General features: G+C 40.2%; 3 protein-coding genes across 8 annotated transcripts; 1 reads left to right on the top strand and 2 right to left on the bottom strand.

Annotated features, from left to right (window-relative positions):
• Positions 1-8643: 8643 nt before the first annotated feature.
• Positions 8644-19078, bottom strand: cep78 (centrosomal protein 78). 3 transcript variants are annotated; one of them, XM_030144575.1, is made up of 16 exons: positions 18967-19078; positions 16998-17266; positions 16691-16866; positions 16279-16351; positions 16052-16155; positions 15736-15910; positions 15539-15652; positions 15352-15416; positions 15143-15245; positions 14596-14707; positions 14097-14139; positions 13805-13951; positions 13608-13685; positions 12481-12662; positions 10944-11079; positions 8644-10391 (listed from the first exon to the last, which is right to left on the bottom strand). In XM_030144575.1, exons 2-16 carry the CDS (start codon positions 17257-17259, stop codon positions 9771-9773), a joined length of 2391 nt encoding a protein of 796 aa, XP_030000435.1. In that variant the 5' UTR covers positions 17260-17266; positions 18967-19078; the 3' UTR covers positions 8644-9770. The 3 variants fall into 3 exon arrangements, with proteins under 3 accessions (XP_030000435.1, XP_030000436.1, XP_030000437.1); XM_030144576.1 differs by having other exon boundaries at positions 19008-19069; XM_030144577.1 differs by having other exon boundaries at positions 16998-17261; positions 19004-19061.
• A 3879-nt stretch (positions 19079-22957) lies between these two features.
• LOC115425321 (methyltransferase-like protein 27) lies at positions 22958-44065 on the bottom strand. Of its 4 annotated transcripts, XM_030142783.1 has the most exons (7): positions 36882-37626; positions 29222-29357; positions 27837-27963; positions 27594-27722; positions 23992-24127; positions 23531-23623; positions 22958-23377 (listed from the first exon to the last, which is right to left on the bottom strand). In XM_030142783.1, exons 3-7 carry the CDS (start codon positions 27951-27953, stop codon positions 23127-23129), a joined length of 726 nt encoding a protein of 241 aa, XP_029998643.1. In that variant the 5' UTR covers positions 27954-27963; positions 29222-29357; positions 36882-37626; the 3' UTR covers positions 22958-23126. The 4 variants fall into 4 exon arrangements, with proteins under 4 accessions (XP_029998643.1, XP_029998641.1, XP_029998642.1 ...); XM_030142781.1 differs by lacking the exons at positions 29222-29357; positions 36882-37626 and adding an exon at positions 44007-44065; XM_030142782.1 differs by lacking the exon at positions 36882-37626 and having other exon boundaries at positions 29222-29459.
• On the top strand, positions 42743-67858 carry lifra (LIF receptor subunit alpha a). The gene is made up of 18 exons (XM_030142779.1): positions 42743-42885; positions 57421-57623; positions 57726-57862; positions 57957-58110; positions 59156-59431; positions 59708-59834; positions 61151-61287; positions 61440-61582; positions 61829-61982; positions 62276-62340; positions 62526-62763; positions 62860-63045; positions 64707-64808; positions 64969-65115; positions 65287-65424; positions 65634-65727; positions 65880-65946; positions 66350-67858. The coding sequence occupies exons 2-18, from the start codon at positions 57530-57532 to the stop codon at positions 67049-67051; spliced, it is 2961 nt and encodes a 986-aa protein (XP_029998639.1). The 5' UTR covers positions 42743-42885; positions 57421-57529; the 3' UTR covers positions 67052-67858.
• The last annotated feature ends 1601 nt before the right edge of the window (positions 67859-69459 follow it).

Genomic DNA, 69459 nt, shown 5'->3' with positions numbered 1-69459 from the left:
AATCCTTCAATAAAACAGGAGCAAACTCTCATATTCTGCAGTCAGAACTTGGGTGGGTGGCCAATCATGGAATGACATAGGAGTGTTTTTTTTTCTGGTTCAGCACATTATGACTTCATAACAGTATTTATATCAGTCTTAAACTATGCCAATATCATTTATATGTACAATATGATGCATTGGGAAAGGCAATGGGACTCATCTAAATATTTATATAAACTTAAATAAAATTGGACTTGTACAGAACTAATTTCCACAGTATTCATATATAATTCTGTTTTCAGGACTCTCGTCTAATGTGCTGTAAATATGTACTGCAATGATTTACCAAGTAGTGACTGCAAACAAATGAAACTATCAAGAGACTATCAGTGATTTTGTACATTTAGTTGCTGGTATATTGATGGATTGTTTTTAATTCTTCCTTTTGTTTGTTGGTACTGGTGGTAAATGGAGATTAAAGGGAGTCAGACTGGTTCCAAATTCAGCCGCTTTGTTCATTTGGGAGGAGACTTACCCTGTTCAGATTACAAAATGTAAAACTTCAAGTCTGTTGAGTTTGAGTTTTCATGGTGCGTTATAACAAATACCATGTGCACCAGTCATAGCACATATACAAATACTAGTGTGTGGTAACTTTTGAAGACTTATCTCAAATTTACAAACGATTATTTCTGTATTCAAGCATTAAACATATCAAAAATATTAAAAAAAACAACAACCTTCAAATGCACACATTCCTGTGCATGGTGAGAGGCTACAAATAGGAATATGTTAGATAAGAAAAGTCTCCACTGCAAAAAAAAAAAAAAAAAAAGTTTTAGATACCAATATTCACTCATTTTCATAAAGAAAACAGCACAAATATAGACAAATTAATTAGGCTGTATAATATTAATGTGCAAGTCTGTTTTTGTGTGTTTTTGACATCATCCTCTACTGGTAAACATATGACTATAAACTATATCTGTGGTGACACCCTACTGTTTTCACTTTTACATTTCTCGTGGCATTTTTAGCCTGAGGCATATGTAGCATCTCTCATACAACTCATCTGGTTGCCACATGCTAAATATTACATTTTTCTGTTTCTATTCACATCACACTTCCTTCATTTGACTTCTTTGACGGGCAGCTCATGCCACTGTGGTGCTATAATGAGCTCAGTGTGAGTCACTCTGAACAGAAGCATCAGCAAATGAATGAAATCTGATGTGATGATGTTGACCCTGAATGATATTTTGGTCAACATAGAAGAGAGAGCAACAATAGCCATTTGATTTGACTGAACTGAAATATTTGGACTTGTGTCAGTTTTCTTGTGGTATTTCTATTGTTTCATCAGCTTCATCACCCTCCGCAACTTGGATTTTTTTCTGCTGTCTGTGGAGCAGTTACAGTTACAGTAATGCTCATAAAACATGACTTGTAATTTGTTTTCTTTTCCTTTGTTCAAGCCGTGCTAAGATTGAAAGTGCAAAGTAGAGTGTGCGGCTGTGTCCTGTATTGATAACAGCGAGGGTGTGTAGTAGAATCTTCTATGACTGTCAAAGAAGCGGAGGAGCTTTGATATTTTACTTATCGAAGCAGCTTCAGTACATTGATAGTGCCATTCATTTAGCATGCTATGCATAAGCTGTACTATCACCATTGCATGGCCTGACCATTGTTTTATCATAGGGGAGTGATAAACACCCTTACTCTGCACCTCATGGACTTTTAGCTTCTCAACTCTGATTACATTAATGCACTGTTTACGTAAAAACAATGGACGACAACCAAAAAAAAACAAAAAACCTTATCATCTGCTACTGGAGGAAAAACTTCTGATCTTCACTGATTCCAGCCTGCTGATTCCAAATCTGAAATCATAATTTCTCAAATACATTAGGATTTTAAGTTATGTGAACATGTAAAATAACAAAAAAACCCAGTTTATTTTCAAATTTTGCACCCACATGTATTATTCAAAATCTGAAGATAATATGTTCTAAATCCATTAAATTTACTCATAGATATGAACATGAAACCCAGTGAATGATAAAACTATGAGCCATCAGCTTGGTTTAAAACTGTTCTCTTGTTCTTGTGGGTTGTGACAGTTTCCTGCTGTAGGAACCAACAGTAATCTCCATCATGTTTGGGTAGAAGTCCCATGGTTCCTGGTTTTCTTTTCTGAAATATCTGGATGAAATCATTCATCATGCTCATCACTTACACCACTCAAACTAGGTGGAAAGAAGTGAAGGTGCAAGTGGAGGAAATGGCCCGTCTCAGCTGGTTTATATGCTTTTATTCTCATCTAGTTGATCATAATTTGGGTCTCTATGACTGCTTAGAGTATTTTGCACAAGCTGCACAAATGAATCCCAAGCCGTTAATTCTAAAGTTGAACTTTGAGGTAAATAGCAAAAAGGTAACACAATCACTGCTTATAAGTGAAATGCATCTAAAATATATTTACATTATATAATAAAACCAGTTCATAATATTTAAATTTACACACTTCCTCAGTGTGGGTACAACTTCCAGAAGATTACATAAATGTGTAAGAGTACACATGCTCATGTGTGAGGACCTTGATTTTTTTGTACTTCCCTTACTGACTTCAGAAATTACAGACCCACAAAACTTTAAGAGAATCACACCCAGTAATCAGTATTTACATTATCTTGTTTGTTCCATTTCTGTTCCCCCACCCAGGTCCTATTTTAAATGCTTAAAATGTTTATAATTTCAGTTTCAGTCTGACACCTTCCTGGTCTCTTCCAGTAAAATGTTCATATATAATAATGAGCAGACGTCTTAGGCCGTAGTCCTTCAGACTGTTACAATGGCCATTTCACCAAAAAATGTCCATTATAACTTTATTAAACAAGTATGTTAGTAGCTTGTGCACTACATTGTAGTACAGGTTAAAACCATTTATAACTATTACAAATGAACAAATGTATAATTTGTAAGTCACCTATTTGGAAAGTAGTTAAATGAAAAATAAATGTATATTATTTACTGAATATAAAATATCACCTTTGTAGACAGCTTGAACTTGAGCTTTCACTGGCATTTGGAACATTCTTGTAAAGGACAAACACACAGACTCCAACACAAGGACACTTTGTTCAGCTCTAACCCACAAAAAATAGTCTCACATCACCATCACTTTTTCACTCTGGAAACAGCTTGAAAAGAGGCTGTAAAAAAAAAAAAAAAAAAAAAAAGTAAGCAAGTAAACAGATTGTGTGAGATTACATGATAGATTAAAAAGTTGCTAAAAGGAGTTTGACACAGCTCCAGAGTATCTAGCACAACTTCATCTGCAAAGAGAGACATGTACAGAATCCACTCCTTTAATAAAAATTAACAATAAAATTAACCACAAAATGTTCATTTTACAACTATTAATACATATACTTCCAGCAATGCAAGTGTGAGTGGTAAGATGAAAGCCCTGGCCTCTGTGGGTTGGGCTGGGTGGGTTGCAGCCTGTAGAATAGCATAGAATAGAATAGAATAGAATAGAATAGAATAGAATAGAATAGAAATGACTTTATTGTCATTACACCAGTTGTCTCTGCCAGCGACAGTGCAGTTACATCTAAATACCACAATAAGATACAGACATACAGTATCTGTAAAAAAGTATAAAATATAAAAGTGTGCAATTGAAAAGTATGTGCAAATTAGAGATATACTGTGTGAAAGGCTAAGATTTTAGAAATATAAAAGTATTATAAAATGTGCAAATGTAGTAGTAGTAGTGTAAATGATGCAAAACAATGTAAACACACATGTAACTGTCACAGTGTAAACAGTGCAAATACAACAATGTAGACAATGTAGCATATGTAAGCAGACATGTACCAGTGTAAGTAGTGTAAACAGTACAGCTGCAACAGTGTAAACAATATAAACATACATGTATCAGTGTAGGCAGCGCAAATGTAACAGGGCAAACGTGAAACGTACATGTACCAGAGTACTGATGTAAACAGTGCAAGTGTAAAACATACATGTGCCAGTGTAAACAGTGCAAAAGTAACAGGTAAACAAGGTAAACATACATGTGTCACACATGAGGCACATGTTCATAGGTTGATATTGCACGTTACAGTGAGCTATGGTGTGTGTTAACAGTCCGCATGGCCCAGGGGAAGAAACTGTTCATAAGTCTGGTGGTGTGGGACTTGATTGACCTGAAGCTCTTGCACCTGAAGGGCAGGGTGGAACGGATCTCCTGTGATGGCCTTGACTTTGCTGAGCCAGCAGGACTGAGACAAGTCCACCACAGATGGCAGGGCAGCCGATGATTTTTTGGTTGTGTTTATGACCCTCTGTACACCCTTCCTGTCCTCAGCTGTGGAGCCGGCATACCACACTCCCAGGCAGTAGGTCAGGATGTGCTCCACAGAGGAGTGATGGAAGGCCAGCAGCAGCTTCTGGTCCAGTCTGTTCTTCCTAAGGATGCACAGGCCTTCTCCACCATGGCCTTGGTGTTGGGTGACCAAGAGAGATCTATGGAAATGTAATTCCCCAGAAACCTGAAGGCGGTGACCCTTTCCACCTCTTTGCCATTGATGAGAAGGGGGGCGTGGTCCTGTCTGTGTTTCCTGAAGTCCATGATGAGCTCTTTGGTTTTGAGGACGTTCAGTGCCTTTTTGTTTTCTGTGCACCACACAGACAGTTTGCTGATGTCTGCCCTGTATGCTGTCTCATCTCCTTTGGATATGTGTCCAACCATGGTGGTATCATCAGCAAATTTGATGATGGTGTTGGTTGGGTGGGATGGAGCGCACTCATGAGTGCACAGGGCATAAAGAAGAGGACTCAGCACACAGCCCTGTGGGGAGCCAGTGCTGAGTTTGAGGGTAGAGGAAAGGTGGGGGCCAAGTTTGACAGTTTGCAGGTAGTCTGTCAGGAAGCTCTTTATCCAGGTGCAAGTAGAGGGGGGGGTCTTCATAGTGTTCATTTTGGAGCAAGTATGTCCAGAATGATGGTATTGAATACTGAGCCGTAGTCCACGAAGAGCATCCTCACATACAGTAGATCTCCTGTTTCTCCAGATGACTCAGCACGCTGTGAAGTGTTATGGCGATGGCGTCCTCTGTGGATCGGTTCACCTTGTGGGCGAACTGGTGGGGATCGAAGGAGGAGGGGATGTAGTCTCTGATGTGTCAGGAGACTAGCTGCTCAAAGCATTTCATAATTGTAGAAGTCAGAGCTATTGGTCTGTAGTCCTTAAGGTTGGCTACGGCAGTTTTCTTGGGGATGGGGATGATGGTGGCTGCTTTCAGGGACGAGGGGACAGAGGCATGTGTCAGGGAGAGGTTGAACAGCTTGGTGAGGATCCCTGCCAGTTGGCCTGCACATGCCTTCACCACAGAACTTGGGATGCCATCAGGTTCTGCAGCTTTCCTGGGGTTCACTGTTTTAAAAGGCCAAGTGGGGAAAACTAAAGCCAGTTGGCCTGAATCCACTTAGAGGGTGGATCTCAGGTGTGTGGCAGGTAAGAGCTTTGTGAAACTGAATGGCTTAAAATATATTTGATTTGACAGCTGCATATGCCAATAGCCCCTTTTACACAGCACTTCTGTCACGGGAATATTTTGCCTTTATTCCGGAATGACGTCTGTGCAAACAAAATGGTGGATCATTTGGTCCCACCTTTATCGTGGCTTTGTAATGCCTCTGGAGGTAGTAACAGAGCCATGATTAAGATGGAATGCTACGTATAAGGAACACCTCTAGTTCTGCAACCAAAGTGTGACGTTTTGATGATGGCGACCCCCATGCCTGAGAGACAGCAGGTGCATATGAAGGCACTGGCATGGATCCAGCTACGTGCCATTTTCACCTGTGGCATGAAGCCACGGCACCCAGGGCGGCTGCTGCAGAATCCATGCCAGTGCCTTCATATATGCACCTGCTGTCTCTACTGCGCTGGGGAGGCATGCAGTAAACAAGCATATCAATGCAACCAAAAAAATGTTGAACTGGGGGGATGCCAAGGTTCGCTAGCTGTTGTTACTTCGGGCGAAGTACTCTATCCATGTTAGCATTTGTGGAATGGTGAAAGACTCTGGAGAGGTTAGCAACACTGCTATGCTCAGGGTATTTCCGACGTGGAAGTGGTACGTCACACTATACACCAGTGGTGGCTGCTTGTCTTTCAAACAGGGGAAGCTCATTGTCAGCTTACATTAAAAAAAAAGTCAAGTTATTTAAACATAAATTCGGCCCTCCCTTCCTTTTTAAGAAAATGGTCTGTGACCTTATCGTACCAAGTAAACAAGCAAACGCTGAAATTATGTTAAATTGAAACAAGGAAGTACAATGAGTGTATTTTATTTACAGTGCAAGAAATGAACAAATAATTTCGTAGTGGTTTTTCTCTTGATTTCACAGCAGAATGCGCGACAGTATTAAACTGAACTGTGTCAGTGAAGGAGTACATCTCAAAATACCTGTCAATCAAACGGGATTCAGCCTTTCGACCGATCCTCCAATCAGCACGTGGAAGCCCAGCGTCCAGCCCGGCCAAGCTCCGCCCACAGCTCCATTCACCCCCAGAGACGCCCGGCATCCGGGGGCGGGACAACATCGTGGCATTTATCCAATTACCATCCAGTTTTGAGGCAATGAAAAAAACTGTTCCACTCAGTCCCACTGAAGTGCATTGACGCCGGGCGTCTACGGGCAAATGGACTGACCATAGATCGTATGAGAAAACAGCGCAACGGGAATGTATGAGAACTGAACATCGAGTCTGCTGATTTGTGATAAAGCTGATTCTGAACGAACTTGAGATGAATGTGTTCTAATACATTCGGAGTCAATGAAATGTCAACACAACCGAACATATTTAACCATTTAATTTTCGTAATTTTAGGGGAAGCCAGGCTTCCCTTGCAGTCTATGAGAAATCGCCACAGCTATACACTGCATTACGTCACCGCCCCTTTGATTCTGGAACACAGGTCCGCTGTGTAAAAGTCCACCCTATCTCACCTCTGTTACTCCTTTGGCTTGACTGTGGAAATCAGTCGATGGTGGAAAAAAGGTGGGATCACCATCTCACCTTTTTTTCAGGATCTCTGTGTAAAAGTGACTACTGTGAAGCAGTTTAGACATGGTGGAGCTGATGGTGTGACCCCTGCTGTCTGCTTTGTAGGCCTGTGTTAAAAAGGTAGGCTTCACCTACAGTTAGTGTTTTTAGTGTCGGCTTGCCCCTAATCATGTTTTCTCCAGTTCCTGACTAAAGTGCCAGGCTGCTGTTTTGTCTCCTGGAAAATAATGCATCCACATGTTTGGCTTATGTTGGGAGCCTGTATCATACCTGGATGATCAGATGGATTATTTTGCTTTTCCATAGGACAGCTGATGCACTGTCCCTCTAAGTGTTCAAAATGTGTGAACTGCATCAAGGACTTTGTTTAACCCACTGTTATACTGAACACCGTCAGACTTAACTGGACAAAAATTGTTATCCAGACCAACTGACATTTGCATTGTTTGTTTTATCCTATCCTAGGCAGGAGGACACGCTGTGGGGAGTGTGTGTGGGATTCACCTGCATGTCGGGTAGGCCCATGGTGGCAGTCACATGACTGTTTTATTCCTTTTGTTTGTTGTGATAATTTTGTAGTGTATATTGTGTTTTTTTTGCCCATGATGTGTTCACATGTTGTGTGTGTATAGCAATGGACTGTGATAGAATCTCCCCACAGTAAGTACCCTGCCTAGCTCTTATTTTAGCTTATTTTATCTTGTGTCTATTTTAAAAAGAATCATTTTAACTTTGAATTAATAACTGTTCCAAAAAAGGTAACTTGTCTTTTAACTGCGGTTTCTTGGGTCTTACCATTTAAATTTTTTTTATTATATATCTATAAATGATAAATTGGTGAAACTGAATATACGTCTCCTGCTTTTCCCTGAACCAATAAGTTTGCTTTGTGCTGGCAGTCAAGTGCTATCATCATGGGTCACACAAGTATATTAGGTTATATAAAGATTCTTTTCAAGTCTGACATACAGTAATATACATAATACAGAATATACTATGATGATGAAGTGTTACTTTGGAAGAACATTAGATAACTAGACTTTTTCATTCAACACTTGACATGGTGGAACTTATATAACATTAAATTAGAAACTATTAATTCTGGAACAATCTAGGATGATCTAAGGAAAGCATTGAGTCTGTCAGAAGTTTGGAAACACATTTTATTTTGTTTTTGAGAAACACATGAATGTTTCTTTCCTTATATGCAACAAACAAGGAGACTGGCCAGTATGAAGATTTATTTCAACTGAACATAATCTAACTTTGTGTTTTAGATGACATACATATAGCTATGTTATGTTTCACTTTCAATCTGTTTCGAACATGTTTGGAGAATATGCTGTTACGCTATCATTATGTTCATGTAGGTTAAACAGCCAATAGACCAGGGGTGTCAAACAAACTCATTTTAGTTCAGGGGCCAAATACAGCCCAATATGATCTCAACTTGAAAAAAATAAAATAACATTATGGAAATTTTTATGTTTACAAACTATCCTTTAAAAATTGTGAACATGAAAAACCATGAACAAGCTGAAATTGTCTAAGAAAAATTTATGAAATTTTAACAATACTATGCCTTGTCTTATCTTTTACACAAGTGCATTACAACTGACAGATCACAGTAGATCTACAGAGACACAAAACATTTAGTAACAGGGAGGATATTGTTAAATTCAGTTACTTCTCTAGAGACATTTCATGTTGTTCATATTTGTTCAAGTTATTCACATTTTTTGTGGAGGATAACAAGTAGATGTAAACATTTTCATGTAATTTTACTTTTTTACACTCGAATAAAGAATACCATTACCTAGTAGAATATAAACAAAAAAACTTGCATATATCTCAAAAACAATTAAAAAAAAATATCGAAGTGGCTATTGCCACAGTACTGTTTCAATATGCATCGCACATGCTGTGTGCTATCCGGTTACAGGAAAAGATAGGGTACCAGTTACTGGAAACTGGTTTGAGCACCTATTCACACTTTCACTTACAGCATACAAACAAACAACATGAAATGTGACAACTGTTTAGCCTCATATAAGGAATTTGCTCGGGTTTTTGATGTAATATAGATCAGCCACTGGAACAACATTCCAAGTGCAAAATTCAGATCATTTGATTGGCTCTGTGGATATAGACAAACCAATATTTTGTACCACAGTACTGTGGCAGTAGCCATTGCCATAAAATATTTGGTGTTTCCACACTTTTTACAGGCACTGTATGTCATAAAAGATTATTTCTTAAAAAAGGACGCTTTCAACTATCTGTTAAGGTAACTTTGTGGTTTTTAGTACAAATATTATACAAAACAATCATGAAAAGACCCACCACATAAAAAGCAGTTTTTCAAAAATGTAATAAAATGGTTTAATATATTGATGGCCTGGCCACAAACATCTACCATCACATTTTACAAAAACTAAACAGTGACTCATGACCCTAAGTGCAAAATGTACCAGAAAAAAAGACATTTTACATTATATAAGTAAAGGGTAACATGTTACTGTATGGTAAGAAAATGGTATTGCAATTTTCAGCATACTTGACTTACTATGACTTTCTACGCTGCCTTAGATTTTAAGTAGTTGAAAAAAACAACAACAAATATGATTGTATATCTGGTGTTTGACTTAGTGTAAAAAGGCTCTGAAAAGAAACATGAAGACATGCAGCTTTCAGTATTCGTCCCTCAGAAGGATTCATGATCTGAATGCCCTCCCAGACTGCTCAGAGACCTGACCTGCTCCAAGATCTCCATCCCAGGATAGATGCCCCCCTCAGACCCCTCTGACCCTGATCGACCTTCTGTCATGAGCCTTCCTCCTTCTCTTCTCTTTGAGCCCGTTGACCTCAGTGACTCTGCCTTGTCACTTAGAACCTCACTAACACTTGATCTAACAGACAGTCCACCATGAGACCCTTTGCTATTGGAGGCGTCGCTGTTAGTGTAGCTGTTGTTGAAGCTGTATCTATGGGAACCATTACTTTGAAGAGAGTTACTCCGCTGAGAGTTGCTGTTGCTCTTAGTGTGCCTTGGTTGTGTCTCAAAGGTTTTACCAAAGGGAAGCCCTTCAAAAGATTTTTGGCCACCAAAACTGCGCTCAGAGCCTGACTCATGTGTAACAGGCTTGGAATATTGATCTGGATCCCCTTCTCCATGTACTCCAGGGACTACTGCAGATCCAGCAACCTGAGTGAAAGTCACATCCAGCTTACTGGGTCTATGCAGGGGCTCCCTGATAGCAGGCAGCGACGTGGGAGTGAAGATTTCAAAATGACCACTAGGGTGAGCGGGGGGTGTGCTGCTCACCTAGAAAATAAAATACAAAGATGAAGAAAAAAAGACACTTTACTAGCAAATAAATACATGGTTGATGGAAACACTTAATTCTTGTCTGGTAAATATGTGGGGTTAGATTAAGACAACAATGATCTATTTCTAGGCCAAACTTGAGCTTTAAACATGGCCACATCACAAGGCCAATGCCCAACATTTCCTAGACAGAAAAGAGATTTCCTAAAATTTTTATACCTCATAAAACATCTGGCCCTCGAGGTACCCCCACCATGACCAACAGTCACATAGACCACCCTCTTCAGTTACAAACAGTTCACACAACAGGCCAATTTATTCCTAATAGAATATAATTTGTTGATGACAGAGGGATAGGACTAGAACCAGCACTTTGTATTACCAGCAAGATGCCACATAAAATGTAATGTTTGATGGATTTATTACAAGAACAATAGTTTGAGGCAAGAAAAAGCTGACAGCCAATAAATTCATTGATATCAACCCAATTACACTATTCACAAAAAACCTGATGTTGCCAGAAACATAAACAGTCTTAGTTCTACTCACCATGACTGAAACATCTGCCTTTGCGTTTTGAGTCGTACCATCCATTGGTGGTCCTATTGTAGACGAGAGCTGAGGTTTTCCAAGAGGTTGAAAATCAGATTTGTCAATTCCTGCCATTGAGGCCAGCTGCCCCAGGCTAGAAAAGAAAAGAAATGTAATGAAACCAAGACAGGTCCTTAGTTATTGATGTAAGGTAAGAATGTGATATGTTTACTAATGACTGGACGATACAATAATGTTTAACTAATTTGACAAATAGTATAGTATAGTATGAGACTGTGTCCAACTAGGAAATAACAATGGGTCACAACAATGCTGAACTACAAAAAATGAACTTTGGAAAATGTGATTTTCCACTTGCAAAGAATCCCAGGAGTACATATTGTAGAGGATGCAAGGTACATAAAGGGTATAAAGATCTGGATCATGTACAAGAACAATGTTGGATGCCTTCTGACTACCTCATATTGACTTGTCTTGTCAATAGGAGCAATCTTTAATTAGCATCCTCTAAATTGTGTCCTTGAGTATGTAAGACGTCAACAATAAGAGGAAGTCAAAAGACATTAAGATAAAGAACTTTTGATTATAGAAAAACAAGCAGGCCTCCACCCAGAGAAATTGGTGGTTCTGTCACAGTGAAACTCAAGAGTCAGAATGAAAGTCTTTTAACCTGGGCTTGGTACCAGGCTACACAAATACAGAACCGGCTGACACAACCAAAACAAACAGACCATGATCACACTGAAACAGAAAGCACATTTACCGTCAGTCTCTTGCAACCTGACCCTTAGCAACACCTAAAAAAAAAACAGTACAACTCTTGTATCTTCTCAAAATGAAAAGGAAACCACATTTAATGTCAGCCTTTCGCACATCGTTTACCTAACACCCATTAGAATCTCCTGGCACCACTTGTCTTCTCAGAATGAAACAGAAATGAGATGTTGCGGTCAGGCGTCTGCGTATTTGCAGGAATACAAAGCAAGCACCATGCAACATGACACACATGCATTTAATGCAATTTTTAACACAATTTAAACACAAACATTTAAAGCATGAAACAGATTGATTAGTCGTGCTAAATATGCAAAAAATATCATTGTCTTCCTATGGTTCTGTGCTGCAACTTCTGAAAAAATGATCAGGTATTTGCCTCTTGTAAACCTGTCAGTCAAATTGTTAATATAATTATGAGTATCAGCCCAGAGCTTCAAAATCCATGCATTGATGACTACTGAATATTATTGTGACCATAAAAGAGCATATGACATTTAAAAAGTGAAAATGGACTCAAAAAACAACTGTCAGAATGAAACTTGGGGTGTGGTAGGTGTAACCCTCCCTAATTGATGATGCCCAACAGACTGATGTCATGATCAAGATAGATGAAAGACAACAAATATAGAAAATGAAAGCTCCTGATATTAAAAACCGAGTCAGGGGTCTTTGAAGCTGGTTCAGTTTCTAGGAGCACAAATAGCCCAGAGCAGTTTTAAAGACATATGCTGCAGTGCATTGGTTTAAGAGTACCTACCCAGCATCTTTAAGGAGATCCAGGAAAGCATGGAACTTAGTAAATGAGTTTTCGATGCTCTCCAGCACAGCCTCGTCCTCAAGAACGCTGACGGCCGCTGGTGCAGATGTAAAGCCAGTGGATGCAAGTGCCTCTGACAGGGACTGGTTGGTGCTATGAAGACGAGCATTCTCCAACTCAAACTGGGTATAAATAAGAAAAGAAAAGATCATGAAAAGCACGAAGACAGTTTCTTGTTTTTCCATTCACTAAAATTATGTATCAACAAAAAATATCACTCTTATAAATGACTTAAAATGTATTAATGTGTACAAAACAGAAAAACACTGAGCTGATCAAAATGGTCACAAGACATTGTAATAATCACAAAAATGCAATTACTGATAGTGAAAAAATGTGTAAAAACTCAACTTAAAATCATCCCTTGTATGTGAATGTGGATGTAACATGTTTGGTACAATTATAGAAATTAGATATGCAAAACTTTCAGGGTTCATACACATTTTTCAAGGTCAATTTCAAGCACTTTTAAGAGTAATTTTCCTATTTTTCTAGCGTATCACCTTACCACTGGGGTCAAATCCATATCTACAGGAATACATATATTCATGATTATTTTTTTCACTTTTTATCACAATGATGTACATTGTATTATGCTATAAACATCTAAAATTAAATTTCATAATGGGAAAAAGTTTAGAAATTAAAGAACACAAAGTTTTATCCAAATGTACCAGGAGTTGACCTAAGAGCACCCGGTAATTTTCTTTTTTGACATAAAGTTTTATTTTTCAAAATGTATCACCTCTCTATAACTAGCTGTGGCCTGAATTAATATTAAAAATAAAAGAATTACTCATATCACAGAGTTATAATTGCAAGCACTTCCAAGCACTTAAACTCAAATTCAAGCCCTTTTCAGACCTTGAAAACAAAACATTGAAATTCAAGCATTTCAAGCACCCTTACAAACCCTGAACTTTACAATCAAAGTGCATTCCTCAGCGCACAGGGAGCTGTTTACACAAAAGAGCTGCAGCAACCCAAAACAGCAAAGAAAAAAAAAGCAAAATAAACTTAAAAAAAAAGAACAAAATTAATTCTATTTTTTTTTATTCTATTTTTACCTCCATGAGCCGCGTCTCAGCTTTCAGTCTGGCCCTGCGCTCCTCTGCCAGCCTCAAACGACATTCTTTTAGCTCCATCTATAGGACAACACGCATAAATACACAGCAAGTCTGAATCAGTCCTTGTAGTAATCAACTCACCAAATGTTTATGTATTTTTAAAAAATCCAGTTCAACACCCAAGCTGATGAATTGACCTGTATACGCTCAAACTGTCGTCCAGTGATCCTGTCATGGACATTCAGAGGAGACAACCGCTGCTCCACTTCCACCACTACTTCTTCCCCCTCCTCATCTTCCTCCTCTGAATCTGTTTCCACAGTAACTTTCACGGTGGCTGCACCCTGATGAAAACAATACATGCACAATTCTAATGTACTTTATATCCATTTTGCTATTACTGACAACAAAAAATTGAGATAACACTATTGATCTTGAGCAGTCATTTTTCCTCAATAGTCCTTCAAATGTAAGGAAAAAGAGACTCACCTCAAAACTCTGGTCTAAGACAGCAGCTCCAGGAGGTAAACCTCTGCAAAGAAAACACCCATCCAAAAGAACTGTTAGCCTGAAGCTCATATACTGCATACTTAATACCATAACAGAAGGACCTCTGAATGCTCCTGGAAATAACAGAGGAGTTTTAAACCTTTTGTCCATCCTTACTGAGTTAATTCACTGATCTGGTGTCATTTAGTTTCCAGTCAGAGTATTTGTGACATTGTATAGTGTAGTCAGACAAAAATAGTTAAATACATTGTAAACTAGGGCATAGTCGCCCCCCAAAGTCAAATATTAGTTGTAAATATTCTGGTCTAAAAATTTTTTTTAAATCCAATACGAAAATTTGAACATTTTTAGCACTGGAGCTTAATGTTTTGATTACTGCATAACAATACAATAATGATTAACAACTCGATAAAACTGTTGCCACTTCATTTCTGTCCGCTGATCACTTGATTCGTCAATGAATTACAGGTCTCCTCACCTCTGGCGTCCAGCCCGTGCAGCAGCACGCCATGGCACATAATTAGAATGGGAGCTGAGCCGTGGCTGTGCTCCACCTGAACTCCGCCCTCCAGGAGACACTTTATGTGAAGCTGCACCAAAAGCAAAAAACAAGTTACAAATGACAAATATTTTTAATTACTTACTTACATATTAAGAGACTTGACATTTTCCAAGAAGGGATGTGTTTAATAAGGTAAAGTTAGCGCAAAAGAATGTAAAAATATTAAATATATAAAAATTTTAGATAAAATTCAAGGCCAGTAAAACGAAAAGCAAAAATATAAAATGTCAAAGATCGTATACAGTATATTATATGACTTTGTGATTCATTCTTCATGCAAGATCCTGCATATTTGGGCATATCACCTGAAATCTGAACTTTAAATATGTAAAGAAGTCTTTAAAACAATACAAAATTAAAATATATTGTAAGGTGTAAAAAAAATCACAGTTACTTGTCCTCGGGAGATTAAATATCTACTTTTACAGTGTAGGGCTGAAATCAGATGAATTTATACACATACCAATCCTCAGTGCAGCTTTTCCTCTCACTGAAGCAGGCAGTGGTCGCCTCTTATGACGTGCAGCTCTCTGTGGTTCTGTGGCTGCAGGCTTGATCCAGCAATACTGCATTTCAAAGTAAAGAGGATGCAAACTATCAGAAACATGGATAAGACTTTGTGATAAATGGAAAACCTGCATCAGAATACTTCCCCATGAACACTACACTCACCTCTTGCGACTGTCCATCTGCATTCATAAGTACTTTCTCTATTATAGTTTTAATTAGGACTTTGTCTGTAAAGATAAACAAGAATGTTAAAAGATTTGTGCTGGGGTTTTATACATTTGTCTTTTAAGGTTTTATGGCACAAAACAGGCAGATTCGAAAATGCCACGTCTGCAATACAGCAACTTACCAACTAAAGGGTTATTACGGATATCCAGTACACATAAAGTAGAGTTTGTTTTCAAGGCTTCCAGTAAACGACGTGCTCCCTCACTAGACAGACCGCACCTCTGTAGATCTACAGCTGTTCAACACATCAAAAAGTAGATAAAACTTAACTCAAATTACTACACACAAAGACACATACAAACAGACTCATCCACTAACCTTTAACCCAGAGGTCCTCCGTCAGTTCATTGGCAAGGGCAGCAGCACCTCGGTCTCCAATCAAAGTATTACAGTTCAGGGTGATACGCCTGAGGCCACCCATTCCCTCAAACTGTGGCTGACGATACCTCAGAGACTCTGCCCATGCAGTGCCATGCCTCTGCATTCCCTGGTGCTGAAAAAGTTAGAAGCAGGGTTCTTATAAAAAGCTCTACAGATATTAATACAGGACCATTTTTTAAAAAGGCCTTGATTCACAAAGAAAAATTCAGAAAAAAGGGAGAAACCCTATCATGTTAAAAACTCCATTTTATACCTTGATGATGTTAGCCATATGCTCTGCCCCTCTCCATGTGAGATTGCAGCCTGTAAAATCGACGGTCCTGATGCATGCAGAATACTTAACACTTTGGCAAATGACTGAAAAATATCAAAGTGGTATTAAAAAAACAAAACACGACAACTAGCCCAATTACAGACCACAGCAACTCCAATATGCACCACTGTACTAAAACAGGAAAAAAAAAAAAAATATAAACGTACCCTCCAGCCCCTCATCACTAATTGGACAGTTCGCCAGTGATAGGTTTTCCAAGGAAACACTTTTTGCAAAACCCTGGAACAGAAAATCAACCAATAACAACAGATTATTACCTGTCCTTTAAATTTGTACTTATGGCATGTGCTGCTGACTTTTTGGCCAGGTCATCCTTATAAAAGAGATCTCAACCTCAACTTTATTTGGTTACATAAAGGTTAAATAAAAAAAATCACTTTCAATTTAATTTTGAAAAACCTTTTATCTCCCAGATTTTTTTCATGTTCATGTAGCACAAATGTGATGTTCTAAAAAGAACCATTTTTAGATGAAACCACAAATGATGAATTGTAATACAAAAAAACAAACTGCAGTAACTGTGAGCAGTAATCAACTTTATATAGCAGAGGTTTTTACCTTTGTCAAGATGATGAGATCTCTTTCTCTCAGTGGTAGTCCATTTAGCTGCAGAGTCTTGAGGTTGGAAGATGCTGACATACAGTCTCTCAGGGCTTTGCACAACTTAAAAGTCATGTCCTTAGAGCGAATAGCTGGGATCTTCTTCTTTAATGTAGACTTATAGAATCTCCTGTCTGTTGATAATGTTTTAAAAATAAAAAGTTTAAATCAATTCTGCTTTCTATCTATACTTTTTAATTTCCATCACTGTATAGATATAAATTCTTCTCGCAAGCTGCTGAAACAGTTGTATTTTCTGTCTTACCCGCATCTCCAGAGCCCAGGCTAGCTTGATATGTGCTACTTATTGCAATGTGGTGCAAGTGTTTGTTAATGGAAACAGAGTTAAGAATGGGCGGCCAGTCTGTCAGTTTGACTCTGTCCCCATTGAAGTCCAACATCCCTTTCTCGAGGTTCATCTTAACAGCAGGAAGAGGGACTGACTCCTGTCTGGCACAGGCAAACTCATAGTATGACATGAAATCCTGGGCTCCTCGCCGCCGAATCTGTGCACTGTCTTGAACCATCTCTGACCTAAGAGCAAAAATAGGAAGCAAACATAAGAGTAGCGCCAATTTAATCTGAAGGGTGTATATAAAAATACTACGTGCATTTCTCCAACATACTTATTAAGTTCTGAACTTGCATTAGCCTATAAATACAATGATGCTGGAAAATTATGCTGATAGTGATTTGAGTTGTGCTAGAAAATGTTCAGCTCTGTGGCTGCTGCAAGCTTGTTTACAGGTAGTAAAACAAAATATCTGCAATCCATTAAAACCAAAAGAGGAGTACACCTTTATTCTTCATGAGAGAAACAGTAGGCATCAATCTTTTAATAACCAAAGCCTTTAAAACAGATATTATCAATCGGTGACCTCACATACAATATGTCTTTTGACACATTTAGCTTTTATTGTGACACAACACATATGTAATGTCACAATAAATGTTGGACAATTTATTTCTATCCAGAGTTGCATTCTTTTTAACAAAGATCTTGTTTTGATAATGGGAAAACTGAACCGCTGTGTGAAGTCTTTTCCATCATCCTAAAAAATTCTCAATGGGGTTCTGGTCTAGACTCTGTGGTGGCCAATCCACATGTGAAAACAATGTCTTATGCTCCCTGAACCACTTTTTCACAGTCTGAGCCTGATGAATATTTCATTTTCTTCAAAGACTCTGGGTATTTGGGGTTTGTAGAAATATCATGTTGATTTTTTAAACAGATTATGGGTATGTCCACACCTCCAATCACCCCCAAAGTCATCTTTGAAGAAATGTCTATAGGACAAGCTCATAAAATTTTACTTAACCCCTCTCATGTACTGATCTCTGAATATGAACGACTGCAATCTGGTAAGAGACACTATGTACTTCATCATAAGTATAACAGGCACAAACAATCATTAGCTCCACAGCAAACTACACTGATTAATGAAATTGATTAATGATAAAAATCAGGCACTGCATTGCACTATATTGTATGTTTTAATGATTGCCCCCACAGGCTTGTATTGTAGGCACTAAGCATGATGGGTAATCACTTCATTCCTCTTTCTTCACACCCTGATGCACCCATCACTCTGGAACAGGGTCAATCTGGACTCATCAGACCACATGACCTTCATCCACTGAAACACAGCTGAATCTTTATACTCTCTATCAGACTGACGGATGTTGACATGATACTCCCTGCATCAGTTAAAGAATTTGTTGCATCTGAAACACATGAATCAGTGCAGTGATTATCCAATGGAAGGATCTGAACTGTTTCTTGAAAGTTTCTTTAGTTTAGTTCCAGGTGGTGACTTTTTTGCAAGTCTATTTTGATCATTTTTATGATCATAGCACCCTTCTTCAGTGTGCTGAGGTTATATGTCACAATTTGATCAATCAGTTGGTCTGTCTTCTCGACCTGGGATGAAAAACTTCATCAGTATTACAATTTCTGCAAGTTTTATCAGCACAGGACACAGTTTGTTTGATTTGAAATTAGTTTGGGACCAAACACTTTGCAGCCTAGCTTCTTCATGATAATACAGATAATACAGCGATCAATTTTAATCATTCTTAGATCCAATATTGTTAGCTGGCAGTTCTTCAAGTAGCGTTAGCAAGCTAGCGCTCCTAGCAACCAAACCGCACCCGAGGTTTAAGAAAGACAAGCTGCAAGTCATGTTCACGACATGACATTTGGCATGACCACAGAGAATATGCACAAAGAGTACCTTCCACATCAACCCGAAGGTTCTTTTGTCGTGATACTGACCTATCGGTATCCTTTCAAAACTTGACAGCTCGTCCTTACAGTTATTGTTGATGGCAAGCGCTCAAAACTACCGCTGCTACGTCCGTACAGTGCTGCACTTCCTCATTGTGTGTGTTTACTGCCCCCTACCGTAACGGAGGAGTACATGCAGCTATTGAATGATAACACTGGGTTACAAAAAAATGTTTTTTGCAAGTTGTCTAGGTTTTTTCAGCTGAATTAGGACCATTTTGGGCCGCTAAATCCAAAAATGACATCTGTTTTTCTCAATCAGGTCAGGTTTTTTTTTGCTAATTTGATTTTGAAAAATTTGATCTTCTCACAAAATTGATTACATTTTTGTGACTTTATCAGTTGATTTTTATATAGGTCTTTCCCAAAATAGGTTTTAAGAGAAAAAAAATCATTTTCTAACAGGATTGCTGTTAGGTACAATGGTGTATTCACCGCAGATGTAGCAGAATACGTCAGGCTTATTTTTGCAAGATCTTTTAGTCAAAGCCATTTCATTCACCTGTAATATTAAAAAAAACATTAATCATAAATTGGCAAAAGTAAAATCTTCAGAACTCATTTATTGCAAGAAATATGAAAGAATTTTGTATCATATGATGTGAAAATACCCATAAATGTAAGCAAAAATGTTAAAAAGCCAATATGTAGCATAGTTCAGAAAGTTGACCTGATTGAGCAAAATTAATGTGATTTTTGGATTCAGCACACCAAAATTATCCTAAATCAGCTCAGAAAACTTAAACAATAAATTTGTTGTTGACCAGTGTAATTGCTCTGCCATCAAGTCTATGAGCGGTAACCATCATGCTGTTAAAGAATTACAGAAATATACTGGTTGAATAAAGGAAAACAAGATAAGAATAACTGGATATAATTTATAGAATTATAATTTAAGCAACTAGATGGATGAGTGCAGGTTAGTATGGCTGAATTTAGCCAAAATTGCTTAACTCATAAAGACCCAAACAACGACTGATGACCAAAATCATCTACCAATCTAAAATGTTTAATACCTGTTGAGCCACTCAACCAGGGGTGTCAAACTCATTTTAGTTCAGGGGCCACATTCAGCTAAATTTGATCTGAAGTGGGCCAAACCAGTAAAATAATAACATAATTATATAAAAATAATGTCAACTCCAAACTTTTCTCTATGTTTAAGAGCGAAAAAAGTAAATTTACATTATGAAAAGGTTTTCATCTACAAACTACCCTTTCAAACGCTGTGAATAATATGAACAAACGGAAAAAATAAGTATAATTTTAACAATATTCTGCCTCAGTTTATCATTTACACATGTTCATTATAACTTATAGATCACAGTGGATCTACAAATACACAAAACATTTAGTAACAGGCAGAATATTGTTAAAATTGTACTTACTTCCCTTAAGACATTTCAGGTTGTTCATATTTGTTCAGGTTATTCATATTTTTTGTGAAATTATACTTTTGTTTTAGTGTAAATATATGAAAATATTTACATTTACAAAGAGAAAAATTTGGAGTTGTCATTATTTCTATGTTATGATAATATTTTACCAATTTGACCCACTTGAGATTGAATTGGTCTGAATGTAGAACCTGAACTAAAAGGATTGTTAATATCTTCAGTGTAATTTTTGCATTTCACAAATTCATCCCAAGGGCCGTACTGGACCCTTTGGCGGGCCGGATTTGGCCCCTGGGCTGCATGTTTGACACCTGTGCACTAAACCTATCAATACATGTAAATAATTGGTATAAAATACAGTTTATCATCTTTTCATGGACATCAGATATGACCCATTTGGACGTTCAGAGGCTCCGTACTGATAGTAGAAACACTTTCATCTTCTACAACATTGACTCACCAGTAAAACTCATGGAGCTGAATGAATGACAGTGGATGGAGACACTTTATGTTCCCCAAAGCCATCAGACTTTATATCAGTTACCAGTAAGCCCTCTGCCACCCATGTCACACCATCTAAAACAACACTGTAAATACGGAAATAATATCTCAATGTAAATGTATATAAATACATATATAAATATCAGATTTTTATTTTTTTTTCTCTTTGTATATAATTTTTCTACCTGTCTTTCTCTACACTTACTTGTAATGTTGTTGCTACTAACTGTGAAATTTCCCCATAGTGGGATACATAAAGTCGTATCTCATTTTATCTCATCTTATCTTATGATGCATGTCCTGGATCAGACATGTGATAGAGACAAATCTACAGCTCTCTACAACTTAAATGCATTTAAGTTCAACTGAAGATAATATGATGCGTCAACAGTCTGAGGTCAGTCAGTGGGGATGGGTATCTTCCAATTTAAAAAAAAGAGATAAGTAAAATGTAAAAAAAAAAAAACCCAACCAAACAAAACTTTTTGTTGAGCTGCAGGAGAGGTATGGATAACCAAAGAATGAATATATTGATGTAACTTTGGTGTCATGAAGATTTGGCTGAAGCCTGAAATGATGTTCAGATCGATGTTAAAATACATTTTTGGGGCAGAGCAAGGACTGCAGACATGGCACCATCAGTTACATTGAACACATTAAAACCAAACTGTAAACTTTAAAGCAATTACTACGAAGTTTGTCATATTCTTCCAGCAAACAACTCTCAGTGCAACAGTACAAGGTCTTTTTTGCTGCATTGATGCTATGCACATTCTCCATTGGGGACAAGTGTGGACTGAATCAGGTCAGTCCAGGACCAGCACCCTCTTCGTCCTCAGCCAGGCCTTTAGAATGTGCACATAATTTAGTTTTACATCATGTTGTTGAAATCTGCATGGATGTCGATGGGAAAAGTTGTCATCTTGAAGGCAGCCTATGTTGATACAAATACTGACACAACCCCAGACCATGACAAACCCAGGCCTATGTACATGTTGCTGGTAACAGTCTGGATGGTTCTTTTTGTATTTATCTTCTAAAATATGTAGATACTGACTGGCAGTCTGTGTTTTGACTGAGTGCTGGTGTGACGCAGATGCATCCAGTCTCAGTAAAATGTCAATATGCATTTACGACTGTAACATATTGTAGAGCTCAGCAATGATTCTCCATAGTAATCCTGAACACTGTGGTTCAATCAGCTCTAGCTGAATGATGTGGTGATGCAGATTCTTTTTTTTTTTTCATTGAATTTTTTTTTTTCATAACACATTTGTTTGAACATATTTACAAGGATTATTTTTCTGCACATAAAAATAAAAATGAACAAGTTTGGCCATTTGACTTTTATTATGCTGACAATTAGGCATTTTCTTGGTAGAGAGGTTAAAATAAGATCACACTTAATATGTTTGCGTTATATCATGAGAAAAAGTATGAGAGAGATATACTCAGTGCCAATGAAAACGCAACACTTGAATATGTTTTATTGTTCCTGAGCTGCATCAATGTTTAAGTTTCACCTGTATAAGATAATCCCAGACAATTTCTTAACAACCTGAGATGGGTTGAGCTATTGTCACGCTTGAATGAACGTGTCTGCATTCATAAGACTTGTTTTTCTCATTGCTCAGCAATGAACTGCTCAACTTAAGGAACTGTGGTCAGTTAAGGAGTGGTCATGCTCTTTATATAAAGGCAAGCTGAAAAGCACGAAAATCATTTGCAATAGCTCAGCAATGCCTAGACTGATACGTGACCAAAGATGCCATGCTATGGGGCTCCTGGATCTCTGCTCGGCAGGTGGCACGCTGTTTTGGATGCAATGTGTCCACCATAGTCAGGATGCAACAGAGGCATGAAGAAACTGGCTCAACTGCAGACAGACCTCGCCCTGGATGAGCACGTGTGACCACGCCACAGCAGGATCGCTACATTGAGCTGCAGCACCTCCGGGACCACTGTGACTTTTGGTCTTGGGGGTCCTTGAGTTTCTTTCTTTATCCTTATTTTTTGTCCATAAATTTAGATGTGATTTTTTTATTTTTACTGTATAGAAATAGCCTATGATTAATTCCAAAGAGCTTATGGAATAAAAATCCTCATTGATTTAAAAAAATATAACAATCTTCAAGTGTTGCATTTTCATTGGCACTGAGTATATTAATGACATGAGCATGAGGGCCCACAAAGATAATTTCTACACAGACTACATGGATGCACTGATAGATGTCCTGTACAGGTAAACAGTTCCGCTGATGTACTGTTTCTCCTGAATACCCTCCTCATCTCCATCATACACCAGATGTGGGTCTTCCATGTATCTGTCGGTGAGTTTGGTTCCCACCAGACTCCACAGCCCCTCCTCCTCCATCATGTGCAGCTCTTTCTGCAGATCCTCTTTGTATTTAGCTGCTGGTGCTCCTGTGTGGTCACCTCTTGCCATGCACACCAGACCTCCTGACAACAACAAAATGCCTTTCAAAGACAGATGTAAAACTGGACTTGAAACTAAGAGGTACAAAAAAAACAGGTGAAGTACAAATATGTTAGAGTTGTAATGTACATGTTTGTGTACATGTACTTAAGTAGTTTCCATCGCTAGTTGGTTACCTGGTTTGGCAGCGTTGCACAGCTCCCTGATAACACTGACTGGTACAAATCCTGCATCCAGAGCACCAGTGATGATCACCACATCAAACGCACCTGAAACCACAACAGACGCTATCAAACAAATGGTAGAGTCTATCACATAAATGAAACCAAATAAAACATCCAACAAATGCCATAAAACACAAACAAAGCCTGGTAGAAGACACCTGTAAACTGATGTTTAGAGTAAAAGACACAGAGTGGTAAAAAAAAAAATAAATAGAAGAATTAAATTTGTTTCTAATACACAGCTTTTTATAACACAGACCACAAGAAAAAACAGGGTAATTGGGGGTTTCACTGTGGTTGTTTTCTGTCTGAGTTAAGATCATCTATAAATCCATCTGAAAATGAAGATGAGTTAAGATGGTACGATCAATTAGACCCAGTACAGAGGTACGTGAGGTGTGAAGGGGACTTACTGGTCTCTACAGGCAATGGTTCAGTTCCCAGTAAGGCCAGTTTGAGGTCCTGATACAGACCAGTTTTAGCGGCAAGCTCCAGCATCCCTTTGCTGCCGTCCACTCCTACAAAATGTCTGTACCCCAGTCCTTTCATCTGAAAACACAAACACAGCCACCATGACAATGAATGATTTCCTCTGGAGTTTGTGAACTGCTCCTTGTCGTTTGAGGAGTGTTTGGCTCCTGATGAAGTACAGGTTCTCTGTGAATTGAAAATATTTGTCTTAACTTTGTATTAATAATTGTCCTGGTACATTCTCTGTTGTCATCTAACTGCCATGTGTTGAAACAATTTGTCTCTTCATCCATCCATCCGTTATCTTAAGCTTTATCCAGGGCCGGGTCGTGGGGGTAACAGTCTAAGCAGGGATGCCCAGACTTCCCTCTCCCCAGACACCTCCTCCAGCTCTTCTGGGGGGACCCTGAGGCGTTCCCAGGCCAGCCAAGAAACATAGTCTCTCCAACGTATCCTGGGTCTTCCCCGAGGTCTCCTCCTGGTGGGACATGCCCGGAACACCTCCCCAGGGAGGCGTCCTGGAGGCATCCGAAACAGATGCCAGAGCCACCTCAGCTGGCCCCTCTTGACGCGGAGGAGCAGCGGCTCTACTCTGAGCTCCTCCCTGGTGACTGAGCTCCTCACCCTATCCCTAAGGGTGTGCCCAGCCACCCAACGGAGGAAACGCATTTCATTTCATTTCACTTGTATCCAGGATCTTGTCCTTTCGGTCATGACCCAAAGCTCATGACCATAGGTGAGGGTAGGAACGTAGATTGACCGGTAAATCGAAAGCTTTGGCTCTCGGCTCAGCTCCTTCTTCACCACAACCGACCGGTACAGCGACCACATCACTGCAGATGCTGCACCGATCCATCTGTCAATGTCTCGCTCCATCCTTCCCTCACTCATGAACAAGACCCCAAGATACTTGAACTCCTCCACTTGGGGTAAAGACTCCCCACCGACCTGGAGAGGGCAAACCACCTTTTTCTGGTCGAGAACCATGGCCTTGGATTTGAAGGTGCTGATCCTCATCCCGCTCGCTTCACATTCGGCTGCAAACTGTCCCAGGGCACGCTGAAGGTCCAGGTTCAATGAGGCCAACAGGACAACGTCATCTGCAAAAAGCAGAGATGAAATCCTGTGGTCCCCGAACCGGACCCCCTCCGGCCCCTGGCTGCACCTAGAAATTCTGTCCATAAAAATTATGAACAGAACCGGTGACAAAGGACAGCCCTGCCGGAGTCCAACATGCACCTGGAACAGGTCTGACTTACTGCCAGCAATGCGAACCAGGCTCCTGCTTCGGTCATACAAGGACCAGACTGCCCTTAGCATAGGGCCCCTGACCCCATACTCCCATTAGCACCCCCCACAGGATACCACAAGGTACACAGTTGAACGCCTTCTCCAGATCCACAAAACACATGTGGACTGGTTGAGCGAACTCCCATGAACCCTCGAGCACCCAATGGAGAGTATAGAGCTGGTCCAGTGTTCCGCGACCGTGACGAAAACCGCATTGTTCCTCCTGGATCCGAGGTTCGACTATCGGTCGGATCCTCCTCTCCAGTACCCTGGAATAGACTTTCCCCGGGAGGCTGAGGAGTGTGATCCCCCTATAGTTGGAGCACATCCTCCGGTCCCTCTTCTTAAAAAGGGGGACCACCACCCCGGTCTGCCAATCCAGAGGTACTGTCCCTGTCTGCCACGCAATGTTACAGAGACGTGTCAACCAAGACAGTCCCTGCACATCCAGAGACTTAAGGTACTCAGGGAAAATCTCATCCACCCTCGGTGCCCTGCCACTGAGGAGCTTGCCAACCACCTCGATGACTTCAGCTTGGGTGATGGACGAGTCCACCTCTGAGACCTCAGCCTCTGTTTCCTCCATGGAAGACGTGACCGTGGGATTGAGGAGATCCTCGAAGTATTCCTTCCACTGTCCGACAACATCCCCAGTTGAGGTCAGCAGCTCCCCACTTCCACTATAAACAGTGTTAGGGTCAGGGTTACCCTAACCCTAGCACTGCTTTCCCCTCCTGAGGTGCCGGATGGTTTGCCAGAATTTCCTCGAGGCCAACCGATAGTCCACCTCCATGGCCTCCCCAAACTTCACCCAGACCCAAGTTTTTGCCTCCACAACCGCTCGGGCTGCTGCACACCTGGCCTGCCGGTACCCATCAGCTGCCTTGGGAGTCCAACGGGCCAACAAGGCTCGATAAGACTCCTTCTTCAGCTTGATGGCATCCCTTACTTTCGGGGTCCATCACCGGGTTTGGGGATTGCCGCCACGACAGGCACCAGAGACCTTGCGACCACAGCTCCGAGCAGCCACTTCAACAATGGAGGTGGAGAACATGGTCCACTCAGACTCAATGTCCCCAGCCTCCCCTGGAATCTGGGAGAAGCTCTCCCGGAGGTGGGAGATGAAGACCACACTGACATCAGGCTCTGCCAGACGTTCCCAACAGACCCTCACAACACTTTTGGGCCTGCCGAGTTGGTCCGGTTTCCTCCTTCGCCAGCAGATCCAACTCACCACCAGGTGGTGATCGGTTGACAGCTCTGCCCCTCTCTTCACCCGAGTGTCCAAAACACGTGGTCGGAGGTCTGATGATACGACAATGAAGTCGATCGTCGACCTCCGGCCTAGGGTGTCCTGGTGCCACGTGCACTTATGGACATCCCTGTGTTCGAACATGATGTTTGTTATGGACAAACTGTGACGAGCACAGAAGTCCAATAACAAAACACCACTCGGGTTCAGATCAGGGAGGCCGTTCTTCCCTATCACCCCCCTTCAGGTCTCACTGTCGTTGCCCATGTGGGCATTGAAGTCGCCCAGGAGAACAATGGAGTCCCCAGTCCAAGCACCATCCAGCACCCCTCCCAGGGACTTCAAGAAGGCCGGGTACTCTGCATTGCTGTTCGGCCCGTAGGCCGAGACAACAGTGAGGCACCTGTCCCCGACCCGAAAGCGTAGGGACACGACCCTCTCATTCACCGGGGTGAACTCCAACACATGGCGGCTGAGCTGAGGGGCTATGAGCAAGCCCACACCAGCCCGCAGCCTCTCACCGCGGGCAACGCCAGAGAAGTGGAGAGTCCAGCCTCTTTCGAGGGGTTGAGTTCCAGAGCCCAAGCTGTGTGTGGAGGTGAGCCCGACTATATCTAGACCGTATCTCTCAACCTCCCTCACAAGCTCCGGCTCCTTCCCTCCCAGCGAGGTGACATTCCATGTCCCAAGAGCTAGACTCTGCGTCCGGGGATCGGGTTGTCGGGCTTCCTGCCGTCGACTGCCACCCAATCCACAATGCACCCGGCCCCTATGATTCCCTCGGTGAGTGGTGAGTCCACCAGAGGGATCCTTCGGGCTGGGCCCAACCGGACCCTGTGAGCATAGGTCCGACCACCAGGGGCTCGCATTTGAGCCCTAACCCCGGGCCTGGCTCCAGGGTGGGGCTTGTCTCTTCATTCTCTTGAATTTTGCTCAGTTTGATCAGATATTAGATGTGTTTTCCTCTGTTGGTGCAGAGTCCCTAAAACATGTAACTCTGACCAGTTTAGCAATGTATCCAGTTCCACAGGCCACATCTAGAACCCGGGTCTCCTCAGGACTCCCAATGAAGTGTTCGGATAGGAAGTCTACTGCCAGGTGTGGTGATTGGAAGCTCATGAGTCTGTGATCCTGAAAGAGTAATATATATATATATTTCAGCTGCAGTCACTCTGACTCTTGAAATGGATGTTTTTTTTTTTCATTCTGTTTTGAGCTGTTAGCTGCAAGTCTAAACAAACTCACCTCTTCATAGTTTTCTGCCCATGTGGTGTAGTAGTCGACCATCACTTTAGGGTTTGTTGCTTTGGAAGACTGAAAGGCGTTTCGGGCTTCACGAACCGTTCTTTTTCTGACAGACATGATAAAGTGACTGGACATCCAGCACAGGTGAGACACAGAGGAGGACAGGTGAAGGAAACATCCCATGTCAGTTTAGTGTTTAATTGTTTATGTTTCAAAGCCCATTTAAAAACAATCACTTCTGTAGGGGAAGGCTATGTGTTAATATAATATGATCATTACCGGTGCCAGTAGAAATGACACCCAATTGTCTAACTATGCTAAAATGATGACAGACATCATAATTTCCTTTGGACAGTTGAATCTGACCAGTGATGACATGTATAGCGTCACATCATTTTTTAACTACTGGCTCTGTAAGTAATGTCCAACAATTTATGCAGGCTTAATCCTCTGGAAGGTCAAAAGAGGGCTGATGCTGATCCTAATACCTCCACACCTGTTCCTTTTGTGTGCTCAGCTTATCAATATTTGTATTCAATATAGTGAAATAAAATTGTTATCACTTGCCAATGTCCATTGTAGAAACAAACACAGATTTGGGTACAGGAAACATCTTATGACATCATTGACATATGATTCAGCTACAGTCGTATCTCACCGTACAGCATACAGATCATCTGGTATTGATAAATGTGGTGGGTGAAAAACACTTATCATTCTTAGTCACATGGTCCTCACAGCTGCATCTTAGCATCAGTCATTACTTTTTTGTTCTACATTGAATCCTCTCTTAGCATCACCAGTACTGCCCTCTCCTGTCTCAGGTCATATCTCACAAATCTTCAAAAGTGTATTATCATTAACTGCACCTCCTCCACTGTTCCCCTCTCCACAGCTGCTTCTCAGGATTTGGTACTTGGTCCCCTCCAATTCATTTTTTGTTTACTTCCCCTTGGTAACATTATACACAACTATGTACTCAATTTCCAATTGCGGTGCCAATGACATCAAGATATACATCTCCACAAAATGTATCTCTTTTGCAACCTACTCCTCTCTGACACACTGCCTCAGTGATATTAAATATGGGATGCACACCAACTTTCTTAAACTTCAAAGTGGACCTGAAACACTAGGCATTAAATGCGATATCTAATGTAGGTTCAATGTAATATTACGATCATGTTATACTTCAGTAACTCCTACTTGTACATATCTTGTAAATACTTGTAACTAGCAAAGATAAACCCACTGAGTGACATTATCAGCTCGCTAGTTTCAAGGTGGCTGCGTCCTGCTGATGACAAAGTGATAATCTAATTTTTTGATAAAGCCAAGTGAATAACAAGTTTAATTGTTGGGCACAAGCAGTGAACTGGACTCACGATGAAGCTGATAACTCCAGGGGCAGTGTTTTCCACTCAAGTGGAGCCCACCACTCAGGTTTGAAGTACTGTTTTGCTCAGGTTTGGTACCAGGGGTGGAGGATCCACCAGGTGTGTGTGCATTGTGTGTCTTGTTCTACACAGTAAAAAACAGAGTGTCAATTTAACTTTTAGAGGGTTGAAATTAACTCTGTTTCAGATAACATTTGGTCCCACTCAAAATTAGACTAAAATTTACTCTATGGCCAGTGTTCAATTTTCAGAGTTAATTCTACTTAATTCAGTGTCAAAATTAACAATGAAATGTGTAAAAATATTTAACAGTGGTGTTTTCACACTGTTTAGTGTAATACAATTACACTTTATAGAGCTATTTTTACTTCAGATTTGGTTTAAAAATGACTCTATAATGTTTTTACATTTATTTCTCTGCAATGTTATTTTCTTTATCGGTTTATACCCTCTGTCAATTATCCAAAAACACAGAATTGCAAGGATCCCCACAGTGGGGATCGTGAAGGGTGTATGTTTGTTACATATTTGTCATATATTCTATGACATACTTCTCCTCTTTAAGACCTAAGTCTTTCCATTTCTATTTCAGTTGCTTCTGTATTCCAATCAAGTAAGGCATTATTCTGCCAACAAGTTTGACAAATGGTGTCAAATTAATAAAAAATAAATAAATAAAAAGGCCAATAAACATTGTAAAACAGACATATTAACCTAAATACACATTAACACAAAACCCCGCTTGAACCCCTGCACATAAAATAGAACACAATGAGTAAAATGTCCAGTACCCACAATGCAATGCGGCAGACTGGCACTAATCATCACTCTGCAGAGTTGAATTCCTAACTGCATCTGTGCAGAACTTTACACTGACCTTTAACTCTACTGTTAGAGCTGGTTCACTCTCCATAGAGCTATAAATACTGTCTAGACTGACTGTGAAATATTGACGCTGCATTTTTTTTTACTGTGTATGCATATGGTTATTTAGAAATCAAATAATACCTGTAATATAAGTATAATGATATTAATTAATAATATTAATAATAATAGTGATGGTTATCGTCTAAAAAGTTGAAAAACCTGTTTTATTGTTTAAAGGAGGAAGATCACCGCACCCCTCCTCTCAGAGTATGGGACTTTACGCAACTTTAAGAGCACAACTCCAAACACTCTGAAATATTGAAGAACTCTTTAATCCAGAAGGAACACAAAAAAGCAGAACACTAAACTCAAAAAGCACACTCTCAAAAAATAATATCACTAGAAACCTATACATGGACGACACGGCTGGATTGATTGCAGGAAAGATCAAGACGAACTGGCACAAGGACAAGGAGGCAGACAATGGAGGATCATTGGAGCACAGGTATTGCACATGTTACACCACTCAAAGACCAAGGTGTAGAATGAGCTCTTTATTACCTCCAAAATCACGCTAACCTCAGCTTACAGAGCACCACGTTGTCCATTTCAAGCATACATGAATTGTTCCCTTTTTCTTTCACTTTCGTTCACTTATTGGACAAACACTTCCATGGGCTAAACTGCCACCTTTTGGTATAAGCATGTAATGGCATAATGAACTTAAACCATTGTTTTAACAATTATAAATATAACAAATAAATTATTAACAGTGTTAACAGTTTTATGTTTTTTTCCAGTTACCTTATCCAAGTGCCACAATCCTCCCCTGCTAAATAAATGTCCCAAACATTAGCTAACACATCATAACATGAACAGGGTTAAGGTTCTACTGATATTCAAAACATACTTTATGACAGACTCATAAAATGGGTATGACTGAAAACAAAAAGCAAATGTTTTAAAGTGCATGTTCACTTCCACAGTATCTTACTAACTGAACACCATGTGATATAATCACTTCTTACTCATAACGTAGGCAACCATTAAGCTTTTAACCATACTGTATATAGTTGTTGAATCAATAGCATTGCATTCCATCACTCTTTGAAAAATGTTACTATCACTTCATTAACTACTCTGGAGACTTTACACATAGACAATAATCTTATAAAGACATATCTTAACCAGAAGTCTCTTCAACCCATTTTTGTCATTCCACAATCTGAGTTTAGCCGTATATTCTACTTCAAAGTCACAAATCATGGTTTAACCAGGTAAGTATCATTCATCATCACAATATCTTATGTACAGGGATGCACCGATCCGATACCAGTATCAGGCATCGGCTCCGATACTCAGTGTGTGTACTCGTATTCGTACTCAAAAAAGATATTCGATACAAATGCACCAATACCACTTACGGCTGTGTGACATTCACAGTTCAGTGCAGCAGGTACGCGGCGGTGGAATAATGTGTGGGGAGTGTGAGGAGTATGGAAACTTTTCAAAATAAATGACAGTGATAAAAGTAACGCTGACTGCAAGTAATGTTAAAGACACAGACAGATACGGACAGCGCGTTCTGTCTGTCCTCTGCATACATTCCATCCGTTTTCCAGGTGCTGGCAGATGCGTACCCAGACAGCAGGAACCGTGGAGGTAAGAGGATCTGTTCAAAGAGTGACTGAGTTAGAGAAAAACTATAGAACAGATTTATGACAACTACCCAGGGCTGAGCCGGGGGTACAGAGCGGTGCGGACCATGCCGCCAGCGGAAGTGAAAAGAGACCTTATCGCTCAATTATCTTTTCCCTACCTGCTGAAGCTAAGCTTTTACACCTTACCAGCGAAAACGCTGCAATATTATTATAACAGTAGTGTTGCTTCTGTCATCTCCATGTTTATTACTCACTTTCTTCTTCTTCTCACAAAACTTTACTCTTCTTCGTTGTATTTGTTCAGTATGGTTAATTAAGACGGTTAATTAATTACGCCCCCTGGTGGATTAATTGAGAAACGCTCATTCCAACACATTAAAAAAACGACAATAAAACACATTTACAGAAGGAACTAAGAACTGGAACGGGATTATTATGTACTGGTATCGGTATTCGGTATCAGCAAGTACTCAAACGTAAGTACTCGTACTCAGTCTGGAAAAAAGTGGTATCGGTGCATCCCTACTTATGTACATAATCAGTTCAATGATATCCCACAGGTACTAAGGTTGGATAGAAAGGCATTTGTGGAGATATCCAAGGCATACTGTATTGTCCATAAATGGGAGTCACTGTACTCACATACAGTAGACTGGCTGAGAGTCCAATTCCCCTTGGAACAGGCTGACCTAGAGCATCATAAGTTAGTGTCTCTTGTGGGTGTCTCTCTCTCTCTGAGACCTCCTCAACACAGGATCAGGCATATGGGTCTCTGGACCACTGGGCTGGTCTGGAGAGGGAACAATCTGTGTGGATTTAGGAATGTCCATTTCAGTAACATCCTGGTCTGGTACATTGTCCATCCTAAACTCCTCAGCATCTGCCTGGAGCTCCTAATCGTCCATAATCTGTTCCTGAGCATCGGCAGGATGCTCTGACTGACACGTTTTTTTCCCAGGAGGTGTTACAGCTCCTTGTCTTGGTTGCTGATGGTGACGCCTTACTTCCTGAGTCCAGTAAAGTTCCTCCTCATCTGAGCTTTCTGTATCCTCCGATCTGTTGCTCAGATGTGTGTCCTTTGATCTGTGTTTTGGCTTAGTGCTGTTTGGTTCAGTCCTGGAACGCTGAGGAAGAGGCAGAGCGTTACATGGCTTCTGTATGTTGCGATGAAGAATCCTGCCTCGTCCTGCGCCCCATTCAGGCTTGACTTCATAAACAGGGCTATTGTCTCCTTTCTGAGAGACCACAACATGAACCTGATTTTCCCAATATGAGCGCAGCATACCATGTCAGAGCCTCCTCGCTCTGACATGTTCCTTACCAGAACCCTGTCACCAGGTGTGAGTACAGCACTTTGCCTCTTTTGGTCATAATGTGTCTTTCCTCTGGCGACAGTCTTTTTGATGTTTTTGGATGCCATGACATACACTTCTTTCATTTGTTGTTGCCATTTTTGAGCATAATCCTCATGTGATTTACATTGTTCTGCCTCATTTAGTCCAAATACTAAGTCTATTGAAAGATGTGGATGTCTACCAAAGAGTAAGTAAAAGGGTGAATATCTAGTTGCGTCACTAATTGTACAGTCATAAGCGTGAACAACTTTGTTTACAGCCACTCCAATTTCCTTTCTTTTCCTAAGCCAGGGTCCGCAGCATTCAAAGCAAGGTACGATTAAACCTTTCGACTGGGTTCCCCTGTGGGTGGTAGGGCGTAGTTTTTGAATTGTCAACACCTGTGTATTTCTGCAGTTGTTTGAATAAATGGTTCTCAAATTCTCTGCCCTGACTGTGGTGTATTTTACCAGGGAATCCGAATTTTAAAGCAAAATCATTGAAAATCTTATCTGCTGCAGTTTTGCAAGATTTGTTATGAGTGGGGTATGCTTGGGCAAACTTTGTGAAGTTGTCTATGATCACCAAAACATGCTCATACCCTCACCTGCTTTTTTCAAGGTGAAAATAGTCTACTGAAACCATTTCAAACAGTGCTGTAGCAGGTACATGGCACACAGGGGCTCTACTTTGAACTGTAGGCTTATTCTGAATGTTACATTTGCACACCTGGGTAATGAAAAACTCAATATCTTTCTGCATACCAGGCCAGTAAAACCTGTTTCTAGCTAAGTTCATTACACGGTCTACCCCTAAGTGACCCATTTCAGAATGAAGGTACTTGTATACGAGTTCTTTGTTTTGGTCTGGAAGAACAATTTGGTTGTATGTTGCTGTTTTGCGAGTTAAAAGTCCTTCATCAGATACATAAAGCCTTTTCCACTCATGTAGTAACTGTTTTAGCCTAGCAGAGTCTTTGTGTGTTGATCTTTTGTCTAATTTATTTCCTGATTGCTTTACGCTGAGTACATGAGCTATTGCAGGGTACTGCAACTGAGCTTGCAACAGTTCTTGTTTAGTGACTTTTATGTTTGGGTAGTTGTCAGCACATGTGGACTGCAAGCTATAGCAGAGATCCAGTCCACGTCCTGTGACTTTTGTGTCTCTACAGCGTTAAGTACTGCACTTAAAACTTCAGGTGAACATTGTTCAGTGCACTTGTTCATGTACGTCTCCATACTGGCAGGTGTTCAGGACAAAAAGTCAGCATCAATATTGCTTTTTGTCCCTAAGACCTTCAAGGCTTTCCTCCATACTACGCTGAAAAGCTGAGGGTGCGTTTGTGAGACCAAATGGAATCCTGTTGCATTCGTACAACCCCCAAGGAGTCATAAAAGCTGTGTATTCCTTTGAGTCCTCACTGATTTCACCTTGATGGTAGGCTTTTCCTTGGTCTAACACACTAAACCACATGATGCCCCCAAGAATCTCCTGGATGCGTGGTATAGGGTGCTTGTCTGCAATTGTCTTTTTGTTTTGGCCCCTATAATCAATGCAAAGTCTTAAGCTTCCATCACATTTCCTTACACACACCATTGGAGATGGGAGATTCATAAGGTGATGTTGATTTGCAGATGAAACCTTTGTTCAACAAGTCTTGGATTTGAGTCTTAACCTCATCATAAAGAGCACGAGGGACTGCGTTGTAGGCTTTCGCAACTGGAATTTCATCAGTCAGTTTAATGTCCATTTTAAGGTTTTTGATGCAGCCTACTTCTTTGTGCCTTGCAAATGCACCTGATTCCTCTCTAAGCATTTCTTTGACAACAGCTTGTTGTTCAATGGTAAGGTGATCCCAGTTTTTACCAGGTAAGTTTGATGGAGGCTCAAAGTTTTCAGCTACAACAGAGCTAACCTGACTTTGTTCAAGGTCCACTGCGTAGCAGTAAGTTATTTTTTGTATGCTACCTGTAAGAGTCTTTGCTGGCAACACACTGTCATGCTGTGTAGTGTTTCTGAGATAGATTTTAGCTTTTCGAGCAGAGCATGATATGTTTAACAGTTGGCAGTCAAACTTTATTCCCTCATCTAATGAAAGATTTTCATCTAGCTCAAACAACATTTCAGTCTTCACTCTTAGGTCTGTTTTGATAGGACAGCTAATGCAGTGTATTTGTCCATGTGAAACTACAGTAGCAGTGCATCCTGTTCTCACTGTGTAGAAAACATTTTCATTTGTAGTAATCTGAATAAGGTTTAATAGTGCTACTGCTTTTCCACTTCCTACTTTTAGTGAACTTCTGAGTAAGGCCACTCTCTCACTAGACTGAGTAGGACTTTGTCTAATTAGTTCTTCAATAGCATTAAACCCTATTATTGGTTTCTGCATGATACCACGACACACTAAGATTGGAACTAGAACCTCATCAGAGCCTGTAGTTTTGCTCTTTGGATCACAGAGGCTAAAGTTTACTTCAACCCATCCCTGAAATGGGATCTTGGAGCCATTTACAGCTCTTAGGTCAAATAGTTCATTTTTGTTTAGTAAATCACTGATGAGATTCTTTTTTACATCTGGTAAGTTTGCTAATTTCCAAACTTCACTCATTATTGAAACTTGCGCTCCATAAAGCCTGAGTTTAACGCACATTCATCTTGCACCAAACTAAACACTTTTTGCCTACCAACTGTGCTACTCTTCTGCGTTTTGCATTAAGGCTACAGATGTCAGGTAGTTTGTCTTTAGGTTTAGTGTTAGTCGATAAGAATACAGTTGGATCTACATGCTGGGACTTGGCTGGGGTGTAGGGTTTAGGGTTTTTGTCATTTTGGGAATTTGATTTAGGAGCTGTGGTGCGTCCCTTGGTCACAGCTTCGTCCAGTTTCCCCGTTTCTGGTTTCCCCCTATTCTACATCCTTTTGCCCAGTGAGAGTCACTACCACATTTGAGGCAGTGGTTACACTCTTTGTTTTCTTGTTGGCAAGCAACGCATCGGCTTTTTGGTCCTTTAGCTGTATTTATGTAAGTTTTGGTTGGCTTGTCACTATCAGTCTTTCTGTCACGATGAACTGTGTGTACAAGTGAAGCTACTTGACCAGTAAGTTCCCTAATTACTGTATTGCTTTCCTCTATTTTAGAGTACAATGAATTGTCTTTGGCTGGTTTGCTAGATCTAGCATGAGGCTGACTTATGCAGGGGTCATTTAGAGTTTCACTCTGTTCAACAACATTTAGTCCTGCTTTAAGAGTTGATCTGATTTAGTTTTGAGCTCTTTCACTTTCATTGTATTGTGCAATCTGCATTTTCTGCAACAGAAGCTCAGCACTACTCTTTTCACCTTGCAGGTACATTCTCATTTCTGCCCTGACATTATCATTTATTAGTCCTGTCATAATTGACTGGAAACACTGACTTTGCACAAACTCTCTGTTGTACTTAAGGCTACACTGGGTACGCTCAGATGCAAAAAGGAGTTTCTGACGTAAATCAAGTACTCTAATCAGAAACTCAAGGGGTGTTTCATTTGGTCCTTGTGCAGCTTTGGCCAGTTGTTGGTACAGTACAGTTGCATCCTTTTCCACATAATGGGCTCTTAGTATTTGTCTTAAGTTGGTTAGAGTGAGATCCGTTTTACCCTCTGAGTACCTCCTTAATTTCAGTCCAGGGCTAATAACATGTATTACGACTTCCACTATTTCACTTTCGGGATAGCCCTTCCTTAAGCCACTTTCAACCTGATGTTCAAGGCTACTGAAGCTTAGAGTGTCTTTGGATGTTGACTCACCTACATGTCCACTAATTCCTGAGTCTCTTCTGAATCTGGTTTGAGAAGCATTGCAACAGCTGTTGCTTGTGGATTCTCTCCCTCTGCTGCACTGAGTCCCACCATCCTGCGTCGTCCCCTGGTCCACCTGAAGATCCAGCGGTGACTGCAGCGGTGCCTGATCCTATGCCGGTGCCGCCGGCTGCTCCGGACGCGTCGTCTCCACGGTTGGCCCTTTCGTATATGGTTGTTATGCTCTTGATCTCATCTATGCATACGCCTTGTAATATTTTAGAATCCATCTCATCTACGCATGTGCATTGCATATCTGTCCGAATATATCACAATGGCGGCTAGTATGAAGCGGAAGAAATGAACAGGCAGGAATATATTCATGCAAACAATAGCGCTAAATGCACATTCATTGTATTCTTTCACATTATAACTTTTATCAATTAAAATATTTTGAAGCAAACAATAATACAGCCTGTCATATAAGCATTCTGCGCAAGTTGGGGACGGGGCAGTTGTCAGTCAGGGAATTCCCTGGGCTCTCCCAAGTCAATCTGGATCTGTAACTCTGCAGAAATCACATACATTCCACAGAAAGGGTAAGGTCATTTCTGGCTTACTCTGACCACATTTTAATTAACGTAAATAGGGATGCACCGATACCAATACCAGTATCGGCTCTGATACTCAGTGTGTGTACTTGTACTCATAAAAGATATCCGATACAAATGCACCGATACCACTTACGGCTGTTTGACATTCACAGTTCAGTGCAGCAGGTCCGCAGCGGTGGAATAATGTTTGGGGAGTGTGGAGATTTTTCAAAATAAATGATGGTGATAAAAGTAACGCTGACTGCAAGTAACGTTAAAGACACAGACAGATACGGACGCAGCGTTCTGTCTATCCTCTGCGTACATTCCATCCGTTTTATCAGGTGCTGGTGGATACGTATCCAGACAGAGAATACCAGCGGGAGTACGGAGCGGTGCAGACCGCTGTCAGCTGAAGTGAAAATGAAACTTATCACTCATTTCTCTTTTCTCTACCTGCTGAGGCTAAGCTTTTAAACCTTACTAGCGAAAACACTGCAATATTAGTATCACATTAGTGTTGCCTCTGTCGTCTCCATGTTTATTACTGACTTTCTTCTTCTTCTCAAAAAACTTTACTCTTCGTCATGGTATTTGTCCAGTATGGTTAATTCATAGCGGCGCCCCCGGTGGATTAATTGAGAAACGCTCATTCCAACACATTAACTGTAAGTAGCAGCACTTTTTTCCAGTCAGACTAATGATAACGACAATAAAGCACATTAACAAAAGGAACTAAGAACTGGAATGGGATTATTAAGTACTCGTATCAGTACTTGGTATCGGCAAGTACTCAAATGTAAGTACTCGTACTCGGTCTGGAAAAAGTGGTATCAGTGCATCCCTAAAAGTAAATGACCTGTTTCACCAATCCCATGCTAACCGCCATTCTGACATATTCTGACAGCTATGCAATGCACATGCGCAAATGAGACGGATTCTGACAGATTACAATGCGCATGCGTAGATGAGATCTGGAACATAACGACTGTGTACGAAAGGGCCAACCGCGTCCTCTCCTCTTCCCCCTCGTCCATGGGCGAAGATTAGCAATGCTGCTCCCGCCACGGCTACCAATGGCGATGACCGCGCCTTTTTAAGCTTATCCAGTGTATCCTTTAACTCCAAAAGCACAGACATGTCTTCATCTTCCCTTTGCAAAAACTCACCACGTTCACAAAACTTTATTATATGCTTAACGAGAGCACGGCGAGTTTTGTTTTTAATGTCCTCATTGTCTTTACCGGTAATTTTACACAATTCACATTCTCTGGAGTTCAGAGAGTCCAAACAATTTTTGTTCTATGTCCAACAAAAAATCTTCACGGTGCTCTGACATGCTTTCTGTTAGCTTTTTACTACTTGAAAAATGACTAAAAACATACGGCTGTGTAGCATTAGCTTGACTTTTGCTATTAGCTTAGCATTAACCTCTTACTCTCGCACACTTCTTTACCGTCTTGTTGGGCTGTTTCAGTCTCTCAGGAGGCAATCCAAAAATCTCGGTGGGACCTCCAAAATGTTACACCACTCAAAGACCAAGAACGAGTTCTTTATTACCTCCAAAATCGCGCTAACCTCAGTTTACAGAGCACCACGCTGTCCATGTGAAGCATACGTGAATTGTTTGCTCTTTCTTCCCCTTTCGTTCACTTATTTGACAAACACTTCCGTGGGCTATACTGCCACCTTTTGGTATAAGCGTGTAATGGCATAATTAACTTAAATTTTTTTTAACAATAATAAATATAACAAATAAATTATTAATGACAGTGTGAACAGTTTTATGTTTTTTTTTTTCCAATTACCTTATCCAAGTACCACAATCCTCCCCTGCTAAATAAATGTCCCAAACGTTAGCTAACACATCATAACATGAACAGGGTTAAGGTTCTACTGGTACTCAAAACATACTTTATGACAGTCTCAGACCTCTGTCAGCACAGAGTTCTGATTATTACAACTAAAAACTACCTGTCAGGCCAGAAATATGGGTGTAGTCATGGACTCAGGCCCCAACTTTCAAAACAACATTAAGACCATTACAAAGACTTACTACCACCTGAAGAATATCTATAGGATTAAAAGACTTATGTCTCAGCAGGACCTGGAAAATGTGGTTCATGCATTTATCTTCAGTTGTTTAGATTAGGCTGCTGTAACTGTCTTTACAGGTCTGAATAAAAATTCCCTCAAACAACTGCAACTGATCCAAAGTGCTGCTGCTCCAGTCCTCACTAGAACCAAAAAGGTTGATCACATCACACCAATTCTGAAATCTTTACACTGACTTCCTGTCTCTCGGTGGATACACATTAGTTAGTTTATAAAGCTCTAAATGGTTTGGGGCACAAATCTATCAGTGACCTCCTTTTACCTAATGGACCTTCCAGACCACTCAGGTCCTCTGGCACAGGTTTGCTCTCTGTCCCCAGAGTCTGAACCAAACAGGGAGAAGCAGCTTTTAGTTTTTATGCTCCACACATCTGGAACAAATGAACAGAAAACTGCAGGTCTGCTGAAACGCTAGGTTCTTTTAAATCAAAGTTAAAGACTCATTTGTTTACAGCCGCCTTTGATTAGAGTATTTTTTTTAGTTCTAATACCTGCACTGCAACTCACAATTTTAACTTGATTGATTTAACATTAAATTCTTAATTTTAGTCAAGACTGTTTTTAGCTGTTGTTTTAACTGTCTCCTATTCCTGTTTTAATTTCCTTCTTTATTTTTTATCTTTTCTGCACTCTCCTCTTGTTTAATGTTTTATTCTCCATGATATTAATGTAATTGCATGCCTTTGTAAAGCACTTTGAATTGCCTTGTGTATAAATGGTGCTATATAAATACATTTGGCTTGCCTAAATTATTTTTCATAAAAAGGCCATGAGATAAAAGTGACTCTTAGAGTAGTATTAGTGGAGGAAAGGTTGCCATTTCATCAGCAAACTTAATTTATTTTATCCATGTCCAGTGACAAAAAGCAATAGCAGTGCTTCTAAATGGCTAAAGGAATGGTGAGTTACTCTTCCAGTTTCTCATGGTGCTGAAAACAAATGCGAAGGCTGACTTGAGGGTGGAAACGCATGATAAACTAGTGTCAGAGTGAAAAAATGTGACAATATGATAAAAAAAATAGAAGCAAGAAAGTTAAAGGTGAAGTTTTCCTTTGGAATTGTGTTCTCATAGGAAGGTGTGCAATATAGGTCAATTCTACCATTTGACTAACTTGATTTATGATTTAAAACATATATATTTGTTCTATATGGCTGGAATTCTGGAATACTGACAGCTATTGAGAGACTGGCAGAAAAAAGTCTAAACTCTGATTCCCTTACTATTTTTAATCTGCAGCCTCATGAAGAAACAAATTACTTTCTGCTCACTTTTGGAGCAATCCAGGTATGAGTCAGGTTTGACCGTCTGGTGATGCAAATGCAGTGTTAACCTCTCCTCTCTTGGTATTTGAATGAATCTTGAGAAAATAAAAAACAACCTGTCTGATCAGAAGCCCCTCCCTTTTACAGAAGAGGATTAGACCCACTGGAAAAAAAAAAAAAAATTGAGGTCCAATCTATTGTTTAGAAAATTATTATTCTGAGAGAAAAGTCAGAATTTTGAGATTAAAGCCAGAATTCTGAGAAAAAAGTCAGAATCCTGAGATTAAAGTCAGAATTTTTACACTTTGTGAAAATTCACTGTGTGAAAATTCTGAGAAAAAAAAGTCAGATTTCTGAGATTACAGTTTTGTTCAATGTTTGTCCTAGGTGTTTTCAGAATCAGAATCAACTTAATTGGCCAAGTATGTGAACACATACAAGGAATTTGGCTTCGGTTTTTTGTGCTCACAACGTATAATTCCAACATAAACCCAGACATACTTAAACATAGACCTAATAAAAACAAACGTTCAGCTAGAGACAAGGACAACAATGGGCTGAGAGATTTTTGAGATTTATTTGCCAAAAGAAAGCTTTTTTTCTGACTTTTTTCTCAGGATAATAATAAAAAAAATATATTGGACCTTATTTCTTTTTTTTTTTTTTTACTTTTCCCAGAGGCCCTAATCCTCTTCTGTACCCTTCTTTCATCTTGTACATTTGAAGTAAACGATACACACTTCAGTACCTACTTTTAACAGCTACAATTTAAAACCGACAGTTGACAGTGTTGTTTACAGTAAAAACCTAAGATCCAGGGGTGTTGTGTACAATTAATGCGTATGCATTAAAATGTCACATATGCTATATTACACGCACACATTGTGTGAAAAGTATCTAGGACGATGTAAGGGCTGGTTGAAATTGAAAGAATTATATTTTGAATAGTATAAAAGGCAGAATTAAGAAAAATGTAGGCAATACTGCCAAGGTGAACTTTTTGGTGTTTGAACCATCATCATGACCATCATTTTTTTTTTTTCAACTTTGTTGAAAATATATATGTATACAAAACATAGAAATAAATATTCTATTCTATTCTATTCTATTCTATTCTATTCTATTCTATTCTATTCTATATTTATAAATAAATTAACATAATGCAAAGCCTTACAGACACATAGAAGAAAAGACAAATAATATAATAAAAAAACTTGAAATATAGAGATCTAAAGAAAAAAAAAAATTACAGCAGCGAGTAAATTCATTCTATTTTAAAGAATTGTTTACAAATTTTCAGCGTGCTTGTGCATTTTTTTGTCAGAGATAAATTCTAGCCATTGAATGTATTTATTGAATATATTTTTTTCGAATTCTATCATAACGACTTTAAATTTGGGGGTGTTTTGGCATATTTACTTTTTTTAGGTGAAATTTTCCAAATAAAATGATCACAAATTAACAATAAATTCAAGATTTCATATGCCATGTTCAAAATATGCAAGTAAGATGTTATAACTATATTTTCATTACATTTAGATGTAAGAAGGTTTTCACTTTTAGACCAAAAGTCAGGAGAATGCACACAAAGAAAGAATAAATGTAAAGTGTTTTCAGGATTAGAATTACAAAAGTTACATATTTCATCCATGTCAGAAAATCTACATAACATAGCGCTGGAGGATTATATGTTATTCAAGATCTTGAGATGTTTGATCTAAATTTTGTTCGTAATACTGAATATATATGGTAATGTCCATGCTTTTGCTGTCGTGACCATCGTGACCAGAGTGACTCAATGGAAGATGACGACGCCCTCTCCCACGAAGCCCATTGGTCAGTGTAAACGTCAATCAAAGACACGACCCGCCCTCTTCCAGTAATCTCATCCCACTGGATTCATTACGGGGTATAGTCGAAGTACACGGGACGGGGCAGGGACTTCAACACAACGAGTCGTCAAGAATAATAAACCTCTCTCGGGATATAAAGGTTAAACATCACTGAAGCCGAGGATAAGCATTATCTTGCTTCAGACAGAGGTAATTTTGGTGTATTTTCTGGATTCCGTTGTTATCCAGTAGCGATAAGTCGTAGCTAACCGAGCAATGTTGTTCCAAACATCAGTGGCCTGTCTGTCTGTCTGTCTGCACGTTGAAGAGCAGCTGCTGTTATTGTGTGGGAAAATTAAAACTACAGTCAGCTCAGTCAGGTATTTTAGAGTGGTTAAAAAATTGCTAAAATGTCAATGATATTTGTTAAGTGTTATTACAATAGTCTGTGATGGGATGTGTAGTGGTATCCATCATGCTGCCCCTGATGCTAATGCTAATCAGGCAAACCGTCCCGTGTGATGATGCAGTGTTTGAGATGTGTGCTGTTTTCTATTTTTTATTTTCGGTAAACCCATGATTTGATATAAAAATAGCTGCATTATCTGGACATTTTAAAGAAACAACAATGATGACTCACAGCTTGTTATTAATAATTTAGTGTGCTGGCACCTTAACCTGTCTTCGCAGGGGAGTGATATTTGTCCTTCGCAATTTGTTTTGTTCACAGAAATGAAAGTGCTGTCAACTATTCTGTCAACAGATTTTAGTTGCTGTTATTGCCTAGTCCAGTCTAGGTTGCTAGTTTTTGGCTGCACTTTGTTCATTTTTCTATCATGTTCTGAGTAAATGTAAGTGCTACACAATATTATCCTCATGCACAGGGAAGAGGACCTGTTTCCTCTGAAAATGAAGATACTTTTTGTGTAGATAAATAATTAAATAGAGAGGTTGGTAAAAAACTGATCAAGTGGATTATTCTGTCCTAGCGATGTGTCCCAACAATGCATAGACAGATAGCGAACGGTTGAATGATTGACAGAGCACAGTTGTTGCAATTAAGATGCTTTACTGATGAACTCTTCCACTCATATCCGTAAAACTAAAAGAAATACAAGATAAAACATAATCACAAAGGCGTTCCAGGTGTGCACGTTACTGGCACGCTAGCATAACACAACTGGTAGCTGATGTTGATTTCTGACACAAACATACAGTACAGCATTCTACTCAAAAGTATTTCTCTCTTAGTTAACAGTGTCAACAGAATATCAGTCATAACAGTTAGACCGAAAAGTACAAATATTCAAACAGAAAATAAAACAACTTACGGGCATATCTACTCCGAGGTTCAGCGCACGCACAGCACAGCATTCAGATGAAATCGAAACTTAACATTCCACTGACTAGGGGCGGTGACGTTGAACTAAACTTACAATGCAACACCTATATAACCACTAGATGGCGCTTATACACCACAAATGAAATTTAAAGCTGGACTAAATAAAGAATTGAAAACACAAAAATTAAATTAGTCATGACACTCCCCGCCTGGTATAATTTCTATTATACCACTATTTGTTTCATTACAGTCGGCAGTAATGCCTATCAGTTATTTTCTTTGGGGAAAAGCACAACAACTTCACTAATGGGCCTAAGATACTCTTTCACAATCCCATGTTTGGAGGTCTTTACCATGACTTTACGAACTCTGTTGTCACTGCTTGGAATGGCCTTTGTAATAAGTCCGACTGGCCACTCACTGCGTTTCACCTGACAGTCTTTAAGCAGTACAACATCCCCTTCTTGGAGGTTGGCTCTTGTTTCAGTCCATTTCTTTCTAGGCTGGAGAGTCTGCAGGTATTCCTGCTTCCACTTTTTCCAGAAAGCGTCTGCCAGACTCTGAACCTGCCGCCACTGACTTTTGTGTAGATGGTCGATTTTGAAGTCCCCTGGAGGAGCAGGTGCGACGCTTGCTTTCTGAGTCAGTAACATTGCAGGTGAAAGAACATGAGGCGTTTCTGCATCTGTGGCGATGGGGGTTAATGGTCGGGAGTTCATGATTGCCATGACTTCAGCCATTAATGTGGTCAGCACCTCATGGGTGAGTCTCGTGGAACTGTTGGTCAACAGGAGTCCATCGAGGATGCGCCTTGCGACTCCAATCATTCTCTCCCACACTCCCCCCATGTGGGATGAGTGTGGTGCATTGAATGACCAGGTACAGCCTCGATCATGTAGGAAGTTTCTGATCTCTGGATCTTCTGTGTTTATTTGCAGCTCCCTGCAGGCGCCGATAAAATTCGTGCCTCTGTCAGATCGGAGATGTTGAACTGGCCCTCTGATGGCCAGGAAGCGCCGAAGGGCATTGATAAAGCTTGAAGTCGACATTGACTCAATCACCTCCAGGTGAACAGCTCTGGAAGACAAGCAGCTGAAGAGCACAGCCCATCTTTTATTCTCGGCACTGCCGCCTCTCGTCCGACGTGTTACTACACTCCATGGGCCAAAGATGTCGAGACCTGTGTGTGTGAATGGGGGATCCACAGACACTCTATCCGCCGGCAGGTCTGACATTTTCTGGTTTTCCAGCTTGCCCCTCAGTCTTCTGCACATGACACATTTATGTATGACACTAGAGATGAGCCTTTTGCCTCCAACAATCCACAGGCCTGCTGTGCGTATTGCCCCTGCAGTGAAATGGCGTCCTTGATGAGCCACTTGGCCATGATAATGTCCCACAATCAGTTTTGCTAGGTGATGTTTGGGTGGTATGACCAAAGGGTGTTTCTCTTGGTCAGGCAGGTCTGCCATGTGTACCCGGCCACCTACTCTCAACAGTCCCTCGCTGTCGATGAAGGGGTCGAGTTTCTTGAGTGAGCTGTGGTGCGACACCTTGCCATCTCGTGTCAAGCTCTTAAACTCCTCCATATAAGCGTCCTGCTGTGCTGCTTTAATGATTGTACACTTTGCTTGTGAAAGTTCTGAGGTGCGAGGTTTTGTGCAGCGGTGCCATTTGCTACAGGTGTCTGTACGCGTAGCCTGAGAGAAAGACCTTGCAATGTGAATCAGTATTGTGACAGCTCTCACGAGTGAATTCCAGCTTGAAAAGCGTTGAAATCTGTGTGTGCCAAGAGACTGAAGTGTGACCTTTGTTGAAAGTGTGGTTACCTGAGGCCTGATCTCAACATCCAGATCTGGGTTTATGAGTTGGAAACACTCTGCGTCGTCTTCCACGACATCTGGCTGTTGAAGAAAGATAGGCCCGGAAAACCAGTTGGTGAGGTGCAGCTGAGATGGTGGCATAGGTCGAGTGGCATGGTCAGCTGGGTTTTGGTCAGTTCGTACATAATGCCACTGATCTGGGGAGGTGGATTTGCGAATGCGTGCAACTCTGTTGGCCACATACATGTGAAACCTCCTTGTCGTGTTGTGGATGTAGCCGAGTACCACACGGCTGTCTGTGTAAAACTGGACATGCAGGTCAGCATCCATTTCTTCTTTTATGAGCTCCATGAGCTCAACTGCAAGCACTGCGGCACATAACTCCAAGCGTGGGACAGTGTGAGCAGGAAATGGAGCTAGCTTAGATTTGCTCATCACAAACCCCACATGATGTTGTCCTTCTGAATCTTTGACCCGCACATATGCCACAGCAGCTATGGCCAGAACGGACGCATCGGAGAAGACACACAGCTCTCTGCTAACAGCTTGAGAGAATGACACTGAGACATATGGTCTTGGAATGTGTAGATGTTCGAGGTCTACAAGAGATGTAGTCCATGTTTCCCACTGAACCTTTTTGTCTGCTGGGAGAGGCTCATCCCAGTCCTGTTGTACGCATGAGAGTTCTCTCACAAGAGCCTTGCCCTGCATGGTGACCGGGGAGACAAACCCCAAGGGATCGTACAGGCTGTTGACCGTTGAGAGTGTTCCTCTTCGTGTGAATGGCTTCACCTCTCTTGACACTCTGAATGTGAAGTAGTCCATTTTCAGATTCCAGCTCACGCCCAGACTGCGCTGGAGAGGCAGAGGGTCTGTGCTCAGATCTAAGTCCTTGAACTCTTTTGCTCGTTCCTCTGATGGAAAGGCTTCTATGACTGTAGCACTGTTAGAGGCCACTTTATGGAGTTTCAGGTTTGCGGCTGCCAACATCTTTTGCGTCCTTTTCAGCAGGTCAATCGCTGTCTTTTCATTGGGAACTGAAGTTATCCCATCGTCGACGTAGAAATTGCGAAGTACAAACTCTTTGGCATCGGTGCCATATTCTGCTTCACCCAGTTCTGCTGTGCGCTGTAGGCCGTATATGGCGACAGCAGGTGATGGACTGTTGCCAAAGACGTGCACAGTCATTCTGTACTCAGTGATTTCTTCTCCGGGGCAGTTTTCTTTGTGCCACAAGAAGCGAAGATAATTGCGGTGGTCTTGTTTCACCTTGAAGCTGTAAAACATTTGCTCGATGTCCGCCGTAATGGCTATTTTCTCTTTGCGGAAACGCATCAGCACACCTATTAAGGTGTTGTTGAGGTCTGGCCCTTGTAGCAGGACATCATTGAGAGAGGTGTTATGATACTGCGCGCTTGAATCAAACACCACTCTGATTTGGTCAGGCTTTTGAGGGTGGTAAACACCAAATATTGGCAAATACCAGCACTCTGCACCTGGCTGTACAGGTGGAGCGAGTTCCGCTTGGCGGGTTTCAATTACCTTTTGCATGAAGTCAAAGAAATGTTCCTTCATACCTGGTTTCTTTGAGAAGGTGCGTTGCAACGAAGACAGCCTCTGCATTGCTTGTTCTCTGTTGTTCGGAAGCTGATGTCTAGGTGAACGAAATGGCAGTGGCGCCACCCAGTGGTTGTCTTCATCAAGGAACACTTCTTTGTTCATCATGTCTATGAAGACGTTGTCTTCGATTGAGGGTGCAATTTTTTCATCATCAGCGTGTCTCGAGAAGACGTCTCCGAGGCGACTTGGAACTGAACTGAGGCTGTTTGAAGGCCTAGAGTAGTGTGGCACATCAGGCACATACTGGAGGGGGCAAGACGTCATCCGCTCCTTGACTTGAACATTCCGTATGCAAGGCATGAAGAATGAAGCCCTGCCGTTATTGAGTATGTTTGTCTTGTAGACTTTGACCTCGCTCGGTTGGTGGGCTCTGTCGAGGCAGATTTCTCCAACGACGACCCAGCCCAAGTCTAAGCGTTGTGCATATGGAGTGTTGTGAGGCCCATTGTGCTGTTCACGTACCTTATGCACGCACAAGACATCTCTCCCCAGGAGTAAAAGGATCTGAGCGTTCGGATCTGGAGGTGGAATCTTGCCAGCCACCGGAGCAAGGTGGGGGAAGTGTTGAATTATGTCTGGTGTTGGAATTTCCGCTTTGTCATCAGGAATGGTGTTACATTCTATAAGGACAGGGAGTGGTACTGTAGTTTTTCCATCAAGTGCCTCCACTACGAAGTTGTTCGCCTTCCTCCCCGCCGTCTCAACCGTGCCTGAACACGTCTTCAGAGTGTATGGAGAGGGGTTACTTTCAATGCCGAACAGATCAAAGAACTGTGACTTAGCCAACGACCGATTGCTTTGTTCGTCTAGTACTGCATAGACATGTTGCATTCGTTCACGCTGGTTGGAGGGGTAGACTCTTACCAGGCATATCTTCGAGCATGACCTAGGCTGGAGACAGTTGGTACATATCTCTGTGCATTTAGAGCTCACGCTCGGAGGATCATCTGTCTGCTCTGGCTCACTTTTGGTCTCTTGAGTGGACCAAGGGGCAGGCCCAGGGTGTAAAGCAGTCACATGCTTCTCACTGTCACATTCTTTGCATTTCACAGATAACTTGCAGTCCTTAGCAATATGTTTGGTAGAAGCACAACATCTGTAACAGATGGAATTTTCTTTGAGATAGGTTTTCCGGTCATCTAGGTGTTTGCTTCGAAAAGTTCGACACTTAGAGAGGGGGTGGGGTTTGTCATGGATAGGACAGTGTTTGTCCGGCTCATCTGACTTCCTCTCAGGCTGGCTGGATGTGGAAGCTGAGGCAGTGGCTGATACTTCAGTCTTCTTGACGAAGACAGATGGCTTGATTGACTTAATGGTTCTGTCTGGTTTCACGCTGCTTGCACAGCTGGATGAGGAGAAAACAAAACTTGGGTCGTTTCTAGTTTTTGCTTGTCCGCATATAAACTCTACAAAAACGCTAAATGGTGGGAAGGCTACTTTTAACTGTTCTTTATATCTGGAGCCTTGTGTCATCCATTTTTCCTGAAGGCTGTATGGGAGTTTTTCAACTATAGGGTTAACACCCCGTGCAGTGTCGAGGTATGCAAGCCCAGGTGTGAGGCCATTCCACTTTGCAGACTCTAGCTCCTGTAGCAGGTCTCCCAGCTCTCTGAGTAGTCGAGGGTCTTTGTTTGTGATGCGGGGAAACTCTTCAAGCCTCTTCAGCAAAGCATACTCAATGACTTCAGGACTCCCATAGCAGTCCTCTAGGCGCTCCCATACTAGCTGCACCGCTTTTTCTGGATATGTTACATGGACTGACCTGATTCGTTTGGCATGCGTGGAAGACTCTGGTCCAAGCCATTTGACGAGTAGGTCGAGCTCTTCCCTGGACGTCAGGCTTAGGCCGTGCGTTGTGCTTTGAAATGAGGTTTTCCATGCCCAATAATTCTCTGGGCGGTCATCAAATTGGGTCAGTCCTGAACTCACCATCTCCTTTCTTATCAAATAGGTGGTGAAGTCGGGAAGCTGAGGCGGTGCATTCGTGTAGCCTTCAGATGCCACACGTGAAGGAGGGTTGGAGGCGTACTGTGGTGTGTGGTTGTTCTGGGGTCTCGTATAGCTGACTGGAGTTTGCTGAAGAACGTTGCTGGCATGAGGCTGAGCTTGAGGAGCGTGCTGAGTGGCAGTTGGAGGAGGAGGAAGTGTCTGTGATCGAGGAAAAGGCTGTTGAGCGTATTGCACTGGGATATTCTGTACATACTCCCTTGTGCGCTGAGCTCTCTCTTCTTCTCCAAAATCAAGATGCTGTTCATTCTCCATGTCAGCTGCTGCTTCGTAGACCTCTGCTTCTCTGGATGCCGCTGTTGCTTCCTTCTCTAGCTGCAAAACATGAAGGTCGGCTTCTACCTCTGCTTTGCGGCGCGTTGCTTCAGCCAGTGTTTTCTGTTGCTGCTCCTCAATGCGAGCTTTCTCACGTAACATAGCTGCCTCTTTCTCGGCATATGCAATTTTCACCTTATATGCTTCTGCCTTCGCCCTTGCTTTGGTTGCTGCACTGCTGGCTGTTGATGTACTGGATTTTACTGATGAGGCTCTAGACTTCGCCTCTAAAGTTTGCAGTCTGTTCCCGTCTTCCTGCGACATGTTGGATCTTCAGTCGGCGACGCTGCTGTGCAGTTGCTTCTCCCGCCGAGTGGATGCCCTTTTACTATTCTGTCCTAGCGATGTGTCCCAACAATGCATAGACAGATAGCGAACGGTTGAATGATTGACAGAGCACAGTTGTTGCAATTAAGATGCTTTACTGATGAACTCTTCCACTCATATCCGTAAAACTAAAAGAAATACAAGATAAAACATAATCACAAAGGCGTTCCAGGTGTGCACGTTACTGGCACGCTAGCATAACACAACTGGTAGCTGATGTTGATTTCTGACACAAACATACAGTACAGCATTCTACTCAAAAGTATTTCTCTCTTAGTTAACAGTGTCAACAGAATATCAGTCATAACAGTTAGACCGAAAAGTACAAATATTCAAACAGAAAATAAAACAACTTACGGGCATATCTACTCCGAGGTTCAGCGCACGCACAGCACAGCATTCAGATGAAATCGAAACTTAACATTCCACTGACTAGGGGCGGTGACGTTGAACTAAACTTACAATGCAACACCTATATAACCACTAGATGGCGCTTATACACCACAAATGAAATTTAAAGCTGGACTAAATAAAGAATTGAAAACACAAAAATTAAATTAGTCATGACATGGATTTTTTTTTTCCTATAACTGTTACTTCTATATGTTGGTTTTTTATTGCATATAACTTTAATAGCATATGGCTGTTTTATTTATTTGTAAAACATGAAAGACGTTGATTTGTTGTGGCTTTACTTGTTTTAATCATGTCTATTCTGGCCTTGGCTATTTCTTAGCCAGGCCACTCTTGGAAAATGATTTTGATTTCAATTACAATTTCACATGGTTAAATAAAAGATATGGAAGAGTCCTTCTAAATTGTACAGATTGTAAACATTTTAAAAATACAGTAAACTGATAAAATGGGAATTAATTTGTTTGTTCAGGAAGTATCCTCCAGCTGTTGGAAAGTAATTCCTGCATCAGGATGAGTGGGAAATACAGTTCCTGCTAATACACCTGTTATAATTTACATAGATTTGAATTGAGATCTAGTACAGGACAGTAGTCTACTTTGAATATTTTTCACTTTTTTTAGTGTGAGAGGAGAATCATTTGCCTTATATCAGGTTATTTCTGTTATTTATGGAATAAAATTTGTTTTTTATCATCAGTTGGAAATGCCCATATTTCTGCGTCATGAGATGTCGCAGCCACCAACTACAATTTGTCCCGTTCACTATATACTTAACTCAAAGTATAATATATACATAAACATATAGGCTATTTTTAATAGACCAGATCCCTGCACACATCCACTCACTGTGTAAAACTCCAATTTGCACTCTGTTCATATTACAATACAAATCCACTGTAAATCTCAACCCATTGTTGTCCTTGTCTCTAGTTGAATGTTTGTTTTTATTAAGTCTATGTTTGAGTGTGTTTGGGTTTATGTTGGAATTGTACGTTGTGAGCAAGGAAAAAACGAAGCCAAATACCTTGTAAGTGTTCACATACTTGGCCAATTAAGCTGATTCTGATTCTGAAAATGCCTAATAGAACAAACATTGATCATTAGTCACTCTGTGAACAACAACTGTATGAATTTTTACCTATTTGTGGCACAGGAAGATGGTATTGTTGGTGTCCGGTCATCTTTGCCAATCTCTTTCTTTTTGCCAAAAGACTAAGTTTATGTATTTCTTAAATGCTAGAATAGGTTGGAATCCCCTTGATTATTAGTGTGTTTGTTTAGTTGTTGTGCACCAATAAAACAAAAGCAGTAAAAAAGTGAATATTTTACACACTTCCTGTTGCTTCCATGACTTTCATTCACATTCATTAAGGCTTACAAGGAAAGGGAAGGAAGGAAATGCAGTTTGGTTGAGATCCAAAAGCTACAGTCACCCAGTACTGAATGTCCTCCCTCCACTGAGGTCAGCGCACCGACATTTCACACACAGACACGCAGTCACATTTGTTCACTCGCAGTTTTCCACTTTTTCTCTCAGTAGCATCCGGTCTCCCACTAGTCCCATTTAAAGGTCAAATATAATGAACAGCAACTTTAGATCGTGTTTCAAACTGTTGCCACTCTTATATAGTACACTAGAGCCACTGTGTGCTTATTTCTTCTGGTGGTCATAGTATGACAGGGTAATGACAGAGTGTCCTGGTGTAGGCTTAAAACAGATATGAAAGTTGTCCTTGGATTTGGCTCCACTAGGCCCTCCTACATACTTTCAGCAAAGAAAAAAGTGAAATAGAAGTAGAGCCAAAGTTACTCCAACTAAGATGGCTGACATATAAGGCCACAACATCATCAAACCTCATATTGGAGACTTGAATTCTACTATGTGCTCAAAGTTATTTTAAAATATTATTTTTTTCCTCTCTAAGTGTTTGTAGTGTGGACTAATTTTGGCTGCAATTCCATCTTTATTTTTATCCCACTTGGGTAACATTTCACTTGTATCCTTTAGGGTGCCTCAAAGAGTGAATCAGTTTTAAGCAACATAGTGCCATTTCATTTCATCAGTGACAACTTTTGTCACATATAACAAGTGGAATAGTAAAAACATTCATTATGTGCAACATTGAACAGTTTCTTTGGGCTTTAGTGCTTTAGATTTACAATAAGCTTTCTTTTTTTTTTTTAAAGCTGTAAACTAAGCAGTGAATGAAAAAATTAAATAGAATATACTGACACCCATATTTTTTACAAGTTACGTCAATTGAAACACAAAATAGTTTAAAATGAGGCCATGAAGTGAAATGAGCATGGTGTCAAAAAAATGTCTATTTGGAAAAAAGGAAATGGTATTAGTATTGAGCAGCGACATGCTCATCGTAAAACAAAAGCATAAGCAAACATTTGGCTTATTCTGGCATCTGTGCACATTTCTCACTTGCACAATCTTTTAATTAAGATGCTGGTAATAGGGGTATCCTGCATGCTTAGGCTTCGGTTGCTCAATTTCTGAGTTGCCCTGGACATTTTCCAAACTTTCTCGTACTTTAGACTGCCTTAACACAGCAGCTTCAGAGGCAAAGCTCAGTCCAGTGTGCAGGGAATGTTACTGCTTTTTTTGTCTACATGAGTCTGTCCTTTCTTAAAATAGGACCATTGCAGATGAGGTTTAGGCTTGGGTTTTTAAGCAGCAACAGTATCCAAGAGGTCTTTGTATTTTGTGGTCTTGTTCATTACTTCTGCAAGGACAAGGACCAGAGCGCAGCAGGCCAGTATTGATTTGTGTGTTGTGTGCATTTGTAGCTATCAGTTTCTCGGTTAGATTTCCCAGAATCTGTGGTTGTTTTTCCCGCTTCCCATTAGTGCACCATGTTTTTTTTTATTGTTTGGGGGGGCGTACAATTACATGTAACTGTCTGCACAACACTTAAACATAGTACTCTAATTGAACAGGCGTCCTACTTTAGGATCCAGGATCACTAAAGTAGGACGCACATTGGTCCTCTTTTCATGTGGTAACCTCCAAACGGCTTAGAAACTATTTTGGTGCAGGCACACAAGAGTGTAAAAGACTGGTTCCACACAGCTGTATTTATATTGAGCCATGCCTTGGAATTTCTTCTGGAGGTGATGTTTTTCTTAAGTGAAAAATACAGGAGGCTTTAAAAATTCTAATGGAAAGACTTGGCAATACAATTTACTTTTACTTTTGCAGGTAATAATGACAGGCATGAATTGTGCATATACATTTCTTTATTAACTGGCTGAAACTACACAGACTTGTTAATATTCCCAGATGCATTAAGAGTTACTGAAAGGCTCCATTGACCAGGTTTTGGTTTTTAGTTTAACACTTGTAGGCACCGAGGTCTGTTAAAACCATATGTAAAACCACTTTATGAGCAGCTGTAAAAGCACATCAGGACCCCTCCTCTGCTTCCTGCTTCTCTGAAATCATCTGGAGAAAAGAAAATGTTGTATTATTCCAGACAGATACTATCCAGACATAGCTAATGTATGAAAGTTTCGTTTGTTTTTGCATTTTAGGGGGTATTCTATTTGAAGTGGAGTTTTTCTGATCTGTTGAGAACTTGTACTGATCTCTGTTTCGATTCATGTCACCCCACTGTTTGTATAAAAGTCCTTTGACCAGAGTCCAAATAAAGCCAAACAAAACTCACTGCTAACTGGGAATGATAAACTGAGTGGGTAGTAAGATAAGCAGGCGTAAACAGGAGACAGCGGGTTTCTGTCCTCTATTCCCATAATGTCAACTTTCTCTTCTCTGAAATCAGTTTCTGGTGTGCACTCGTTTGTTTACTTTCAGGTGCAATGCCAACTGGAAGTCTTTGGCACTTGTAGGAGCTTGTGTACTCACTGAAGTGTCAAAAGAAAAACTACTGCATGTTAACTGCCAGTTGAACAGATTGTACGGTTGCCAGGGTTTGAAGACACAGTTGTTTTTTTTTATGTTTGTATTTACACTTTGAATCACATTTAGCATGGATAGTGTACAGGAAATTATTTTCTGAATTACCAGACTTCTAAGTTAAAGACAGACTTTTTCTAATATGTTTCATGAGGACTCCACAGTATGAGTAAAATTAAATTAATTTGCACTGTAGTGTGTTTGAGGTGTGTCTAACCGTCTTATTTGTGAGGCAACATTCTCAAGGTAACAGGAATGAACCACACTTTGTCTGTGTGTATATAGTTTTAATAACCTCTTCTGTTCCTTTTGTTGCACTGATGGTTTGGGCCGTACCTAAGTGCATTGTGTTTGTTTCCTTTAAGTCTGCAGTGTCTTCATGCCTGTACAGGCTTGTTTTGTTTGAAACCAGACAATCTGCCCACACACAAAAACATATCCCAATATAACTGTTCATCAAGGTCAACAGCAAAGTTATTGCAACATCACATCTGGATGATTTGAGATGTTGTACTCTTAAGTTTTGACGTCATTCTTGCATGGTTTCCTATATAAATCCACCCTGATACAGAGCTTACATTATCACCGTGGACTGAAGTTGCCTATGTAATGTGAGTTCACTGTGTTGTTTATTTGCACATTGTAAGAGGTGTGTTTTCCAGCGAAGAACAGATACCGTTGATGGGAAGGCAGCATCTAAATAAAAAACAGTTGTGGCAATGCAACCCTGTGGGTGCAGTGTGTTGACAGTAGAAATTAAAACACTGTGATTAATATCCATTCATTTATGCTGGGGGACTGTTTAAAGAAACCAAAACAAGCGGTGTTGGTCTAAAATGTTTTCATGACAAGCTTTTTCATCTCAGTTTATATTGACAATTAAGTTAACACAGTAAATATCAAGTCATAATTTCTTTTCAGTTTAAAGGCTGATTTTTCGTCCTGAGTGAAAGTTGAAGAAAGCAGACATTATTATTATTATGATTATTATGATGATGATGATGATTATTATTATTATTATTACTATTATTATTATTATTATTATTATTATTTGTAGTTTTAAACACAACTTCGTGATCAGAAACTAACCGTGAAGTATTTAAAACATCTAGACACAGAATGCTCAAAACAAGTAAAAAAAAATCTGTCAAAATTCTAATACTAAAATAAAAAACAAAAAACATTGAAGAAATTTGTAGATGTTCTAACAAACTTAACCTAAAGGACTTTAAAAAAGATCTCTATCTCAATATGAAACTTTAGTGTGATATTGTCATTGTTTTATTGCCTAGCTATGATTTCTGTGTTCATTTAACATGTATATCCACAGCCTCAGCTGCCTCTTTCCAAGAGATAAATCTCTGGCCCATTTGCCTCTCAGACATTAAAGTATGGTTGGCTCAAAACTTTCTTCACCTCAACCAGAACAAAAGTGAATGTATAATATTTGGCCCTTCTGATTTTCACTACAATGCGCTATCCAACCTCCTCCCAGCCCCTGTAAGCCAGGTTGTCAGGAATCTAGGAGTAATTTTAGACAGTTAACTGAAGCTTGATAAACAGATTAATGCAGTTGTTAAAATAAGTTTTTTCCAGCTTCGTCTTTTGGCCAAAGTGAAGCCATTCCTCTCTCGCAGAGATCTGGAGAGCGCGATCCATGCTTTTATCAGTTCAAGTCTGGAACTATTGTAATGCTCTCTATTATGGTCTCACTCATTCTTCACTCCATCGCTTACAACTGGTACAAAATGTAGCTGCCCGTTTCTTGAGCAACTTCTCCAAATTCAACCACATTAGCCCCATCTTCTCTTCTCTCCACTGGCTCCCAGTCCGCCATCATATTGATTTTAAAATTTTAATGTTTGTTTTTAAACCTTTAAATGATCTGGCTCCTCCCTATTTATCTGAGATTTTAACAGTTCACCGCCCCAGCAGAGCCCTCCCATCGTCCTCTCAGATGGTTTTGGATGTCCCCAGGTCCCGATATAAACAGTGGGGTGATCGTTCATTTGCTGTTGCTGCTCCAAAACTGTGGAACTCGTTGCCTCCTGACTTGCGAGTCCTCGCCGACCTGCCCCTGTTCAAATCCAGGTTAAAGACTCACCTGTTTAGACTGGCCCTTAGCACTGAGACACTATTAGGTTTGAATCTGTGGTCTCTTTTATCAATGTGTGTTGTGTCCTATTGTATTATGCATATTTATGGTACTTGATTAACCTGTTTTTTTTTTATCTTATAATTTAATCATGCTTTTAGATGTAAAGCACTTTGGGCTTTGTTATGTTGTTGTAAAGTGCTATAGATATGAACTTTGATTTGATTGAAAAGGGACTAAAACCAGCAGTTATATGTGACGGGTGTGTTCTCGCACTAGACCAACAGCTGTCACCTGCCTTTGTCTACATCTTTACGGTCTTTCCCTCATCGCCCTCTGCCTTTCATAACCATTGTTAGTAGATCAGATGCTTGATGAAACTTTTCAGCAGTCAGACATCACAAGTCAAAGAGAAAGCAGGTGAACTGGATGAACAGAAGGGCAAGCTTTATTTATACAACATTCAGATGTGTGTACTCCTGCCGCTTCTATAGATGTGTGTTTCCATGTGTTGATACAAAAGATGGTTTTTCCATGGAGTAGTAGTCTGGGATTGATTTGTATATTAAACAAAATATGCAGGGAAAATTTGCTGAAATCCAAAATGTTGTTCTAGATTGCAGTCACAGGAGTGGTTTTATGTAATTACTGTGCATGCCAAGATATTTCTTTTTTTGGTTTGTTTTTTGATATGGGCAGTATTTAGGACTGAGTTCAACAGCTCCAGTGCTTCACAAAACTGTTGACATTCTGTGTTTTGGATTTTACGGCTACCTGACAGGTCCTTACTTTCTTAACCATAAAGAAGTTGAATTATATGTAGCTGAGGCCTGACTCTGCTTTTGTTTATGTCTCGTTTCCATGTTTCCCACAGGACGCCCATCGTCTTTGTCCTGACTCTCAGGATGTCTAGTCTGATGTCACTGTAGTGGCAAGGACACCCCGTTCAGATCTGCAGACAGTGACTCAGCTGGTTGATCAACATGCCTCCTTTAAACCTCAGTCTCAGCTCAAAGCCTCATTGGCTCGTCTGTCTTCTACTCAGCCTCTCAGCTGTACACACTCACGCCAAAGATGGTACAAACCAAAGTTTTTACCTGTCATGTATAAAATTTGCACAAGAACATTTTAAATGAGTGTAATAATAACAGCTTTCTTGCTGTGTTTTTCTTTTTCCAGCTCTCATCATACCCCAGCAGGTTAGCCTGTTGCCTAACGTGAAGACGCAGGAGTTGTCTATATCCTGGCTCGGAGGATCAGCAACAACCTTTGACCTCTTAATCCTAAGAACTGAATTCAATGTCACTGTTTTCTATGTAAGAGCCTTTGTTTATTTTGTAGATTTGTACTGTCAGCTTCTTTGCTGTTCTTGCTTCTTCCTTTACTGTGTGTTCTGTGTTTTATCTGCAGGAAACAGTGTCTGTGATGGTGGATCAGGCGAGCGGTCGGCACCAGTTCAATTGGACGTCAGCTGAACCACTGGAGTGCACCTCACTGTCCATCAAAGTCCGATCCAGGGACGGAGAGAGGACCAGTGACTGGAGCAACACAGAGATACTTCAAGGTATGTGGGAAAAAAGAATACTGATCTACAGTGTCTTAGAGATTATCTGCCTTAAATTAAATCTGAGGCAGAAATCTGCTAAATCTTACATACATACATAAGATAAATTGGAAAACAAATGATAAAAGTGCAGGTTAGCTGATGTTTTCAGTGTATATGATAAAGTGTAATTCCACATATATATTGGTTAATGTGCATTTAAACAATACATTCGTACATCTTCCACTAGAAATAACCTGAAAAATTAAGGTATTGTAATGTGCAGACAATGTTTTAAAGTAAATCTGGTAGCTCTAAGACAAACATTCCTTTTGAGTAAAACTCAGTCTCTCATTTATTCTGGAATTTCACATTTTAACCTAAAACTGTATCTTGGAAACTGCAGCCAACCAGCTTGGAGGCATTTTACTTGTAGATCAGTGTAAATACGCCACTATTTTTTTTTAGACACCAAGAAGTGGTGAAACATCAGTACACTTTGAATTTTTGGACACAAAATTAACAAATTATTTTTTCTGCTTTCCCACATCAGTATCATGTTGTTTTTAAACACTTATTTATCACTCTTATGTCTGTGTTGTGTGTTACGTAGTTTTTGTGTGTCTACTGCCTTGTGAAATTATTGTTGCCATTCCCAAGCATCTCAAAATTGTATTTAATAGGACTTGATTAATCAGTTAAACTGGGTGAATTTCTGAATCCATCTATTTGTAATTATCGGTTAACCTCAAAACTTTTTTTTTTTTATATATTCCTGAAAAGTGCTTATTCCTCAAGCCATATCGTAGAAATTCAGTCTCCTGGAGAGGTTTTTAGTCACATATCTAGTTTGGGCACACATTTACAAACTCGTTGACATCATAATAATGTTTCTAATTTTTATGTCTTAGAACTGAGCATTGTTTTTAACAATGTTCATTCTGAAAATTACTTATTTGACTTCTTATCTCTCCTTAGTTCTTTTTGTATCCTTTTCTACACAATCTTTGGTCATTCACCTGAAAAATGTACCCACTCCCCTTCTTTGTTCTCACTCGTTTTGTAGGAAGTGACGAACCCTCCAATGGAAAATTTCGTATGTACCCACAAGACAAGGTTGTATCTGTTGGAACCAACACCACCTTCTGTTGCATAGTGGAGGAGGGGCAGACATTTCGCAGCATCCACTACATCTCCACACTCATGAATGTGACGCGACTGAGCAGGCGAACGTACGCCACTACAGTCTTTCATCAAGGACCGTCGGGCAGCACGGGAAACAATGCCTACTGTCAAGACACTTCAAGGGAAAAACTGACTGGGACAGTGGTGTTTGTTGGATGTAAGAACTCTTATATGGTGGATAAAACATACATTTGGAAGGACTACCATATTTAAGTTGGATGTAAATTATTGGAATTGTAGATTGGAGGAGGACTAAAGTCATTTGGTCAAAAAATGATAAATTGAAGAACTCTGAGTGAAATGTCAAATAAAAGAAACAACAGTTATGAGATATAAGTTTTACATTTTATGGTTTGCAAATATTTCACTATCATAATGTGTTTGTAGTCATTTCTATATTGTTTTTCTTTTCTGTTTATTTTTCAATCTCCAGATCCACCACTGCTCACTGACTTTGTGTGTGAAACCCATGACTTGAGCTCCACTATTTGCCAGTGGAATATATCGCGTGACACTCACCTCTACGGCAGAAGAGCAACACGATACTTCATCAACGGGAGGTACGACACTCAGTCAGACTCTTAACCACAGCTGTATGTGAATAGATCATAAACCCAGGTTAAAATGAGCAACAGTATCTGCATATGGTGCAAGTCAAGTGGAAAATATTAGAAACATGACTGAGGTTATATTTGTTGAATAATTATCTTGTCCAAATTCACAACAATTTATGGTCCTTTATGTGGCACAGTGTGGCTCTCTGATAATATCCCTGCATTATTTATGAATGTTTCCTGTCTTCCTCTAAAAAGCCTTTTCTCTGCAGAAAAAAAAGTCTGCCAAAAGGTGGAATAATCAGACATATAAAGCACTTAGTCTAAGTAACCACTTGCTGCATCTGTGTGTCCATTTACAATCAAACACAGCTGGATGCATGCCAGACCTGTTACAGGAATGGTCTGAAAGCTTGCCAGAACAAATGATTATGAAATGCTGTTGTGCATTTGTCTGCACAGACGACCTAAAGCACAAATGGCCAATGTATGGACTGAGGGCCAGGACTGGGCCACAGATCATTTTAGTGTGGTCCACAATGTCCCCAACAGAAGACAAAACTGTCACCAAGAACTCAAAATTAAAAATTAAAACCAAAGTAAAAATGTGCAAAAAAGTGTTTGTACCAAAGCTCAAAGTTCACTATGTGAAGAGAGTATCACTGTGTTCAAGCTGCTTTTAGACCAAGTATACTAACTTTGCCAAAAGTTTATCCCTGTGGGAAAAGGGAAAAAAAGCCCTTAAATCATCCTCCATCTTAACTTTTTTTTTTTTTTTTTTTCAAACTGTCCATGTTTAGATTCCAATGCAGTGAGTTTAGTCATTAACTTGTGCAGTATCAGACAACTGGCAGGTGTTGGCTCAAAAGGTCAGCATTTGATAATAGAAAGTTCTTATTTCGTGAAAGAACGGACCGTTTAAGATGGAAAATGGCCTGTTGTTTAGTTCATGTAGTGTAATTAAGAATAATGTGGTTCAGCTCAATGTGTGAATGTTTTCCTGTAGCTGTCTGGAAAAAATGCCCACTGCAGGTCCAGATGGGTCCACATCTATGTCTCTGAAGTGGCAAGAGGAAATTTTTGTCAAGTTTAGAATAAACGTTCACTTGGACTCAGTGATGAACCAATTGGATTTTTGTCCCCAAAGGACATTGTCATCTCGTAAAACACATTTTTGGTCATGACTGCTGGTAACTAAGAGAACCACATAAACAGATGATGATGCAAGGATTGTGAATGTACTGTATGTGATTGAAATTGCAATTCTTGTTAAACCAGAATTGTGTTTTTTCATACATTTTTTTGTTTTATTGCTGTTGTAGGAGCTGCTCTGAGGTCAAGTGGCAGCAGTCAAGGAAACAGTGCAGTCTGGAGGGGTGGAAGGGTAACTGGACTCTGGTGGCTCAAAATGTCCTGGGCGAGTACAGCCTGAGTGACTCTGCAGAGCTCAGTTACAGAGGTGTGCAATTTATTCATGTACTACTGTATTACTATCAGTGAACTTGTGAATGGCAAATCTAAGTATACCACACAACCCATAGTAATTAAAAAAAAAAGGTAAATCCAGATGAGAATTTTAATTATCTCCCTATTGCTTCTCCTGTTTTTCAGTGCATCCAGTGGCACCAGAGCTCCTGAGTGTTGATGCCCATGCCCGGAATGCCACTGCGCTGTGGGAGTGGAAGTATAGCAGTTACTCCACTCTTGCACTTGTTTGCCAGATAGAGCTTAGTTCCACAGAAAACAAAACAAAGGTGAGTTGCCTTGACATGTGCTGACATGTGTATATGTTCTAAAACGAAAATGTTTTGTTTGCTTTCTTTGCGCAGAAGCTTTTTATCTGTGTTTTTTCTGCACCTTCACTCTTGTTTTGTAGCAACACTACAACCAAGAGTGAAGTGCCAACCACTTTACTGTTCAAAAATGCAGGCTTTTATGTGTATATCTATTAAATAACCACTGATGTATCAAGCGGTAATGAATCTAATGTGTGTGTCCAGCGTACCTTCTCTGGTGTGGGTCTGCGGTCTGTGGTTCTTCTGGACCTGTATCCTTATGAAGCATACAGTGTTAAAGTGCGCTGTGGAGCTCAGCAGAATTTCTGGAAGTGGGGAAACTGGAGCAAAACTTTTTCCTTCAAAACTAAAATTGATGGTAAGGAGTTTTATTCATGATATTCCTTTGTCGCTGTAAACATATCTGAGAATGATATTCATAGTTAATGATTATTGCTCAGTCTACTAGTCTTGTTTATTCATTAATGAACTGGTCTAGAAACCCCTCTATGTACTGACTTTATCTCAAATGATTGTCACTAGTTACTCAGTTTAAAATGCAGTAATTTATTGCTATCATGCTTACTATTTTTTTTAGTAGAAATGTTGCTTCATGGTTGTGATGAAACCACAGCATGGTATTATTTTCCTCTGTTTTATGTTTTTTCACAGTTCCAGATGTTCTTGATGTGTGGGTGTGGATGAACAAAGACAACACTGGGCATGTTATTTGGAAGGTAATTTTGGTTTTTCTAACTTCGTTGGAAAGGCTTTTGACATTAAAAAAAACAGCTGTTTTTCTATGTCGTATCATGATGGAAATTTTTAATTTTTAAACAACTTCATTCATATCTAGGTGTTAATTTAAAGTTTTCTCTTTCTGTCTCCCTTCTGTCCATCCTTTCCCTTTCTATTTCTGCAGCCTCTGACACCCAAACAGAGCCATGGTCCGATCACTAATTATGAAGTGACTATCTGGAGCCCTGAAGAGAATGTGCAACACACAGAAATCATTTCTCAGAACACTTGGACAGCACCCATAAACCTCACACGGATCCCTAACTTTAGCAGTAACATGAAGGTCATAGTAACTGTTGTTGCAACAAATCCAGCTGGGGTGTCACAGCCTGCAAGTGTAATTATACCTCGACATTTTACAGGTATGTATGGTCAGAAAGAGTGTATGAGCGAAGTTTAGATATGTCAACAATAACATCAGTGGTTATTATTATATATACACGTGTTTTTCTTTGTAGATGTGGACCTTCTTGCTGCGTCCAAGGTAGCTTATACAGATGGAGGGTTTCCTCTGTTCTGGAAGAGTGATGCGAACAGTAGCTGTGGTTACGTGGTTCAGTGGAATGATGCCTTCTGCACACGGGACTGTCCTGTGGAGTGGACCAAAGTGGCACCTGGAAACAACAACATCTCCATTGAGTCAAGTATGTCATTAGCTTAGTTGTGTGAAACAAGAGCATTGATTTATTTATGCAAATATATTTAAACCAAGTAGTTGGCTTCAAAGCTTAAACTAAAACTATATGTGGAAAGACTGCTCTTGAATAAAAACTACACAGCAACACATATGAGTAACCAGCAACACATGAATGTAACTGCAGGTAAAATCAGATTTCTGTGTCTTTGTACAATGCAGAATGGTTTAATAATGACGTTGAATATCATTTATTCTTACACCATATTTTTTTTAACAATTTTGAGTAACCATGTTTTTAATACCTGATAAAGATAAACATTAAATTGCTACTAAACACTCATTTCATGACATAAGAGTCTTACTGTATTATTATTGTAGTATGACCTTGGTTGCCAATAAGGGGGGGTAAACATGACAAATTCATGGGGCCCAGCGTTTGTGGGGGGCCCATAGAGCAGAGAAGGGGATCCAGTGGATAAAGGTTACAAGTTGTGAAAATGTAGTCTAAGATCTGCTGTATAATAGAGTCATAGAAGTTGAGAATCAGACGTTGAAAGAATGTTAAGTTTCAGTTTCATTTTCACGCTAGCATAAGTGACATTATGTATGGACCCCCCCCCCCCCCCCCCCCACACACACACACACACACGCACACACACACACACACACCTCCCCCCTCCGCTCCGACAGATTGACAAGATACTGAGTTTTATGAAAGGGCCCACAACGTTTAGCTGTCATGGGACCCACAATTGGTAGCGATGCCCCTGAGTATGACTATCTCATGATATTTACATGAGAAAAAAAACAATATTATCACTTCTATTCAGAGGTGTTCAGTCCACTTGTCCTTTTGTCAGATTCTGTCAAATGTCATTCATTTTCCAGTGAGTTGAAATGAAGCCATTATATCATGCTCTTCTGAACCACTTGTGTCACACTGGTGCAGTGAATTTTGCCTTGCATAACAGCTGGCTTGATCATTATTTTGTTTGTTTCACTTTGAAATGACATTAAAACACCACAGTGACACAACACAGGCTGCTTAAATGCACTTTGTGTTCGGCAAATATGGTAGATTTAAGAACTTTTCAGGGCTTCAGGACTGCATGACGCTGACAAAGTTGAAAAACTATTGTAAATTATATTCATTTAAATGGATGTTGATTGTCAGGCAGATCTTTATTAGGTTGCAAAACCAATAAAGATAACTCAAACTCTTTTTGAACCTCAGATGGTTCTGTGTAAGTGTCTTGTGTTTCCTAATCATAAGGATGTCCCTGAACTACTTCTGTCTCGCATTCACACCTAGACATTTAGGCACTGATCTACACTGGTCTACATCTCAAACCCTCTGCAACTGTGTAACCATTGTTAGAATCATGAAGTAGAGTTAGACTTGGAAAGGGGTTAAATGTCCACTTCATTCAAAATCAACACTTATACTAGCATTGAAACTAAAACTTGTCAAGTGTCTCTAAAAATACAAAAAGTACTGAAGTCCACTAAAAACTAAACTGAAATCAAAAGTAAAACTGAAAGACTAAAACAAACTAAAGACTAAATAGTAAAACAAGCACTACTTTGCACTAATATATATATTACTACCATGGAGTCATGATCTAAGCTTTGAAATGACAGAAAATATAATCGTGTTCTTTCCATCAGGAAACTTCCAGGCAGGTGTGAGGTACGTCTTCTCTGTGTACAGCTGCTCCACAGAGGCCCCAGAGCTACTGCAGCGCTGGCAGGGATACATGCAGGAACTGGGTAAGGGTAACACTGCATGCAGATGGCTTCTTTATTGGATGAAGCAGTGACATCAATAAACATCTCCTGCATTTCAATTTGTTGTCCTCATTCTATCCATCATACCTCCCACTTTCTCCCTCCTTCTCTGTTTTTCTTCCCTTTTTTTCGGCTCTTACAGTCCCATCTAGTTCTGTGCAGCTGTCAACCACTCAGCAGAACTCGGACATTCTCATCACCTGGGATGAGATCCCTCTTGCCAAGAGAAGAGGCTATCTCCTGGGCTACAATGTTTATATAAGCAATGGCTCCCAGCTGACACTGCTTGGTAAGTGTTATGATGTAAAGTGCTTCAGCACAAATGCAACATTAGTTATTTAAAGGCTTCAAAAGAAAAGGAAATGTAACCTCTAATCATAAACCTCTGGAATAAATTCTTTTCTCTCCTCTTTGTTTTCTTTCCCATAATTTCCCAACCCTTTTTCTTGTCTTTTTTTAGCAAATTTGTCAGCTCAAGGAAGCAGGAACTACACAGTGAAGGGTCTCTCCATAGGCTCCTATAAATTTACAGTGAAGGCCTACACATCAGCAGGCGAGGACAGCGGTGGTACTGCGGCTATAACCATGGAGCCATACAGTACGTGATTATAGTTTGTGTGTTTTATTTTTATTTTAACTTCGGTTAAATGTTATGGATTGTGTGAAGATACTGAAGCTACCTTACAGTAGATGCTTTTTTAAAGATAGCTGTCATATTGAATAATTGGCATTCATTTTTATTCAGTATTGATGACAATGCCTGCTTTTATCCCCATTTCTCTAAGTGCTCTCCTTTATTGTTTATAGCTGATTGGCTGATCCTGGAAATTTTGGCATCTCTGGGAGTCACAGCATTATTCCTGGTCATTGCTACCTTCATCTGCTATAAGAAGAGAAAATGGTGAGATTCTCCCCTTTGTTTGTTCTCAGTCAGTATAAACAGCAGCTTATTCTACTCCCCCTAGGATAATATGTTCTCATAACTATTAGACTTGTTTAGATCAGGTAATAACAGATGTTGTGTGACAGCATTTCACTTTGTGTTCTCATTAGGGTGAAGAGGGCCTTCTATCCAGATATACCTGAGCCCAAGCTGCCCGGTGACTGGTCCAGGACACAGGTACAATATCAGTCTTAACTGATGCTTAAATTACCTAAACCCACAGTATATAGCATTTCTGGATTAAAGTTTCTAAAAATAAATAGGTGTCATATAATTTCTTGAGTTTTTTATCCTTAACTACTAACTACTACTATTAACTGTAACCATACATGTCGATGGTGTTCTGTTCCTTATAAAGATAATATTTAACGTTATTTGTAACTATTTGAACAACGTGTCTAGGTTCAGTCACAGTTTTTTTTAAGTTTTGTTTGGAAAAGTATTAGCAGGTATGATGTATCTCCAATGTGCAAGAATAGATGTTGTTTTCTACAGTTTTGAAAAATTTCAGCAGAATTCAGCTTAACTTATACCACTACCTTCTGATGATTGGTTTATTTGCTCCAAATGTGTCTTACAGGGGACTCTGGATGTGAAGCCGTCTCCTCACAGCATGGTCCATATTGTAGAAAAGCCCGGATTGGATTCCAGTAAAGAAATGCTTGTTGTTATTCCTGAAGAAGATGAGGATGAAGAGGGCCAGGGGATTGGTGACGAGCCAGTCGACACAGATGAGCCAACGTCGCTACGCTACTATAACCAAGTGGTGGATGACCGGCCCATAATGCCGCGTTACCCAGACTCCTCTGCTTCTTCTGCATCTTCTTTGGATTCTGGTCGCACTGATGTAACTTACACCGGGATTCAGACATCAGGGTCTTCACTGGTCTTCCAGCTGGATCCACAGGGCACCGCTGAGAACCAACAACCTCAGGCTGGTGCACCTGTCAGCTGCGGAGGTGTAGGAGGGGGTTATCGACCCCAGATGCACCCTCAACCCCAAAGTGATAACCTGGGCCTCACTCCATCAGAGTCTTTCACAGAGCCTGAGGCTGCAATTTCTGGTGGCTACAGGCCCCAGGGTGCCTGGCATCTGGACTCCCCTGAGGAGGCTGAGGAATGTGGGAGCCTGGCCCCGTCGCTGGGATCCCCCACCTCCATTGCTTCCACACAGTTCCTCCTTCCAGATGGCTCTTCAGATGAACATGCAGAGGAGAGACATCAGACGTCGTCGTCTGCAGCAACTTGGTTCACCAACCTGCTGTCGTCCACAAAACCATGATGTCATGTTTGACTTCATGCAGCCACGCCAGAGGGTTGCACAGTCCGTAGCAGTACATTCTTACAGGTGCAGTTCGACAGCAGGCTAGTTATGCAGTTTAATGTTGCAAGAGTATTGCAAACACACAGAAACGCATTAGAACATCAGATAAAAGTAAGCTAGTTTTACAGATTAATTTTTATGCAGATATCATTTCAACATCTGTTATACATATGTCTAAAATATGTAGACTAACCACAAAAATCTGTCCCTCTCATTGAATGCACCCTCTGGCAACCTGATGGTCTCTTCACTGTCTTCTGTGAGTCCCTCTAATGGGCATTGCCATTGTATGGCATGTCGTGTGTTTCACTCAATAATATTTGCTTTTAGTTTTCGTTTTAGATGTTATGTTTTGTGAACTTCACTACACTATAGAATAAACCTGTAGAATATTCAGACAACTGCACAAAAAGATAGTTGACATTGTTGGAAGAACACTAGCAAATTCAGTTAAGCCCAGTTCACACCAAAGATTTGTAATGAGACAAACCCCTTAAGAGCATTTCAGGCAAATGCTGCTGTGCTGTGAGCGGCTCAGTTAATTAGTTATTTATGAACCGTAGTTCACCATGAAGTGCAGTATTGTTATCCTTTGTTCCCCTGGTTTCTCCTGTCCCGATAGTTTGTGTTTTTCTGCTCATCACAGACTACACCAACGTCTCTCAACAACAGAGCTACTGCTGGAATTTTCTTAACCCTGATTCATCAGAATTCGCTTTCATTGTCTTCATTCATCATTTAAGATGCTACAAAATATATCCAGCTAAAAATAAATGCACAAAAAGCCTGCAATCAGAACAGAAGTACAGAGTCGTTGCCATGGGAACAACATGGCATCTTGTCTTCGTTTCAGAGTGACCATGGTTTGGCAGTAGATACAAGATTTCAACTTATCTCGTAGCAGATCTGTGGCGTGAACTGGGCTTTACAGCAGAGAGATGAAGAGATTGAAAATTTTACACTGACAGTGTCAACTGCCTTTCCTTTTTGGGGTGTTTTTTCGCCTATTTTAAGAAAGCTAATGAGCAACTAAAAGGAACTAAGCATTTGGCTGTAGAAGTGATGTATACTGAACAACAAAAGAAACGCAAGTATGTTTCGGTATTGGTTTATATGGGAATTTTATTATGAATATTGGTTTCATATGAGATATTTATATCCAGCTGTGAAATTTACAGTGGGTCTCTCTTGCTGTCCTTGTAGCACTGAGTTGACGGTCACGAAGATGGGCCAAGCGAATATGGCGATTCTGATTACAGGTGGTCACACGTGGTCTTCCGGATCTTGGTCTGTCCCGAGTGGTCCCTGTGTCATGGAATCGTGTCCTCAGCCTACTGATGGTGGACTCGTGCACTTGCAGAAGTCTGGCAACGTTGCGAGCCGTTAAACCAGCATCAAGCATACTAATGGCGCGTTCTCTCAGAGTATCGTTAAGGCGAGGCATCGTGGTAATGCAGTAACTTTTGAATCTTACCATTTCTTTTTATAGCCCCTGGATAAACAAAGGGAATTGCCACTCCCATTTGTTGCTCCCACTACCATATCACTCAAAACGTACCACACCTCCGATACTTGTACACATGCTCAACACCACTCGTGGTCGTGTTTGCCTGCAAACACACGCTCCAATGGTTACAACTCACTTATTGTAATGTGTATCTCAGTTGACAACTCAACAGGACAGCTGAACTCTTGCCTAAATTAACGACCAAAACTTGCGTTTCTTTTGTTGTTCAGTATATCTTACAGGTTTTAAAGAGTGCATTCTTCTGGGTCAGTATCCATGTGGCTGCCATTCTCTCAGAGCAAATCTATTTTACACTGACCACTGTCTGAACATTGAGCTGTTAACTAAAAAATGTACTGACGATAGAGGATGAACTCTTCATTTTACACAGATACAGGAATGGTGCTTTCCTAATGGTCTGGAAATGAGTGATGAACCAGGTGGTTATCCACTGATATATAAGCTACAACATGAACACAAACTCATGTGATTTAATGACTTTTAAAAAAAATTTTTTTTTATTTAATTTTTTTTTAAGCCAGGCCAGTGTCAATTTTTTTAACCATGTTACGTGTGGTGCACTATCCTCTAATGGTGTGCTGCAAACCTTTCCACTATATTGATGATGATAGAATTAAGCAAAATAACTTTTGTAGGTAATTGCCATGTTTAAATTACCTTGATAAATTTAATGCTTCCCGTTACTTGCACCATATCACCTTTCACACACTGCCTTTTCTCAAAATGTTTATGTATAATGTAAACAGAGTAGTGTATATTAGAAATGCAGTTCAAAACTGAACAGAATTATGTGTGAGACATGGAGATTCTACTGGCATTAATGTACAAAGGATGTCAG

The sequence above is a fragment of the Sphaeramia orbicularis genome, chromosome 9 (genome assembly GCF_902148855.1).
Source record: "Sphaeramia orbicularis chromosome 9, fSphaOr1.1, whole genome shotgun sequence".
In the NCBI taxonomy this organism is placed as follows: Eukaryota; Metazoa; Chordata; class Actinopteri; order Kurtiformes; family Apogonidae; genus Sphaeramia; species Sphaeramia orbicularis.
The sequence above is the reverse complement of the archived record's forward strand: the minus strand, read 5'-3'. Positions and strand labels throughout refer to the sequence as shown.

Coding starts and splice junctions, on each gene's coding strand:
- cep78 (XM_030144575.1), bottom strand. CDS start 17,259: ATGGTTCAAGACAGTGCACAGATTCGGCGGCGAGGAGCCCAGGATTTC. Junction 11,080..12,480: donor GATCTCCTTAAAGATGCTGG/GTAGGTACTCTT, acceptor TTTCTTTTCTAG/CCTGGGGCAGCTGGCCTCAA. Junction 10,392..10,943: donor AGGCAGATGTTTCAGTCATG/GTGAGTAGAACT, acceptor TTTATTTTCTAG/GTGAGCAGCACACCCCCCGC.
- LOC115425321 (XM_030142780.1), bottom strand. CDS start 28,019: ATGGGATGTTTCCTTCACCTGTCCTCCTCTGTGTCTCACCTGTGCTGG. Junction 24,128..27,593: donor CTGGATACATTGCTAAACTG/GTCAGAGTTACA, acceptor TTGTGTTTTCAG/ATGAAAGGACTGGGGTACAG. Junction 23,624..23,991: donor ACCATTGCCTGTAGAGACCA/GTAAGTCCCCTT, acceptor TTGTGGTTTCAG/GTGCGTTTGATGTGGTGATC.
- lifra (XM_030142779.1), top strand. CDS start 57,530: ATGCCTCCTTTAAACCTCAGTCTCAGCTCAAAGCCTCATTGGCTCGTC. Junction 57,624..57,725: donor ACACACTCACGCCAAAGATG/GTACAAACCAAA, acceptor TTCTTTTTCCAG/CTCTCATCATACCCCAGCAG. Junction 63,046..64,706: donor CAACATCTCCATTGAGTCAA/GTATGTCATTAG, acceptor TCTTTCCATCAG/GAAACTTCCAGGCAGGTGTG.